This window comes from Zingiber officinale, chromosome 4A (assembly GCF_018446385.1).
Source record: "Zingiber officinale cultivar Zhangliang chromosome 4A, Zo_v1.1, whole genome shotgun sequence".
NCBI lineage: Eukaryota > Viridiplantae > Streptophyta > Magnoliopsida > Zingiberales > Zingiberaceae > Zingiber > Zingiber officinale.
Genome location: NC_055992.1, coordinates 117,086,072 through 117,155,577, shown reverse-complemented (window position 1 = coordinate 117,155,577; position 69,506 = coordinate 117,086,072). Strand labels below are relative to the sequence as shown.

The following is a 69,506-nucleotide window of genomic DNA, read 5'->3' as shown; positions in this document are numbered from 1 at the left end:
TATACACTCTATATGCCCTACTAGTTGTTGAATACCCTAATTACCCTGCCGGGTAGACTACTCTTGGTTACCTTTGTCAGGCAGATTAATTTTTGGATGTGCCAGTTATTCTGGAGCCTTCCCTTGGATTTTTAAGATTTTATAAAAATTTTATTTAATTTATAAATTTGATTTAAGTTTTTAATTTAATTTAATTTAACTTAACTTAATTTTTTAATTAATTTTAATTATGTTCTTTTTATTAATATAGTTTTTCTTCTGGCTCCCCCTGGATCATAGCCTCGATCTGGTCTATCAAGGTAATGTACTTGATCCTTAGGGACCCAATATTGACCAAGTCCAACTTGATTAACCAAGTTAGACTTAGGTATCCATGCTTAGACTATTTTACTATTTGGTCTGTTAACTAAGGATAGGTACGATCGATATTTCTTTTTGGTTTTAAAACCTAATCCAAATCTGTTATAAACGGCTCTTTGTGTCCCAAGAATCAAGTCAAGATTCTTGGAACCCAGTGTAAATCGTTCCAAGGTCGTCTTCAAATCCTTGACTTGACTTTTCAGGTTGGAATTCTCTTTCTCAAGTTTTTAAACTTGAGTTGAGGTTCCAGTCTGAATTAGATCAGTCAAGGATTCGGTATTAGTGCTTCTTTAAGAAGTGTTACCTCCTTTAGAAGCGACTTGATCCGAACTTTGGACTTAGCTACTTTATATATTAAATAATTGATTAAACTGTATAAACAACATTTACTTACAAAGGGGTTTGGCCCTTCGGAAACGGATGCGGATCCGTGGCTTCTCTCGGACTCGGCTTCTGATTCGTCCTCGCTTCCTGATTCGTTGGTGTAGTCCTGGGCTGTCAATGCGAGAAAGCTTGCCTGCTTGACTTGTTCGTCGTCGGATTCCTCGGAAGAAGACTCGTCCCAAGTTTCTTTCAGAGCCTTCTTTCTTCTTGGTTTCTTTGAATCCTTTTGGTTCAGGCAGTTCGCCTTGATTTACCCCTTCTGATTGCACCCGTAGCAAGTCACCTCGAATTTGACCTTTGAGCTTGGTTGGGCTTCTTTGGACTGGATGGCCTTTCTAACATCCTTTTTGTTGAATCCCTTCTTTTTGTAGTATTTTTTCACCAAGTTGACGATTTCAGTTGTGAGCTCGTCGTCGTCGTCCGAATATAGTTCCTCTTCTGATTCTTGTTCGGTTCTACGTTTTGATTTTGACTCGCGTGCTCTTCCGGTACCTGCAATCAAAGCCAACCCTTTCTCGGCCGAACGTGAGTTAATCTGTTCATGAAGCTCAAACTCAGAAAACAACTCATTTAATTTGATAGTAGAGAGGTCCTTATAAACTTTGTAGGCATCTACCATGGATGCCCACAAGGTGTTCCTCGGAAAGTCGTTTAAGGAATACCTGATGATGTCCCGGTTATCTACCTTCTGTCCGATCGCATGTAGTCCGTTGAGTAGTTCTTGAATTCAGGCGTGGAGCTGGCTAGCCGTCTCACCTTCCTGCATTTTTAAGTTATATAATTTATTGAATAACAAATCTCGCTTACTTACTTTAGTATCGGAGGTCCCTTCGTGAAGCTCGATCAGCTTCTCCCATAGCTCATTGGCGCTCGAGAATGGACCGACGCGATTTAGCTCCTCCTTCGTCAATCCGCACTGGAGGATGCACGTTGCTCTGGCATTTGCCTCCACCTTCTTGATTAACGTTGGATCCCAATTCTCGCAGGGTGTTGGTTTGTCGTCTCCATCAGTTGGTAGTTCCAATCCAGTCTTGACAATCATCCATGTTTCGAACTGGATCTTCAGGAAGTTCTCCATTCTGCCCTTCCAGTAACTGAAGTCCTCTCCGGTGAAGAGCGGGGGACGAACAGTGTTGTAGCCTTCTTGTTGGGTCATTTAGATTTGACACAGAGAGAAGAAAGGAAAAAAAATATCCCAGTACTTGATCCTGGATTAGTAGTGCGGTATGAAAAATAATAATGAATTACGTTCTCGAGTGGTGTTGCACCGACTTCGATAAAGAATACGATAACGAAGAGAACTTAATCAGAAAATAGCAATTATGTTAATTCCAATTGACTTTGAAAAATAGAAAACACCACGAAAGAAATGTGTGTGGTGGTTGCACCAGATCAATGCTACCCCGCTCTGATACCAATTGTTGGATCGAGAAGCGCTAGAGGGGGGGTGAATAGCGCTCCTGATTTTCACTCGTTTCGGATTCGTAAAACTTGAGTAATAAACGCAGCGGAACTTAAAAAGGCAATCACACAAAAGGACACAAGGAGTTACTTGGTTCGAAGCCTGTGGCGACTCCTACTCCAAGGCCCGCGATTGTTGATCACTTTATGTGGGCAACAACTATTTCACGTAAAAAGTAGTACATATATGTGTTACAATAAGTGCAATTAAAAAGCAATATACCGACGACAGAATCAAAATATTGGAGCTCCGGGCCGTCGAGAACTTGAAACAGCACTTCAGGGTCGTCACGTACGCAGCAAGTTGATGAAAGATCTCTTTTTCAATTCATGAATCAAGGTGCTGCTCAAACCCCCTCTTTTATACAGTGCTGGAGGCGCCTCCAACACCATCCAAGGCGCCTCCAATACCTCGAGTCAGATGCGTGGATCAGCGCTGAAGAATTCTCCTCTGATCCACTTGGAGGTGCCTCCATGCTAGTCCAAGGCGCCTCGAAGCCCTGGTCCAAGGCGCCTTCAGCTCTGTCCGAGGTGCCTCCAAGTCTGCTATGCAGACTCCTTCTGGCTTGCACCCGAGGCACCTCCAAGCTCCATGGAGGCGTCTCGGACACTGTTCATCCGAGGCCAAGTGTAGTCTTTTGTCCCTGCAAAATGTGTTAGTCTACAAAATACACATATACCCTGCAAGACAAAGTTAGTACACATATAAATACATAATTACAAATATTTGACAGTCGCCGAACTGTCCGGTTCTGACTTCGGATTTCCGACCGAAAATCCTAGGTCGAACCGACGCCTACTGTTCCCTCTTCCGGGGAACACGTGCTCACCTACTCCTCTCAGGAGAGCATACCTGATGTCAGTCTGGTCCTCCAGACCAACTGGACTTTTCCACCTAGGGTTACCATCCCCTATAACCTAGGGTTACCACCCCCTAGGGTTTTTCTCCACCTAGGGTTACCACCCCCTAGGACCTAAGGTTATCCCCCCTTAGGATTTTCCTCTACATAGGGTTACCACCCCCTAAGACCTAGGGTTACCACCCCTTAGGGTTTTGACCTTGCCTAACCGTAGCTAGGGCTTTTGCCTAAGGACCCTTAGGACTTTCCTGCGAGCTCAATCAGACACGTTAGAACACAAATAAGCTTAACTTTGAATTCCTTTGTCATTATCAAAACAACGGTTCGATCGTCGGATGCTTCCCGTACTAACAATCTTCTGTATAGTTACCTCTTGAAAATATGCCTTCAGTTTCTCGAAAGCTTTTGTATATAACTTAAGTCGGAAGCTGCTAATCTCGAACTTCCCTGATAGTTGTTAGGCAGCTACCTGAGAGTCGGAGTGAATGAGAGTTTTTGTTGCTTCGACATGCCGTGCTGCATGTAAGCCGACTATCAAGGCTTTATACTTGGCTTCGTTGTTCGTGGCCCGATAATCTAGCCGAACGGAAAGTTGCATTCGGTCTTCCCGTGGTGAAATGAGTAGAATGCCGATCCCGCTGCCTTGTCGAGTGGGCGAACCATTGACATATACTCTCCAAGTTGCTACTGGCTCGACGTTCTGGACCTCTGTGATGAAATCAGCTAAGGACTGAGCTTTGATCACCGTTCGAGGTTGATATTAAATATCAAACTCGCTTAGTTCGGTTGTCCATTTGATTAGTCACCCATACACCTCTGGGTTGAGGAGAACTTTTCCCAGGGTACTGTTGGTCATCACGATGATCAAATGAGTGAGGAAGTACGTACGGAGTCTCCGAGCGGCAAGCACCAAAGCGTAAGCTTATTTTTCGAGATCAGTGTAGTGGGATTCAACGTCTTTCAATATATGGCTTTAAAAGTACACGGGTTTCTATTCATGGTCGTTATGCTTGACTAATGCCAAGCCGACCGCATAGTCGGTGGACGACAAATAGATCCAAAGTGGCTCCCCGGTGCTCGGCTTGACTAACATGGGTAGGGAGTTAAGATACTCCTTGAGTTCTTCCAATGCCCGGTCGTAGTCCGCATCCCACTAGAATCTTGTCGCTCGGCGCAACACCTTGAAGAACGGTAGACTCCAATTGGATGACCTATATATGAATTTGGACAATGTTGTGATCTGTCTGGTCAACTATTGGGCCTCCTTCAAGCTACGGGGTGGGGGCATGTCTTGCAACGCCTTTATCTTGTTAAGATTCATCTTGATACCCCGTTCGGTGATGATATATCCAAGGAAGTGTCCACTCTTAGCACCGAACAGACTCTTGCTCAGGTTCAGCTTCATCCCGTATGTCCGCAAGGTTCGGTATGTTTCTTCGATATTTGCTCACAGATCAGTAGCTCGGGCTAACTTTATTAATATATTGTCGATGTATACCTCCAAGTTGCGATCGATCTATTTTCAAAACACCTTGTTTGTGAGCCTCTGGTAGGTGGTACCGGCGTTCTTCAGTCCGAATGGCATGACGTTGTAGCAAAACGTTTCGTTGGTCGTGATAAAGCTGATCATTTCTTGATCCTCTCAGGCGAGCGGCACTTGGTGGTAACCCTGATATATGTCGAGCATGCAGATTAACTCACAATCCACCGTAGAGTTCACCATCTGGTTTATTCAGGGCAATGGATAGAAATTCTTTGGGCACGCCTTATTCAAGTCGCTGAAGTCGATGCAGACTCACCATTTGTTGCCCGATTTAGAGACCAGCATGACATTAGCAAGCCAACTCGGAAACTGGACTTCCCAGATGTGACTAGCCTCCAGTAATTTCTCTATTTCTGCCTGGATTATCAAGTTCTGCTTCGCACTGAAGTCCCTTTTCCTCTGCTTTATAGGTCGGGCATCCGGTCTGATATGAAGCTCATGTTGGGCGACACTTGGCGAGATTCCGGGGAGCTTGTGGGTCGACTAGGCGAACACTTCATGATTCCTCTTGAGGCAGGCAGACAACTCCACTTTTTTCTCGCTCTCCAAATGGGCGGCAATAAAGGTGGTCGCATCTGATCGGTTTGGGTGAATCTGGACTTCTTCCTTTTCTTTGTAAACCATCGCCGAAGGCTTCTCAATGATGGTGTTAACCTCCAAGCGCGGGTTTTTCCAAGCGGTCCTTGCTTCTGATCTGACCATCTAGATGTAGCATCGCCGAGCGGCCAATTGATCACCTTTGACTTCTCCCACCTTATCGTCCACCGGGAACTTAATCTTCTCGTAGTAGGTGGACACTACCACTCAGAACTCGTTTAGGGTCGGTCGGCCTAATATAACATTGTATGCTAACGATGCGTCTACCACAATGAAGTTTGTGGTCCTTGTCCTCTTCAGGGGCTCCTCGCCAAGTGAAATGGCTAGATTGGTCTGGCCGATCGGCAACACTTCTTTGCCCGTGAAATCATAGAGCGAGGTCGTCATCGGCAGCAGTTCACTCCGGTCGATTTGTAACTGGTCGAATGCCTTTTTGTATATGATGTTCACCGAGCTCCCTGTATCAACAAAAGTTTGATGAATTGTATAATTGACAATTACCGCTCGGATGATTAGTGCATCGTTGTGAGGGATCTCTATTCCCTCCAAGTCTTTAGGGATGAAGCTGATTTCGGGTCCTTCAGCTTTCTCCTTGCTGCAGCCAACAGCATGGATCTCGAGTCACCGAGCATACGACTTTCTTGCTCGGTTAGAATCTCCGCCGGTCAGCATGCCTGTGATCATATCTATCTCCCCCCGAGCAGTGTTACTCTGGTTCTCTTCCTTCCGTGCCAACGGTTCATTCCACTCGGTGAAGCATCGGGTGGGACTTGGATTGTTCCCATGCTGAGGCCGATGGTGGCACAGTTCGGGCATTGTCCTTTCCCCCCTCTCTTCGAATGGTTGATCGGCATCTTTGTCAGCGATCAGGTGATGATGATCGACGAAGATATCCCCGCTGGGATGGCCTACTAGCTGCCAAGTCATAGTAGTTCCGGGTGTTGTGCGTCACCGACTAGTGGAAGGAGCAGAACATCGGCATCCACACCTTGCCTTTTGCAGCCTTTAGACGAGCGGCTGCCATATGCTGCACAGCATGTGTCCTGGGCTTGGGTGGCGGGGCTCCTCCTGATCAAGGCCCCTTGGTAGATTGATGGTTGCTCGGCTGCCGCCGTTCAAATACTCTTGCGGGCTCGACATGCGTCTCCTTCTTCCTTGCCGCCTGAGTTTCTTCCACATTGATGTATTCGTTGGCCTTTTTTTGTATGTGGCCAAAGTCCTTTGGCAGTCTCTGATTGGGCGAACGGAAGATTTCTCCTTCAGTGAGCCCTTGGGTGAAGGCGTTTACCAACATGTCCGAGGAGACAGCCGAGATGTTCATCGCCGTCTAATTGAAGCGCTAGATATAGGCTCTTAATGGCTCTCGGGGCCCCTGCTTCAACGAGAATATATTCACACTCGTTTTCTGGTGGCGGTGAGTGCTAGCGAAGTGGTGTAGGAAGATCGCTCGGAAGTCCTTGAAGCTGTGGATCGAGTTGCTTGGCAACTGCTTGAACCAGCGTTGTGCCGATTCAGATAACGTGGTGAGGAAGACTCGACATTTCACCCCATCCGTGTACTGGTGAAGTGTGGCTGTGTTATCAAACTTGGCCAAGTGGTCATCGGGGTCGGTCACTCTATTATATTCCTCGATCGTTAGTAGGGTGTAATGTTTCGGTAGAGGGTCATTTAGAATCCCCTCCGAAAACTGTTGATTGACCCGCTCGGGCGAATTATCCTCTTTGGATGCCTTCCTTTTCCTTGTATCTCGAGCGGGTGCCTCATCCGAGGAAAATTCCTAGTCTCTGTCCGCTCGGACCCTCTCTTCTGCTAGAGTCCATAACAGCGCTCGGTGTAAGGGGACTGACGCATGAGATGCTTCCCCATAGGTGTCGATCGGCCTCTTGTTCGGGTCCTGAATGGAAAGCTATTTCGTTCGGTCCCCTCGCTCATCCTAGCGACCTACCGCGGAAGCTGCAGGCTCTTGCGCTTGCTAATCGGCCAGCGACTGTTGTTGCTGTTGCTCAAATATCTTCGTCACTCGAGCCTGTATTAGTGCGTCGAGATCCTCTTGCATCAACGCCACTGTTGTGAGTCATCCAGCGTCTTCCATCTTCTCGTTCGAATGCAGACTACGTTCTCACAAATGACGCCAAAATGATCTTGTGCGAAGGCGTGAAGCTGGAAAGCCGGGGATGTGGCAGTTCCGCTGACTAGATGAAGACTTCGCTCCTCTACAAAACAAAATCAAACCAGGGAAGGGGTCCCTGACATTGACCCTCCGACACTCAAATCATAAATAGAAGAAGAAGAGAAAGTGAAAGTACTAAGGACAGAGATTAATCTTTCCTTTCTTCATACCTGACATACTCTCTTATACCTTTCTTAGTGACTCTTCCATCTTCCCTTGTTTAATGATATTAATTACTGACAGAAGACATATTTATCTTGGCTTCTTCTCATTTAATGATAGATGGAGTGTTCTCTTTTATTTTCTCTTTCCCTTATTAATTATATGTCTTTTCCTCTTTTATTTATTATTTTATTGGTTCATTATATGTACAACACCAACGCCATACCTTGAGTCGGACGGGTGGTTCACTCGGCTTGGGCTCCTGACCCGCTTAGCTTGCTCTCTTGTCGACCGACGACCGGATAGATCAGACACTGGTTTACTCAGATGACCGACCGGACAATGATCCCTCCGATCGGTCGATGAATCACTTTCCGCTCGGGTGTGGCCGATCCTTGCTTAAGCTCTGATATTGACCATCTTTACTTTAACCTATATCGTGACAATTGACTCGTGCCAAATAAGATCCTACCTATTGCCGCATCAATGATTTTGGCAAACAAGAATCACGGAACATATTAGGTATTACAGGTATTACGAGTACATAGGCGTGTCATTAATTAATTATATTACTCGTAAACTTTATTTATTTTTGTTCTCATAAGAATGTAAATGTATGTTTTAAAATAAAAGTCAAACAGAGTATCAAGTAAAAAGAAAGGAAAAAAAATTTTAAAAAAAACTAACTAAACTTTAAACATAACAAAACGGTCTACTTAGAGGCATGCCGTGATTAAGTTAGATCAAAAATTCAAAATATTTCTAGCAGGCCAGAGATCTTTGTAGGTAATCAGTTTCAGGTAGTTCTTGGCTCTATCCATCTATTTGCTTGAGCTTTCTTTTCTTTATATAAATCTGTACATCCAGAGTTGGCATAGCATAAGAAGAGCCATTCTTGATGGGATGAACTTTGCTAGGCTCCATCTTGGAAAATCATTCTATTGCGTTGGGGCCACACAATCCAAGTCCAAGCTTGACACCATGGTAAAGCTTGTTTTTTTCGCCAATCGCTATAGAAAAATGCTTATTGTTTCTGCAATGCACCATCATCTTACCCTTACATACTTGCACAAGCACAACCTGATAACAAGAATCATTTATTCCTGAGCATGAATATTTTGTGAAAGTTAAGCGAACCCCTGCCCAAATCGACAAAACCATTCAACTCATTTTCCAACAAAAATAAATCTAATTTACTATGTGGGCAAGTGAAGGGACCTTTGTAGTATATATACAAGCTAAGCATGGTGTCTCTCCAACTTACAATTCAATCAAGCTACTATACTATTCCTTAATCACTACTCTATGGCTAATAGTTGTGGTTGCAAGAGCAACTCTAGTTCCTCAACGCATGCTACTTTCTTCCTAATCATCTTATTGTTTGTCAGTGGAGCATGTTGCTTGGAGAGTGAAAGGAAAGCTTTACTTGCTGTCAAGTCCGGCTTGTACAACTCCGATCATTGGCTTTCTTCTTGGACCGGTTATGACTATTGCAAGTGGAGAGGAGTTGCCTGTGACAACATCACTACCCACGCGATCAATATAATTCATTTCCAAAGAAAAGTAAGGCAAATCCTTCTTTGTTTGAATTGAAGCATTTAAAATATCTGGATTTAAGCTTCAACTACTTCTCAACCCATGTGCCTAGTATGATTTCCTCGCTTGTCCATGTGGAACATCTTAACCTCTCCAATGCCTGATTTAATGGATTGATTCCTCAACAACTGGGCGATCTTTCCAACCTACACTTCCTCGACCTTAGTTGATGTCATCCTTATCATTCACTATGGTCAAATGACCTAAGTTGGCTTTCCCACCTAACTTCTCTAGAATATCTAGACATGAGTTGTGTCAATCTCTCTTTAGCAAATAGTTGGGTTCACCAAATTAATTATAGTAGCCTAGACATCTTTCTTTGTCAAATTGTTGGCAAAGCAGCATCAGGCAATAACACTCCATGGTTACAAGGTGCTACGAGTTATTGATGACTCGTAAGTATTTTTTGTTATTAATAAGTCAAGTTCATATATGACTTTATTTATAATATATTTCTTATATCTTAATATTTTTTTATATAGGTTTACTCTAGATGATCACCAAGTTGCCACCTGTATAACCGAAAAATTCAAAGAAAGAGTATGTCTTCTGGTATTACATAGAGGCATGTAGACAAAGAGACAAACACATTTTATTATAATGAATTTATAGTAGTAAATTTACTATATTTTGTGTTCTATAATATATTTATCTTTCAATACACTAAATTTTTTATTCAACTTATAATTGCAGAAAAAATATACATAGGAGGAAGACCACGAGGAACAATTTAAAAATACTTGGAATAATTATTATTCCAAACTTTATAGAGAAACCTTCTTTATTATATGAGCCAGAATGGCACAGGGCCGACATATATGTCAGTCGAAATATGGAGTGCATGGATGACTACTTGGGCTACAGAAAGGTGGCAAGTAAATGTTGAAAAGGAATTGAACGAGTAAATACGAATATAGAGTCAGGTGGGTCGAGCACCGGAATCGCTCGGCATACATCCAGATCCAAATTTATTATTGAGCATAGCATGGATCTGGTGAATTTAATTTAAAGCTATATAAGTAAATTTTATATTTATTACCAAACTTGCATAATTTTGTCCCAAATTATTTGTGTATGTAGAAACATGAACTAGCCCACCAACCCACTTGTATCAAGGTCTTTCTCAAGACCCACAAGAAGAAGGATGACACATTTATTCATCCTCGATCCTAGGTCATACACGTAAAATTATTAACTTTATTACATTTAATCATTTCTATTTTAATTAACTTTAGTAATTGTGATCAAATTGAATATTAATCATATTATATTTTTCCCACACAAGATCAAATGACAAATAGAGTAGCACAGATATCTTAGCCACCAGCAAAGGGGGGAGTCATAACCTCTATCCACTGAGGTATTAAATGAGATTTATTATAATATTATTCGTGGGCGGATAAAAAAACTCTACCCTCTATAACCTTAGCTCTTAGGCCAAAGTTGCATTTAATCATTTGAGGACTTCTAGGGGTTGTGATAGTTCCTCTTCCTCTTCTTCTACTGCGGTGCAGTCTTTATAATGGAAAAATCAAGAACTACAAGCCCAAGTTGTCTCAATGAATCAGAGGATGAATCAGTGGATGGTCACTGAGGAGCAGAGGATGGCTGCTGATGAGCAGAGAAGACCCATATGCAAGCGGTCATGGCTAATTTCACATGGACTCAGACACCGCCTAAGTTTGAGTCGCAGGAGACTCAAGACCCATCAGACCATAGTGATTAGTTTTTTCTGAGGTTTATTTAACTACAACTTAGTTTTTTATTTATCATACATAAACCATGCAAAATATATTTATTATGTTTTGATATTTTAATTTGCATATTTCTAGTTATTGTATTACTAAATATTTCAGAAGTCCTAGCCTATTTACAAATGGATGATTATCATAATCTGTTCATTTTTACCAAGTATCAAAATTAGTTATACATATATGTAAAATTTTTAATTATATATAAATCTGATATAAAGTTTCGTATTTGACTTTCTATAAGATTTTCTATTACTATCTCATATATGGATGTATTTGTATTTAGATATGAATATTTGAATAGTTTAGTTATTTTTTATATTATTGTGATTTGTTTAGATTTTATTTGTTTTAGATGCTTGTGATTCGTGGATATTTAGATATTTTCTAGTTTGTTTTCATAATTTAGTATGTTTGTTTGTACGAATGTTAGTTTATTTGTGTTTGTGATATTATGAATGGTAAGAAATGTATATATGGATTATTAAGATGTACTAAATGTGTTTTTATGTGTGTATTGTGTGAATGTGATTGTATAAATGTAAATGTATGAAATGTTATCCTCTGTGATGGTTTCTTATATATATGGAAATTGTAAATAGGATAGATCCTAAATATAAATGGTTCTTGAATTTTTTTTTAAAATTACAGACGGAATACCGACGGAATCATTATTCTGTTAGTAAATATCGATACATTTGACCGACGGAAATAGAGTTTCATGGGTAAATATCATTTGTTTTTCTCACGGAAATATTGTTTCCATCGGTAATATGAAAATGGAATTACTGACGGAAATACAATTTCGTCAGTGATTCCATTTTGATATTACCAACGGAAACAGCATTTCCGTCGGTGATTCCATTTTCATATAACCGATGAAAATAATATTTCCGTCGAGAACATTTGCTACGGAAAATAAATTTCCGTAGTAAATTTTACTGACGGAAACATTGTTTCCGTCAGTGATTACCGACAAACCCTATATTCTATTGCTGATTACCGACAAATCTTAATTTCGGTCAGTAAAATCATTTCCAATGAATTAACTTCTGACAAACTATTTTTTATCATAATTCTGTCCCTAAATTACTTCACCAACACTTTCACCATCAGAATTAAGACGGAATATTTGATCAGTAATCCTGATTTTTTTTAGTGAAGTGCATTTGAACTTTTTCTTGGTAAAACCTCTTATTCAATTATTAGGTTTTTGATAATCAATATTTTTTTAGTGGTTTGTGGTTTACTGTGAGTGAAAAACTTTTTCAGTTAAAAAATAACCACATTATAGTTTGTGAAATTTTATAAATTGGGTAAAGATTTATCTGAATTTTACTTCGTTAGCTCTCCATGAAAGCATTGACTAAAGAAGACTTTGCTAACGTTTTGGCAGACGAATAATGCGACAAGAAGACACTGAAAGGAGTATGAGGTTGCTCGCTTAACATTGCAAGACATTGATAGCGAATAATGCTATAAAACAAGACTTTGACTAAACAAAACATTTATTCAAGGAGACTTTTACTTTATTCTAACCACATGACTGCGTTCTATGTAACAAGACAAAGACATGTCCTATTCGTATTTAAATAACTGTGGAAAAAATTTAATGATGTGACTAATCTAAATAGAGAAATATTGAATTATAAATCTATTCAACAATTACAATACAACGCAATGGAAATTGTTTCTAATCCCAATCACAATCGTATTCAAGGCACTGAAAGTAAGTTTCTTATGCATATTTATTAATTGTAAAACTTGTGTGGAAATTAAGCAAACCCCTTATTCACGTCGTGTCATGGTCACAACAACACAGTCATCCATTTCGTTTTCCAACAAAAAATTCAAAAAAAAAAAAACTTATACGCAAGTGAAGGGGCCTTGTGTGCGCGCATATATATACAAGCTAAGTATATGGTCTTTCCTTCAGCTTATGATTCACTTTAGCTACTCTTCTCTATAATCACTCTATGGCTATTGGTTGTGGTTACAAGGGCTGCTCTAATTTCTCAGAGCATGCTATTCTCTTCTTAATCATCTTATTGTTTAGCACTAAAGCATGCTCTGATGATCATCCACATGCATCAAAGAGGATCAACTGCTTGGAGAGTGAAAGAAGAGCTCTACTTGCCATCAAGTCTGATTTGTATAACTCTGAGCACTGGCTATCTTCTTGGATCGATTATGATTGTTGCAAGTGGAGGGGAGTTGCCTGTGATAACACCACCAACCATGTCATAAGGCTTGATCTTCATTACCCACTTGATCAATATGCTTCATTTCCCAGCAAAAGTAAGGTAAATCCTTCTTTGTTTGAACTAAAGCATTTAAAATATCTTGATTTAAGCTTCAACAACTTCTCAATCCACGAGCTTAGTATGATTTCCTCGCTTATCCAGCTGGAACATCTTAACCTCTCCGATGCCATGTTTAATGGATTAATTCCCCAGCAATTAGGCAATCTTTCTAACATACGGTTCCTCGACCTTAGTTGTTGTAATTTGTGTCCTTGGTATCCTGGACTATGGTCAAATGACCTAAGTTGGCTCTCCCACTTAACTTCTCTAGAATATCTAGACATGAGTTGTGTCAATCTCTCTTTAGCAAATAGTTGGATTCACCAAATTAATTATAATAGCCTAGAACATCTTGCTCTTTCAAATTGTTTCCTTTCCTCTTGGACCGATTATGACTATTGCAAGCGGAGAGGAGTTACCTGTGACAACACCACCGGCCATGTCATTAGGGACCTTCACCACCCAGAATATAATTCATATTCAGAGGAAAGTAATTTAAATTCTTCTTTGCTTAAACTAAAGAATTTAAAATACTTGGATTTAAGCTTCAACTACTTCGCATCCCAAGTACCTAATTTTTTTTTTTTAACGCTTGTCCATCTGGAACATCTTGACCTCTCCCATGCCATGAATGGATTAATTCCTCAACAATTAGGCAATCTATCTAACCTACGCTTCCTTGACCTTAGCTATTGTTATTGTGATCCTACTCCACTATGGTCAATTGACGTAAGTTGGCTCTCCCACCTAACTTCTCTAGAATATCTAGACATGAGCTGTGTCAATCTCTCTATGGCAACTAGTTGGCTTCACCAAATTAATTTTCATAGTCTCAAACATCTTGCTCTCTCAAATTGTTGGCTACAAGATGCAGCAGGCGCTGGCACAACTATGACAGAATTCAATTCATCAAGTAATCAAATAGAAGGAAATATTTTTGTGAATGGCACTAGAAAATTGAAGCACTTGGATTTAGCTGGTAATTTTTTAACAAAAATTCCACTCATTGTGGGAAGTCTTATCCATCTCAAGTATCTAGATTTGTCGAGCAATGATATAATTGGAGGGATACCTTTGAGCATGGGCAATCTTATTTGCTTGGAATATTTAGATTTGCAACACAATCATATCACTGGAGAGTTACCTTTGAGCATGGGCAACTTCACTAGCTTGATTCGTTTGGATGTGTCAGATAATGGATTTTTTGGACGCATACCAGATGCTTTGGGCAACCTCACTAGCTTGATACGTTTGGATGTGTCAGATAATGAATTTTTTGGACGTATACCAGATGCTTTGGGCAACCTCACTAGCTTGGTATATTTGAATATGCGATGGAATGGGTTTTTTGGACATATACCGGATGCTTTGGGCAACCTCACTAGCTTGATACATTTGGATTTGTCATCTAATAAATTTTATGAATGTATACCAGATGTTTTGGGTAATCTCATCAATTTGAAGGAACTACACCTATTTGATAACAATATTTCTTGTCAAATACCAGAAAACATTGGCAGACTTCATAAGTTGTCGGATTTTGATGCATCAGGGAATAACTTGAATGGGCAGATACCATTGAGTTTTGGTGATCTATGCAACTTGAAGACTTTGAATTTGTATGAGAATAATATTAGTGGAGAATTAACAAATCTATTTGATGGTTTGTCTAAATGTCCACGAGGATCCAAGTTACAGACCTTCAACATTTTTGCTAATAAGTTGAGCGGGTCAGTTCCTTTCAGTTTGGGACAATTAGCTCAACTACGATCCTTGGATATCTCATCAAATTCATTACGGAACAACATGACAGATGCTCACTTTTCCAAGCTAACCAACTTAATATATTTAGATATATCTGATAACTACTTGAATTTGATTTTATCGGATGATTGGCTTCCTCCTTTTCATGCTGAGGTGATTGATATGAGCTATTGTCGTTTGGGAACTAGATTTCCTTTTTGGATTCAAACGCAAAAAAAATTGACAAAATTAGTTTTATCTGGAGTTGGACTTTACGGAAATATTTCAGGTTGGTTCGATTTCATTTTCAATAATTCAGTATTTCATCTTGACATAAGCTCAAACAATTTGAATGGTCAGATACCTTCTCGTCTAAGTACCTTTATGGATCTTTCAAATAACTCCTTTGGTGGAACAATTGCATTGAGCTACACAAAATTTGAAGTCCTTCAAGTATTAAAGTTGTCTAATAATCATATCAGTGGTAGTTTGCCGGCCTTCTTTTGCAATTTCACTAATTTAAGGATATTACAACTATCCAATAATTATTTATCGGGCAAAATCCCAAACTGCCATGGGTTAAATCCATTTAATTTGAATTCCCTGCACATGAACAATAACAATTTGTCTGGGCCATTTCCTCTTGTCTTAAGAAATTCTAAAGTATTATTTGTTCTTGATCTTGGTGGGAATAGATTTTCTGGTGAAATACCAAAATGGGTGGGAAGGAGCTTCCCATTGCTAAAGATTCTTCGTTTGAGCTCAAATTCATTCCATGGTGCTATTCCAATGAGTATAGTAAATCTTTCTCTCCTCCAAATTTTGGATCTTTCATCCAACAAACTTACTGGCAGTATACCATCCACCATTGCAAATTTTAGTTCTATGCTTGTGAAACAAAACTACGGTGTTAGTTTGCATTTTAGTGGTAACTATTCTATTTCTTTTGGATGCCCATCCTGTGACTATTTCTCGAATGGTGACATGGAGTATTTGCTCGATGATAACATTATAATAACTGCAAAAGGGTCAACCAATGAATACACTACAACTCTCAGTGCAGTGGCAAGTATAGACTTGTCAAACAATGAGCTTTCTGGTGAAATTCCAAAAGAGATCACAGAGCTACATGGATTGTGCTTCCTCAACTTATCCAAAAATCAGTTGATGGGAAGAATTCCAGAAAATATTGGTGTCATGTCAGAATTGGAGTCTCTTGACTTGTCAATGAACCGTCTCACAGGAGAAATTCCTTTCAGCCTATCTGCTTTAAACTTTCTCGAATCCTTGAATCTCTCTTACAACAACTTGTCAGGAAAAATCCCAACAGGAGGTCAATTGTCAACCTTCAATGACTCGACCTTATATGTTGGCAACGAGGGCCTTTGTGGTGTGCCACTTCCAGAGTGTCCTACTGATGACGCTAATCATTCACCATCTCAAATAAGAGAAAATGAAGAAGGTGACAAGCTTGAAACAATTCTGAATTATACCTTCATTATGATGGGGTTCATAGTTGGTTTTTGGGCATATTTTGGCATGCTTATCATGAAAAAGTCGATGAAGGTTACTCTCTTCCAGTTGGTGGACAAGATGTATGATTGGATGTATGTGCAACTCAGGCTGAAGATTGCAAAGCTGAAGTTGAAATGGCAAAAATGAACTTAAGCCCTTGAACTTTCAAGTAGTGAAGAGGGATCACTTCCTTATTATTTAGTTGTGAATGTTATTGTGTATGAAGACAGTGTGGTGTGAATGTTATTGTGTATGAAGAAAGTGTGGTGTGAAGGTTGAAACAATAAAAGCCTAAGCTATAGCATGGTGTAATGATGTTATTCTATGATATTTTTGCTCTACCAAAAAAAGAAAATAAATGTAATTTGCTCTATCCGATCTCATCACCCATGGGATAAGACTTCATTGTTATTATTTATTGCTGTCCTCATCTTTATGTTATTGTCATTTTGGTAATCAAGTAATCACTCAACACATTATGTATACGTAGAATACTTTGGCGTGTTATTTGGTAGACTACTGTAAAAATTTATTTATTTTCGCTCTTACAAGAATGTAAATGTTATTTTTTTAAAAAAATAAATCAAACAGTAGCAGAGACTTCTACCGCAATAATATTATATAATCCGGGTCCAAGCTTGACACCATTCTAAATTTTGTGAGTGAAAAACTTTTTCAGTATGAGCTCGATTGCAGGATAATTCTACAAAACAAGACTTTGACTAAACAAAGTATTGATTCCAGGAGACTTTGACTTTATTCTAACCTATCACTGGTGGGTTTTGTAAAAGAAGACAAAGGAATGTCATTTTCATATTTAAATGTATTGTGGAAAATATTTAATAATGTGACTAATATTAATAGAGAAATATTAAATTATAAACCAATTGCACAATTATAACAAAGCATAAACAGATTATTTCTAGTCCCCATCATAATCACAGTCCAGGCATTGAAAATTTCTTATGCATATCTATTAATTGTAAAAATTATGTGGAAGTTAAAAACCCTTCTTCACGGTATAGTCAACGTGGTCATGGCAACAAAGTCATCCAATTCATTTTCCAACAAAAAAAAAAGAATCCAACTTACTTCCTGTGTAAGTGAAGGATGGTATAGTTGATACTCGAATAGTAAATTTGCACCACAGGTATGGTCTTTCGTTCAACTTATAAGTCAATCTAACTAATCTTCGTTAATCACTCTGTGTCTATTAGTTTTGGTTGCCAGGGGCGTTCTAATCTCTCAAAGCATGTTATCTTCCTAATGATTTTATTGTTTTGCACTAGAGCATGTTGTGAGGATCATTCACGTATGTCTAAGAGGATCAATTGCTTGGAAAGTGAAGGGAGAGATCTCCTTGCCATCAAATTTGACTTGTATAACTCTGACCACTGGCTTTCTTTTTGGACCGGTTATTATTGGTGTAAGTGGAGAGGAGTTTCCTATGACAACACCACTAACCATGTCATTAGGCTTGATCTTCACTAGATCGCACGGATAGTCTTGGAGGAGCCCTCAGGGTGAGGGTTAATTATCATCTTTTGGTGCAATATGCTTCATTTCCCAACAAAAGGTAAACCCTTCTTTATTTGAATTGAAGCATTTAAAATACCTTGATTTAAATTTTAACAACTTCTCAACGCATAGTGTGATTTCCTCGCTAGTTCATTTGGGTCATCTTGACCTTTCCAATGCCAACTTTGATGGATTAATTCCACAACAATTGGACAATCTTTCTAATCTACACCTCCTCGACCTTAGTTGTCACGATTGCTATTCTTCATTATGGTCAAATAATCTAAGTTGACTCTCTCACAAAATTTCTCTAGAATATCTAGATATGAGTTGTGTCAATCTCTCTTTAGCAAATAACTGGATTCGCCAAATTTATTATAATAGCATAGAACATCTTGCTCTATCAAATCTCATCGGCAGTTCTGAATACCTAGTTGAAAGCCTCGGTCATCTATTGGAGGGTTACTTTCTGATGAACACCTAGAAGTTTCAGCTAGAATTGTTCTTTGCACTTTGGTATGGCCAATATAGGTATGAAACTTTTACAATGATCAATTTGCAAACCACGACAGTTGATCGGTTGAAATGACCGGCTAGGGGATGAATAGATGCTAAATAAAAAAAAATCAAAGATCCTGAACACTTAAAACAAAAGTTACTGAACTAGGACTTCAAGTATTTCGTAACTTCACTGCCAATTGAACATGCATCACATTGTAGGTCTTGTCCACCAATTGAAATAGACCAACTTTAACTTGCTGTCTGCCTGCCTTGTTCAGCTGATGGACCACTGACGAGCTGCATGACTTGGGCACTCCGGCAATGGTGGTCGACGTAGGCCTTCATTTCCGGCTTAGATGGAGTCATTGAGAGCTGACAATTGAGTACTATCTGGGATTCTTCCGGACAAGTTGCTGTAAGAAAGGTTCAAGTGCTCCAAGAAAGAGAGATTAGATAAACTGGTAGTACTCTTTAAAAATATTTCTTCTAAAGGATGTTCAGTTAAATGTTTTTCTTTCCTACGTTCAGTTGAATGTAAAATTTTTTTCAGAGGAGAGAATAGAGAGGTAAACTAATTGGATGGAGTCGAATAATATGAAAATATTAATATTTAATTGTGAATTTGAAAAATATATATATAATATTTAAAATTTGATTTGGAATTTGAAAATACAAATAATTCAGTGGGTCCCACCATCTCAGATGTGGGGTATTACTGTACAGGTAGGGTAAAATTTTCTGAAAACGGGTGATTGCAGCTGTACTACATTTCCAACTTGGCAGGAATTATGGTGCCACAAGACTTTGATTAAACAAAGCATTAATTCAAGAAGACTTTGACTTTACTCTGGCCACATGACTGGTGGGTTTGGCAACACAAGACAAAGGCATGCCCTATTATAATATAATTAGATGTCACATAATTTAGATAGAATGCTAACTTCTAAAAGTAATAAAGCAAATATTTAACTTAGCTAATTTCAATGAGAAGTATTAAATTATATATCAAATCAACAATTATAATAAAACAAAACAAAAATTAATCCTAGTTGCAATCACAGTCCTAGTCAAGACCTAAAAGTTTCTAATACGTATTTATTAATTATAAATATTTTATGGAAGTTAAGCAAACCCCTTCTTCACGGCATAATCATCATGTCGTGTCCAAAGTGTCAAAGCCATTCACCTTATTTTCCAACAAAAAGAAAAACTAATTTAGGCAAGTGAAGGGACCTTGTAGTATATACACAAGCTATAAGTACGGTGTCTCTTCCAACATATGATTCAGTCAAGCTACTCTTCCTTGATCACTACTCTATGGCTATTACTTGTGGTTGTAAGAGCAACTCTAATTCCTCAATGCATGCTACTTTCTTCCTAATCATATTATTGTTTAACACTAGAGCAAGCTGTGATGATCGTCCACATGCATCTAAGGGGAGCAATTGCTTGGAGAGTGAAAGGAGAGCTCTACTTGCAATCAAGTCTGACTTGTACAACTCGGATCATTGGCTTTCTTCTTGACCGGCTATGACTGTTGCAAGTGGAGAGGAGTTGCCTGTGATAACATCACCAACCATGTCATAAGGCTTGATCTTCACTATCCATTCGATCAATATGCTTAACTTCCCGCCCCCAGGGGCTGGATCAGTTGGTAAGTGGCTGGGATGTTGTATCATGACGCAACGGGTTCGAGTGTCGACGGTTGCAATGCGGGATAATATCCCCGTCTGCCGGCTTAAAGCCTCGAACCCCCAGCCACTTGTCAACCCAGCATTCACCCTGATTAACCCTCCTCCTACATCACCGTGGGGCAGGCGTAGGGGGCCGTCGGGGCGGCGGATTCCGCCTTTTTGTATCAATATGCTTCACTTCCCAGCAAAAGTAAGATAAATCCTTCTTTGTTTAAATTGAAGCATTTAAAATACTTGGATTTAAGCTTCAACAACTTCGCATCCCATGTACCTAGTATGATTTCCTCGCTTGTCCATGTGGAACATCTTAACCTCTCCAATGCAATGTTTGATGGATTAATTCCTCAACAATTAGGCAATCTTTCTAACCTACGCTTCCTCGACCTTAGTTGTTGTGATTGGCGTTCTTCACAATGGTCAAATGACCTGAGTTGGCTTTCCCACTTAACTTCTCTAGAATATCTAGACATGAGTTGTGTCAATCTCTCTTTAGCAAATACTTGGCTTCACCAAATTAATTATAATAGCCTAGAACATCTTTCTTTGTCAAATTGTTGGCTACCAGATGCAGCAGGAGCTGGCACAAGTATGACACAACTCAATTCATCAAGCAATCAAATAGAAGGAAATATTTTTGTGAATGCCACTAGAAAATTGAAGCACTTGGATTTAGCTGGTAATTCTTTAACAAAAATTCTACTCATTATGTGAAGTCTTATCCATCTGGAGTATCTAGATTTGTCTGAGAATCATATAACAGGAGGGATACCTTTGAGCATGGGTAATCTTATTTACTTGGAGTATTTAGATTTGCATGGTAGTAATATTTCTGGAGAGATACCTCCGAGCATGGGCAATCTTATTCGCTTGGAGTATTTAGATCTGTCTGGGAATTATATTACTGGAGGGATACCTTTGAGCATGGGCAATCTTATTTGCTTGGAGTCTTTGTATTTGCATGATAATAATATTATTGGAGAGGTACCTCTGAGCATTGGCAATCTTATCAGCTTGGAGTATTTAGATTTGTCTCGGAATCATATTATTGGAGAGATAGCTTCGAGCATGGGCTACCTGACTAGCTTGATACGTTTGGATTTGTCATCTAATGAATTTTATGGATGTATACCAAGTGGTTTGGGCAATCTCGTCAATTTGGAGGAATTACGCCTATTTCATAACAATATTTCTTGTCAAATACCAGAAAGCATTGGCAGACTTCACAACTTGATGCATTTTGATGCATCAGCGAATAACTTGATGGGACAACTACCATTGAGTTTGGGTGATCTATGCAACTTAACGGATTTGGATTTGTCTTTGAATAATATTGGTGGAGAACTAACAAACCTACTTGATGGTTTGTCGAAATGTCCACAAGGCTCCAAGTTAAAGTACTTACAACTTCAAGACAATAAGTTGAATGGGTTGGCTCCTTCAAATCTCTGGCAATTAGCTCAACTAAGAACATTGGACATCTCATCGAATTCATTGCAGGGCGACATTACTGATGCTCACTTCTCCCAGCTCACTGACTTATACTATTTGAATACATCTTATAACTCTTTGAATTATATTTTATCAGATGATTGGATTCCTCCTTTTAATGCTCTCTGGATTGATATGAGCTATTGTCATTTGGGAACTAGATTTCCTTCGTGGATTCAAACACAAACAGCTTTGAGATATTTATCATTTTATCTGGAGTTGGGACTTTATGAAAATATTCCAAATTGGTTTTCAGATTTCTTTTTGGAAAATTCACTTATTCAGCTTGATGTAAGCTCAAACAATTTGAGTGGTCAGTTACCTTGTAGTCTATCTATCGTCATGGATCTATCAAATAACTCTTTTGAAGGAATGATTCCATTGAATTATAGAAATCCGGAAGCTGTTCACATATTATTGTTGTCTAATAATTATATCAATGGTTGTTTGCCTGCCTTCTTTTGCAATTTAACCATGTTAAGGGTACTACACCTATCCAACAATTACTTGTCGGGCGAGGTCCCAAATTGCAATGGCTCATATCCAATTAGTTTGCACTCCTTGCACATGAACAAAAACAATTTGTCAGGACCATTTCCTTCTGTCTTAAGAAATTATAAAGAATTAGTAACTCTTGATCTTGGTGGAAATAAATTTTTTGGTGAAATACCAAACTGGGTGGGAAGGAGCTTCCCGTTGCTAAAGTTTCTTCGTTTGAGCTCAAACTCATTCGATCATGCTATTCCAACAAATATTGGAAATCTTACTTCCCTCCAAGTTTTGGATCTTTCGTCCAACAATCTTATTGGCAATGTACCTTCCTCTATCACAAATTTTACTTCTATGGTTGTGAAACAAAACTACAGTGATCAATTGAATGTTACGGATAGCTATCTAACGCCTATTGTCTATTCCGCACTCTCAAGACAATATTATTATCATGACCCCGATCCGGAATCTCATTTCAGGGATAACCATCATTTTTCTTATTATCGTGAGAATAACAGTTATGGTCCTCCTTATGTTGAGTTTGACAGGGAATATCATTTCAAGGATTACATTCTTATAACTGCAAAAGGGTCAACTAATGAATACACTAAAGTTCTTAGTGCGGTGACAAGCATAGACCTATCAAACAATGAGCTTTCTGGTGAGATTCCACAAGAGATCACAAAGTTACATGGATTGTACTTCCTCAACTTATCCAACAATTATTTGTCAGGAAGGATTCCAAGAAATATTGGTGTCATGATAGAATTGGAGTCTCTTGACTTGTCAATGAACCGTCTTATGGGAGAAATTCCTTTTGACCTATCTACTTTAAACTTTCTGGGCTCCTTGAATCTCTCATACAACAACTTGTCCGGCAAAATCCCAACAGGAGGTCAATTGTCAACCTTCAATGACTCAACGTATGTTGGCAATGAGGGCCTTTGTGGTGTGCCACTTCCAACATGTCCGGGTGATGAAGTCAATCATCATTCACCATCTCAAGAAGAAGATGAAGAGGACGATGAGAAACTTGACAGAGTTCTAGATTATGCTATTATTGTCATGGGATTTATAATTGGATTCTGGGCATATTTGGGCATAATATTCATCAAAAAAACCACAAGGATTACTCTCTTTGGGATGGTGGACAAGATGTATGACTGGATGTATGTGCAACTCTCGCTGAAGTTTACAAAGCTGAAATTGAAATGGCAAAAAAAGAGTTTAAGCCCTTGAATTTTCAAGGAGAGGAGGGATTGCTTCCTAATATAGTTGGTCATATTGAGTTGTGAATGTTATTGTGTACGATGAAAGTGTGGTGAAGCTCACATAGTGTGGTAATATTATCCTATGATGTAATTTAAGATTTTGAACATCTTTATGTAATGGTCATTTTGGTAATCAATAATCAGGCAACATATTATGTATTATACATGCAGTAGTTTGGTGTGTCATTAACTAATTACTTGTGAAGTTATTTATTTTAGTTCTCACAAGAATATAAATGTTAATAGTACAAAATATTTTAAAAAAAAAAATCTAACTGAACTTAAAACATAACAAAACAGTCTGGTCAGAGGACATGCTGAGATTAAGTTTAGATCAAATGGTTGAAATTGATCCATGCATTTTCTCCTTCATTGTGGTTTCTGCAGTGCACCACCATCTACCCCTGAGACAGTTGGTGTGTTATTATTATCAATAGATTTGAGATTGATTTCTAATAGTTGCAGAATACCCGTTTAGAGTATTCATATCAACTATTCTATTCAAAGATTTTATTTTAAATTTTAGATAGGATAACTAAAAAAATTTTACATCAACTACTCTATTCAATACCTAAATTTAGATTTAATGAATAATTATTCTCTAAGTTTAAAGAATAAAACCTCTACTTTAAAAATAAAATAATATTTCTTTTTAATCTCTCTCCTTACACTTAATCTTTTCAATTTCTCTCCTTTTCACTCATTCCATAAATATAATAATAATAAAAAAAATAAAAGAATGAGAAAAAAATAATAAAAAATTAAGAATGATGAAAATTTTAAAATAATTGATGTAGTATATAATGAAAAATAATTATCTAAATTTAATAAAATAAATTATTTATTTTAAATTTTAAATATAATAATAAAAAAACTTATGTGAATACTCTTAATTGTCTCAATCTCTCTTTGCATGTCCTATTGTTATTGGACAAAATCTTTCATAATTTACTTCCTTTCTAGATGAAGAGGCCGCTAAGATGACAGTTTCACCAACCAATATTAATTTGCACAACCCAAAAAACATGAAGAGTAATTTATTCCTGACCATGACAAATAGCAATGCTTCTTCACCCAGATTTCTGGTCTGATTCCATCCCGGATCCGCCCCTGGATCTACGCAGCAAATCAAACCCAGACTTCAAAAGATCCAGTCCTATTACATGAGTTCAATTTGAATACTGACTTTGTTTTAAGACATGGGAAAATAAGTTCTTTATTCCTTTGCGTAATACACAAATCCAAAGAGTTTTATTATAATAACGAGATGTCCATAAATTTAACTACAGCAAAGCAAACAAGAAATACAACAAAAGTTGCATAAAAGCCTTGTCTCAAACTCTATATCGAGCGTTGGTCTTCAAGGAACAAGCCCAAGGTTCTGCATCACTAAAAAGTAAAAATGCGTTGCATAAGATACAACAACACTAAAAAAACTGGATTTTTAGAATAATCTTAAAAGGAACAACAACACCGAAATGATAAAGGAGGGATTTTGGATGTCAACCTAGAGTACTGAAGTGTCAATGCTTGAATTTGTGTTAAAAGGGTTATCTCTCACACGCAACTCAATTTTGCCCATAGAATCACAAGAATTTTGAAGAAGTATCAATATCTTATACGTAAAGCACTTACCCTAATTCTGTGGTTAGTGACAAATTTGTTAGTTATGCAGAAACCATGTCATCCTAGAATTTCATACAATATTAATGGCAAGAATAACAATTCTGAAGCTAACATCAATGTGTATCCAAAATACAGAACCCTCCTTTTTGTGCGATTGATGCTTAATTTCAGCCAAAAAAGGAACTATAAATCATACTTGCAAATCTCCATGGCTCATGCATAAACTAAGCAGACCCAACAGTTAGTTTTTAAAACAAAGTAACTTCAAAACAAGTGCCAGAGCAAAATAGATTTTAGCTAATATGTTGATCCACCCATTATATTATCGTTTGGGCATCAACCAATTCGGGGAGCACAAAGAACACTGCCACATCATGAATATGTATTTGCTCTTAGGCCAAATTAATGTGTCAATAATTAATCCTAGGCTGTAGTACTTAGACATCCTAGGGTTTCATCTTTGTTCAGTTATTCGCGACCACATATAGAATTGTATACTACTGATGGAGAATGGCTTCAAACAAACCAGAAGCCAAATATGTTCTCATTACTCACTTTATCTTAGACAAACAACAAAGCTTACAAGAACAGATGGTAGTAACTGAACAACTACGTTGCTTACACCAATATGACAAACAAATCTACATAGTACAAGATGAATTCTTCAAAGCTTGGCATTCTACTGAGAAGGTAGTAGATCACATTTACCTTGTTTAGTTTATCTCCCTGAACCTGCAAAGACGTCAAGCAATCCACAGCAACTCCACCAAGTCGTCGGACGAACTACCACCAGAGGAGACGGCGCAAGCTACATGTAACAACAGGCCATTCACTCCTAATCAGTATACTAATGGAGATAGATGAAATTAGCACCATAAAAACTAGGACTTTAGCACCTCAATAGTAGGTAAAGCCTTAGCTTTTCCACCAAAACAATGGTCTCCATGATTCTCATCGAGTTGTTCTTCAACCGTCTCATGTACATCAGTAAGCAGCACTACTTTCACTTGGACTTCAGCCAAAGCAATCTCATCGCCTTGCCTTTCCTCTTCAGCCAAAACAGCAATCTTTTCGACAGGAACAACAGATCCCTCGTCTTCCTTGTTATATTTAGTAGTTTGGACAAGGGAAGCCTCGGATTTAGCAAAGAACTCTGTGGTAGAGCTAAAAGTTGTTTCCTCTACAACAATAGAAGAGTCTTCCTCCACCAGGTCGTGCTCGACTAAGACCACTCCTTCAGTGGATCCATTAAAGGCAACGGGTTCAGATCCAGGGAACTCTTCGGCAGATGAAGAACAATGGTGCTCTCGAGGCGACGATGATGCAGAGGAAGAAGACGCCGTGGATCCGCCATCGTGTTCCTTGATCTCCTCAGGCGGAGGCAGCACCCCATCGTCGTGATGCCCATGATCTGAAGAATCAAATGCACAAACAAAAGGAGCTCAAGCAGGGAACTACGAACGGCAGAGAAAGAAGACGAAGCGACCATTAGGAGCAACATCCGCCGTGGCGGCGGCGGCCATCTTCTTCTTGCGCTTAGCCGCCTTCCTCTTCTTCGGCATGACGGAGTACTGAATAACGATATATACCCTCCTTCTTCCCAGAATCCCAAAGGCCGGTCCTTTATCGGAAATCGCTGGTCAAAATCGAAACTTTGGCCGACAAAAACAATAATGCGAGGCAAAGTAGGAAAACGGAGCGATCTGGGAAATTGAATAGAAAATTTTCGAAGGGATGGGCGGGAGATTTGACTGGAGGAGAAGAAGGGCAGCAGATTGAAGGCGGTGGATGCCCTACCACCCACTAGAACTGCAGCGACAATCGCGGCCGTCGTCGTCGTACGCGAAGGCGGTGGATTTCCTTCTTTTTGTCTTATTCCTTCCCTCCCTACTCTTTTACGTTGCAGGACAGCAACCGTCGATTCGAAGCAGAACGCAGAGGAAAGAGACAGATACGCATTAAATAGGTAATTAACATGAGAGTGATTAATTAGTGGATTAGTTAATGACACACAACACTTTTTTTAATTAAAAAAATAAAAATATATAGAGAACATGAGACGTTGCAGTTGCCCACTCTGCGGGTTATGGCACGATGGTGCATAATGCAACAGCAGAAAGTCCACGTCCCGAGTCCTTTTTTTTTTACTTTATTAATTTTGTACCCACGATCATGACACATCACTGCTGTATATGCACTGTGAATTACACAGTTTCTATACAATGAAGATGTTATCATAGGGGATAAGAAATGCTACATATAATTCCAAAAAGCTAAATTTAAGTACCAGAATGGCTGTTCATGCAAAGGGCAAGCATCTCCAGCTCCAGAAGGGCAACACAGATGCTAGAAATCAACACCAAATTTAGTAGTCTCAGTCACCACTAGCAGGTAGCATGCATTCATCACCGTTAGCCTCCAACAGAGTTGTGGAAGGAACAACTGCTAGAGCATCCACAGGTGACGCTAACCAAAATAAAAGATGAGGTGTTAGGAATAACAAACTAGAAGAGAAGGATGATATCTAAAATTTGCCCCTACCATCTGTTTCATCGCCTATCCAATCCTGAGAGCATATCAAGCATTCTATAATCATTGGATCTGTCGAACTTAAATACTGATTTAGAGTTCTTGCTTCATTATCTAATGGAACAACTGATATAGGAACCCCCATAATATCTCGAGCCATCATAGAAAGCACTGGATATTTGGCAGCATTATATTTCCACCACGCTAGGATATCAAAATTATCTTCAGGACCTTTTGAAGGATGAACAGCCTCCTCCAAGTACATATCGAGATCAGATCTTGCTGGATGACCAGAGGATGTCTCTTTAAGATACTGATCTAATCCACGCTGTGTATCAGATAATGTTATTCGAGATGTCTTATATTCTCCACCATTTACATGTTCATTCCCATTATAGCCACCACTGTTCCCGGCATAAAAGGCTTGAAGTTTTGAAGAATTTGCAGAGTGGCCCACATACTCATTGTACAGATTTATAAAGCTGTCGCGAACATTGTCAATCCTTGTTTTAGCTTCCAATGCATCATCGCAAATTTGCTTAAAGAAGTATTCGACAGACTTCATCTTGTAGCGTGGATCTAAAACAGATGCAATTGTCATTAACATTCTACTCAAGTCCCAATAACGTTCAAATTTCTCAAGCATCTCCTTAGCCATAGATGCAACAAAAGATTGTGGACTCTTGTACCAGGTCTTTAAAAGAAAATGAATACCACACATGTCATTGAAGTACAGATTTGCAGTAGGAATTCTTGTGGAAGAGAACTTCTCCAAAGCCTGGTAAAGAACATCTAGGCACTCCACAATCGCTCTAACATCTTCCCAATCCTTGGGCGAAAGAAAGCTTGCATTGTCCGGATCACTTTCTGCCAAGTGTTTGAAAGCCTCCTCATAATGACATGCAGTTTCAAGCATCATATATGTCGACGGCCAACTAGATGGAGCATCAAGAACCAATGGCTTTTCTGGGATTCCTATTTGATCTGTATCTTTCTGAAATCTGGATAGCCTTTCGGGTGAGGTTTTTACAAATTGCACACCGACACGAACTCTATCAATGACTTCACACGCTACTTCTAGACTTTTGTGAGCAATGAGATTCAGCAAATGACCACAGGACCGGGCAGAAAATAGATCACCACCTGAAATAAGAAAACCTTTCATACGGAGGCACTCTATAAGCTCATTCGCAACCAAATCACTGGTGCTACAATTGTCTAGCACTACAGCACAGAGCTTTCCATCAATACTCCATTCCCGCAATCTCTCCAATATGATTTTGCTCACATCCTGCCCCACTTCAGAAGGCTCAAGAGGAAAGAAGTTGAGAATTTTCTTCTCAAGTCTCCAATCATTATCAACATAGTGGCAGGTCAAGCACACATAGTCCATGTCTGCAATGGATTTCCACATATCGACTGTGATGCTAACTCGAGAATGTAGCTTGTCTAGCATTTCATGCAACCTGAGCCTCTCATTCTCATATATCTTCATGCAATCTGCTTTCACAATATCAGCAGACACCATTTTAAACAGCGGTTGAAGGTTCCTAACAAAGGTCCTGAAACCAACATGATGAACAATGTTGAATGGGTAACCATGCAGAATGACCATGCGGGCAAGATCTTGCCGGCTCAGTTCCTGATCAAACTGGGAGTGCTCGGAACTCATACCACCTTCATTCTTGGCATCGTTAGACTTAAGTACAAGGCGGCGAACGACCAGCTTCTTGCGTTTACCTCGCTTGGTTGACGTGCAGATAACAAGATGGTTCTTTAGATGGGTAGTACCACTCCTGCTGCTAGCTGTGAGCTGCTTCTTGCAATGATTGCATATAGCAACATAACTCCCATCTGGTCTTCTCTCCTTGGTGAAATCGTTCCAAACTAAGGATCTCAACTTCCGAGCTCTTGGATTGTGGACAGTAATTTCAGTGTTGTCATTCGCATCCATCATAGTTGATTATGAGATATAATCGATCGCCTCGCTGAGTACAACTGCCTCCACTACACAAACTCATCATATCAATAAGCAGGCCAATTTCTACCACGTAAGAACAAACAGCAAGATCAAATTTTTAATCGAGTAAAGTATTGTACGATGTGAAATCAACCAGCTTTCACATGTATAATCAAAACCATATCTAAATACCAACAATAACTGAGCATAAACAAAAAAAAATAAATAAATCAAAAGTGTAAAAAGGGGGTATATTAACGATCAAATAAGTACCCAATGCAAACAACGGGTTGCACCCCGAGACGAGCAGGGAAAAAAGCTACCTTTATATCCAGAGAAATAAGTTGATTGACTCGAAAACGAAGTCTTGCGGGATCGTGACGAAGCGTAAAAATTGTCGGAGTCCTATTCGGAGCTCCGGGGGAAGACAGGCGCGACCCTTGAGGAGGGGCGATCGAATCGAAGGCTCCTCGAGAGAGGGCGAGCGGCAGGCGTGCGGGCGATTAGGGTTTCGGTTTTCGGATGGTAATTGCGCGGAAGCGAAGCGAATCGCTTCAAGGCTAGAGGAGAAAGCGGATGGTACTCCTTCCGATCTTTGTCGATGTCATTTTAATGGGATTGGTGAGTTATCGGAGCGGATCCAAATTGAACCTATAACAAGTTCGATAAGGTGAGGCTGGGGAAGGATTAATGCACTTGCGGATTCGGGCACGATGGCCGTCTGTCCTATTGTTTGAGATGTTAATCGGATCGGGTAAACAGGTAACGTTATTTTTGAACCAAATTAAAGTTAAACTAACCGACAATAAGGATAAATTATTTTTTAAAATCCAAATAAAAATTGAAGCTATGATTTAACATTTATTAATAATCGAACTCTTTTTATTTATTTTTGAAAAATAAATTTAATATTTAGGTTACAACAATGAACATTTATAATTAAACTTTTTCCACAACATTCAACTCAAGAGAAAATGTTGAATTTTTAAAAAATAGTAAAAAATAGTTATACTTACAGAAGAGGAAAACACTATATCATCATCCAACTTAATTGAAATTGCAAGTGTCAATAGTATTGCTCCATTGATGCTTAATAATTTGAAGCCATTTCAAAATTGCACCTAGAGCAATTGTTGTATATGATAATCTTTATTTGCATGTTTGATCATATTTGATTTGATAATCCACAACATCAAGATATCTATTCACTTGGAGCATTACTTAAAAAAAAAAAAAATAGTTTTCAACTACTCCCAATTGATAATTCACACTCACAAATGATACATGAAAGCATAGTTCCATGTGATAGCATATGGTTGATTTGCCAAGGAAAAACAGGTCCAGAACATAACCAAGTTATTTCAAAACTAGTTAATGCATCATCCAGCAAACACCATTTTACGCGAGTTAATTACCAAAAGATCACAACCATCTCAGTGAATGATCCCGGCTAGTTAGTCATCATCTTCGAGCACGCTTCGACGCCTCTGGATCTGGAAAGGGGAGAGTAGCGTGATTGATACGATTCCGAAACCAGAATAAGAAGATAGTTGAGTATGTGTTAAGGAGTTGAGGCAACTTACGGTGACTTTTGTCTGTTTACTTGTTTGGCTGTTAATCTGCTCCAGAAGTGAAATAAGTCTTTCTTCAGAAACCTGAAACCAAACATGAGAATCTCTTCAAGAATGCATGATCATGTAATAAGCAGGATCTGCGATTGTTCTAATTTGTACCTTTTCGGATATCTGTCCCATTTGAGCAGCTCTTAGTATAACATCTTCCACACCTCTTGCTTTATCAGGCTTCACTAATGCAATACGAGCAACTACAGAAAACGAACATTATTGTCAGTGGTGAACCATTATGTAAATAGTTGAACATCTATTGTTAACAAAACATGGGAAACTTGCTCAAAACTCCCTACTAACAAACTATTCTTCCTCCTCAATCCCTACATCAGAAAAAGTTTGTTCCCACTTCCTGCATACAAACTTTTCTTGCATACAACTCCCTAATGCATACTGATTTACCTAATTGCCCTTCATTTTTTATAGGTACAAAAAGTTCAAAAGAAGATATAATTTTTCCTAAATTCAGCACATTTAAACTAGAATATAGTATATTTTATATCAAATTGAGCATGACTTTTTTTCCACCTAATCAATCTATTGGGAATCATACTGGCTGAATCAATTGACCATTATACCTCTTTTTGGATTTTTTGTACCTATAAAAAATGAAGGGCAATTAAGTAAATTGATGTCCATTATGTTTGGTTAGGGAGTGAGAATAAATATTTTCTAACATGGGAACTGAGGGTAAAGTTTAAATTGTGGTTGGGGATTTTTCTCCAATTTACTCAAAATAAACCCTAAACCCTAAACAAAAAAGATACTGTAATTTCCAGTTAAAATCATTTTATTCTTACCAATCTAACAATCTACAAACTTCATAAACAAATGTTCATACTCACTATAATACATTTATAGATCCAAATCCTAAACCTAGTAGCTTACCTTTCAAGATAATCAACAAGTTCTTGATCCAGAGTGAATCTTAATATATAACAAGATGTTATTTTTGAAATGCCAGCATAACATTTTCTTCAGGTTGTTTTTAATCGAGTACTAGATTGAACACAAATCCCTAATCCAACAAGATTAATCTAATCTTGAGGTGCCAAACTCCTGGATGTACCATCAAGACATTGATTTTGACAGAGTTGTAGTATAAATGTGCCATAAGCATGCTAAGGTTCTAAGAAATTTTTCATCACTGGGAACAAGTCTATAGAGGAGAAAATAAATTTTATATCCAACAAAATAAAAGAGCAATATATAAAGGCATGATGGAACAACCACAAAGCAATAGTAACAACGATGAAGAGTAGTCTAATACAACACTTACGCCTTTCTCTTGCCTCAGTGGACAATATCTGACTCAGCATCAACTGCCTACGTTCCTCTGCTTCCCTGCATTTCAAGTTACAGATAGATGGTTCTTTAAACTTCCATTTAACAAAATTCCAATTGAAAGATTAACAAACCTTTTGGCCTCTTCTTGTACTTTCTGTTGCTCACCATTTTGTTGATTACCCTGACAAAAAGGCCAAAGAATATTAGTTACAAACTCAGCAATTTTTACACCCCGACATTGATAAACATAACTTACAGCGCCATGTTTGCCCATTAACTCCTGCATTCTCCGTTGCCTAATAGCTTCAAGCTCTGGATCATCCTAGGGAAAAACAATACAAATATTCAAGATTGTCAACATCGGGATCTTATATAGGAACAGAAGAGGTTAATGTGTTCAGATCATAGGGTTGGAGTGGATGACAGGATTGGACGTAGATTAAGATCCTACAGTACAATTAAATTATTGTAGAATTATTTTTTGACATTTATAATCTATCATATATACTAACTTTCAATATACATTATTAAGATGAACACATTGAACTTTATCATTCTGGAATCATGAAGCATAACTAAAACTATTGATTTGATAACAGTTGAACAATACAATATAATTCTTAAAGTGACTGAGACACTAGTTAGGAACGATGAGGTAGCATAGGAACAGATCATAAATTCCAAGCCTAAGTCAAATCCTACTTATGATTTGGATTATTTATATTAGTTTCATAAGGTCAGAATCACAATCTTGATTACCATGCATATATTTCTGCTAGTTGCTAAACATAACCAATGATATCCTTGACAAATTAAACTAAAGTTATAAGCTAGTAAACATAACAGTCTCATTAACACGACTGCTATGACATGTATCTTTATCAAATTATTGAAAACAAAAGTAAATGGTGGATACAGCTACAAGCATGATTGTGTAAAAAAAATGATGAATCAATCAAAAAGAAGCAATGAAAGGAGATAAGCTCAAAGGAAGACAAAACAAGAAGAAATTCAATCCACCGTAAATGTTCCTCTTTGGCAGTAACAAAAAGTAAATAACCTATTTTTCAAGTATATAACAACTAGCATATCTCGTTGAAATCTGCTGCTTCACAAGGCATGACTACAACAAAGTTTTTTTGTTTGTTTTTTTTTTTTTTTGCTTAATTCAGATCTCAGCTCAAAATTCTTACCGAACAAAAATATCGAAAAAAATTGGAAACAATTTCCTCCATATAGCACATGAATAAGTTAATCGATCAATCGGAATCCGCCCAGGATGAACAATGCAAGTCTCACAAACGCGGAAGTGGTAGCATAAAGCATTTTTCCAGCTACGAGAATTTCCAGAAAAACGAAAAGATAAGAATCCGGTTTAAAAACCACCGAATTCCAAGACTGAAACCAAACAAGCACCCGATCGAAAGAGTCACGCAGAGAAACAACAATCACGGGCAAACCCTAACGGAACAGCAAAACTATCGACAAAAGACACCTAAAAAAATTGAAACGGAAAAAAATTAATTGAGAAATCATGATCCATACCATGCCGCCACAAGGTTGGAATCGCCTCACGATCTCTTCCGCCGCAGTTTCTCTTCCTTTCGGCGGTAACACGCGAGTCGCGACCGCGGCGTCCCTCTTTAATAAGAGACGACAGACCGAGAAAAACAGAAAATTAATGCGACACGCCGCATAATTCCCTTGGTGCGACATGTCCGGTTCAGTTACAGAGGCCTCATGAGCCCACCTGACAGACAGCCCATGGCTCGGATGGTCCGACTTCGGCCCAACATGAGCCCCCGAATGACGCATCTTGTGTACGTGGTAGCTTGGTTACCTTAGGAAATAAAGGACAATCAAAGTCGAAAATCTCTACAGCTGAATGAGTGAATCTGATGTGATCATAAGCTACACAAGTCTCATATGTGAATCAATTAAGCGGTATATTCCTGGGAAGAAGCATATCAATGTCGATATAAACATTCATCGAGCAAGCTACATAATCTACATGTATTATGACATACAACTCTACTGCTTACCTACGTACAAGTTCCCAGGCACAAGCGATCGAGCCTGAGGATGTCCCTTTGTACAACCTGTACAATTTTTTATGGGACTTTTTCTTTGACATGTATAGGCTGCAACTTTGTTCCTATTGCAGATGGTACCCAAGTATAAATAAGAGAAACGCAGGAACCACAAGCATGCATCCTTGTAATGTTACTTTTTTCTTAGGAGTTGTCAGTGATGATTCCCGGTAAGATCTGAGAGAGTGATCTTTCCACAGTTTCCGGCGTCTAGCTTGTCAAATTGATTGCAGATCAACATGATGTCCTTCTCAGAGATCTTTCCCATTTCCTTGAGTTTGTATATCACATATTCTGATTTACTGCACGAAGTCATATGGAAGAAAAAAAAAATTAGCATTTGGTGGCTGAAGAAATTGTTATTGGAGCAAAATAGCCAACAGAATTATGCAGCTAAATAAATCCACATTAGATTTGAACTAGAAACATTTTTTGAGCAAGTGTTAACAAGAAGTCAGATGATACTGGAACAAAAGAGATAAAAAAAAAAAAAAAAGATAGTAATAAGTAGAAAAGTATGCATAAAGAGATAGAATGATAAGTCACAAGTCTAAAAAATTAAAAAAGGAGATAGAACTTGAGATGTAAAGAACTACTTGCTAATTTCAGGAAGAAAAACTGGAAGAACGCACTTGCTGATTAACTAAATACCAGAATCATCGAGGTGCAAGATGATAGTTCTTTCTAAAAGTTTGTTAGATTTTAACTTCTTTTTTTATATACCAGGTATCTAGATCTTATAATCCGACTAATCCTAAGCTAGACAGTCTGGCTCCACATTTTGCCCACCAAGTAAATTCAGGAAACGTGGCAGCTCCTAACATGGCACCCACGCACACCAGAAATTTGATTGCCGCAAGTGCGCCTTGTGTGGGAATCAAACCCTCACTGCTTGGAAGAAGTGCCCAGCCGCTCCACCACGGGGTGTTAGATTTTAGCTTTAGCTCTTATCCAAGGAGGAAGAATAAGAAGGAACAAGCTGATGATCATATCTTTATTTTTTGTCTTTAGTTTAAAGCTTAAGGGTGAGTCTACCCCTCCGCCATGGAACTTTCTACCTAAGTGAACCAGCCTAATGGCAAACTATATAACACTTATTAACTCTTATTTAATGGTGTATCATTTACTCAATGCGAGACAAATCTGAAATTAAGCAAAGTGGGGACCAGGGAAAAATGGAAACCTAAAGAATATAGTCCAATGTTATTTTAATTGAATCTAGTCCTTGACCTTCTTGGACTTCTCTTGCCTTGCATCCAGTCTTTCGACCTACAAGACTTCGCTTGTCAATAATCTGGTCCTCAACCTCCTTGGGCTTCCCTTGTCTTGCATCCAGTCTTCCGACCTGCAAGAACTTCTCCTGCAAACTCGCAACTCATGTTAGATCCAATGTATTAACCTAAACTTAAATAATTGTCAACACATTAAAACTTTCAAGGCATAATTACATCATCAACGATAATAGCGACGAAAGAAACTATAAATATAATTAGCGTATATGCACTGCAAGTAGGATTAGATGAAGCTATCAAATTAAGATTTTGGGACGATTTAGATGAAATATTATAAAACATTTCGCTAAATGAAATGATTTTAATAGAAGGTAGTCTAAATGGACATGTCGAAATGAAAAATGAAGAATATGAGAGGGTACATGGAAGTTACGGGTTTCGAACGAAAAATGAGGAAGGAAAAATTATATTAGATTTTGCAATAGCATATGAGCTTATATTAGCCAATTCATTTTTTAAGAAAAGAGAAAAACACTTGGTCACGTTCAAAAGTGGAAATAATAAATTACAAATTGACTTTCTATATGGTTAGGAAGAAGGATAGAAAGATTTGTAAAAATTGTAAAGTTATCCCTAGTGAAACATAGGTTAGTAGTGCTGGATATACGCCTCAAAAATAATATTAATAGAAATAAAATATATATGACTCATAGAATTAAGTGGTAGAAGTTAAAAAATGGGAAGCAAAATATATTTAAAGAGAATATAAGAGTACAAACATTATGTGAAATATATGGTTGTAAAATACGACAATAAAATAATAATTAAAAATAAGGTTATTTGAGGAAATAATCTGATCAGAATTTTTAGAAAATTTTAAAAAAAATTCTAGAATTAATCGGAGCTCATACGATATATTTAAAGGGGATACGCTTATGGGCTCGAGAAAAACCTGTTTAGAATTCCCAAAGGTGGGAGTTGATTAATTTGATTAACGTATAGTTGAATTAATCAAAACCTAAGTTATAAATATTAAACCTAATTCCCCATCCCCTAATTCCCGATCCCTTCTCCCCTTACCTCGGGACGCCACCCCCGCCTCCTCCGCCGATCTCTTCTTTCCCCGATCTCGCCGAAGCTCCTCCTCCCTTTCCCTCTTGTGATTTTTCCCTCGGTAGACCATCGACCACTGCTCCTCTCTCGATATCGTTCGCCACCACCATGCCCTAGCCGCCTCCTCGCGAGTTGCTGCCCTCGCGTGACCGCCGAGCGTGCGATCGCCGCAACCTCGCAACCTCCCGAGCCGCACGCCACCGACGTCTCCTCCTCGCCGGCACCCGAGCACCGCCCGACACCTACTGGCCCTCCACTTTCCCCTCCTCTGCCTAGCACTACCGATGCCATCGGATGCCACGCTGCCCAACAGATTGTTTAGGTATGTGTTGTGTTGAAGTCTTGTGGATTATTTTGTCTTCATGGTTTCCGCTGTAAGGTCTTTCCCTGACCATGAGCAAGTGTAATCCCTTAGGTATAGGATTTCGGAGGTTGATTGGGAGTTGGCGTATAGAATGATTCCGAAGGATGTCCTTATTTCTTCAATGATTCTTTGTGTCCAGTTTTCTGCTCTAGGTTTAGGAGGAATGTGATTGGTTTTCGATGTGGCTTTGTTTCTGTGTAGCGATTTCAATTACTTGAACAGATTTGAGAGTTTCGAAACCTTATTTGTTTTCCATGCACTACTTCTTCATGAGAGTTTTGTTCTGAATAGATTGGAAGTTGGTGATTTGTTTCCTTGTTGCGATCTTGTTCTTTGCTCCTTAAGATGAGGCTGGATCTCTAGATGGGTTTGAGCGATGAAGAATTTATCTTGGGTGTTGTGTTCACTGGTTCTTGTTAGCTGAAATCTTTTGGAACCAATTTTGGGAAGTTGATTTGATTTAGAGGTTGCATTGCTTCCCTGTAATAATCATGGGATATTAGAATAGATTTTGGATGAATTGATTCAAGTTCATCGTTGCTTTGCTCCCAGGTAAACCTCAGAATTTTGGGATCAGATTTTGGTGAGTTGTTTGGATTCTCGGACAGGAGTGAAGTGTGCTAAGATGTTTTTCGTTGTGTTTCAGTTCCGGTGTGGGCTAAGCTATTTCTGGACCGAAGTGGCATTGTTTGAAATGAATTATTTTGGTGTTGTTTCCGCATATGTTGGATGTTGTAATCCTAGATAGAATTGAAGTGTTTTAAAATGTTTGTCATTGTGTTTTACTACTAGTGTTGGCTGTGAAGTTCTGGACAGATTCAAAGGGATAGGATTTAGTGTGGTTAGGTGGATGTGTCTACAATGTTTTCTTAAGAAACCTAAGTTGGGTTTGAGTTTAGTTTGTTGTTTCTTATGAGATTAGCTTAATTGTACAATACATGATTGCAGGACGTTGTTTCGAAACGAGCACTTTGACATGACGAAGCGTGATTTGGTTCAGACTACCTAGTAAAGGCGGGTATTTCTTGCTTTGTTTCTTTTTGTACTTTGACTTTGGTGCATGAACTATTTTGGATAAGAAACTGTTTCTATCTTGACTCCACTCTTGTTCTTCCTATGCTTGATACTTCCACGTGATCTTTGAGATATTCGTTTCCATATCTATACAGTCTCTTGTTGTTGTCCATGATAAATAGCAGACACTAGATACCATGTTTGTATACTTTGACTGTTTTTTATTTATGTACTATATTGAGCATGTTGGCTTCATGTAGCATACCTGTTTCTGTTTATATATATATGATGACTGTTGCATTAGGCGTATCATATCATGACATGCATGTCAACGACCAATTCTCCCTTGCGGTCGAGAGAGTCGTTGACCAGGGTCGCATCCTCGGGCACTTGAGAGGGTGGTAGCTGGAGTTGATGTCGCTTGTCCTGTCGTGCCGCACACGGCCACTCATGGGTAGTGGCAGCTGGAGTACGAGCAGCAGGGACTCCGTCGCAGATGTAGCTGGTTAGCTACTATGCAACTGTCCCCTCGGCCACTCGTGTGAGTGGTAGCTGGAGTGGTGTACAGTCTGTCACTGACCCGACCTCTCGACCATACAGGGGTCATGGTGCAGAGAGGTGGGCGGGAGTGATCATCCGTGCATACGCTGTTGTTATTATATTTGCTTTGGCTGCTGCTGTCTATGTACGCTGTTATTGCTTACTTACTGCTGTTGTTCACAAATGCTGATATGTTTACTTGTGTTGAGATATATTCTCATTGTAGATGTTTAGTCATTGGAAATTTGTATATATCTTGCTTATTACCTCTGTAGTTATGAGCAGTACTGTAACAGATTAGTACCAGTTCTGACCTACTATATCTAGCCTAGGATATGGTTTCAGGTATGAGCATTTTTTTAATTCTATTTTAGTATCTGCTATTTCCTGTATGAGACTGTATACTCTTGGCCCACTTTCTATTTGTATATTACGTTCATGCACTATCTTATCTTTACCCGCTGAGTTCCAATACTCACCACCTCGCAATTTGATTTTCTTTCGCCAGGTAACAGGTAGATGAGTCACGGGTGCTTGGAGAGTCCCAGCTGCCAGTCCCACGTCACACTCGAGGATAGTTTTCTGTTTGGTTTTGTTATTGTTTGGATGATATGTTGATTTTGTGTATTTTGCTTTTCAATAAGTCGATGTGAATTTTGGAGTCAAGTCTAGTGATTGCAGGTATTTTGTTAGTGCCATTGTAGGTCTTACGTTCATTTTGTTTTGTGTTTTCCGCTGTGCGTGTTTACTTTCAGCCGTGTAGGCTTATTAAACTGCGTGGTTGTGTTTATTTTATTCCAGCCGAGTGGGCTGATGATATAAACTGCGTGGTTGTGTATATATTCCAGCCGTATGTGACTGATTTATATTTTGTATGTAGTAATGCTTCAGATTGTCACCCGTACAGGGGAGATGCTGCCGGATTTTTGCCTGGCAGGGATTTCTCTGGGGCGTGACAAATTTATGGTATCAGAGCAGGTATACGATGTTTGTTTATATTTTTTTTCGTATTCTGGATTTCGATCTTGTTGTGATTTAGGATTTGTCGAGTTAATCTGATACCAATTTAGTGGTATCAGAGCAAGGTATACGATACTCCCTTTTCATTTTGGATTCTTTGAGTTAATCTGATACCAATTTTGGTATCAGAGCAGGTTTACAATGTTTATTGTTTTTTATGTTCTGAATTTTTGAGTTAATCTGATACCAATTTTGGTATCAGAGCAGGTTTACAATGTTTATTGTTTTTTATGTTCTGAATTTTTGAGTTAATCTGATACCAATTTTATGGTATCAGAGGCTGGTTCGAGTCAAATGCTGTGTTTTGTGTTTTGAAATTTCGATCTTATTTCGATTTATGATTTTCGGTGTTCTGATTGTTTTATTTTCCCTTTGTAAGTGATCTCTCGATGTGACTCTCGAGTTGTGGGACCAGGCAGCGGCAGGAATCTCCAAGCTATAGGAGGTATGTGGTATACCGTTATCATACACTTTTGTTAGTATTTGGTTAGTTGTTTATACCATGTGTGCTTGTTTAGTTGTTTGTACTATATGTTTATACCATGTATGATTTGTGGTGTCAGTCATTGGTTAGATCAGATATGGTGATATGTTATCTTTTGATGATTTATTAGTGGATAATCGACTTGATGGTCTATTATTTATCCTTTGAGGTTAATAGTAACTTAAAGAGTATAATGCCTTGATATTTATGGAGTTGGTGATTTTAGTTGAAGATTAGATTACAGACTTGGTGCCACTGATCTTATTTTTGGGTATGTTTGTTGTACGGACATGAGGAGTCCTTGATATGGCTATTTAGGTTTACAGTGCCCTAGATATTTGTATGGACCCGATGTATAGAGTATCAATTTACTCGTGTTGGTTTGGTTAGTAGAGGACTGATTTACTCTTATTAGTTTAATCAGTAGGAGACCGACTTACTCTTTCATATGTCTAAGACTCCCTATATATATGGCAATTATAGAAAGGGAAAATGTAGAGGATGATATTGTGAACTTTGAAGTCTGATTCTCTGTGTGTCAACAAGTGAAGGCAGAATATCAAAGTGGCGCAGTGGAAGCAAGATGAGTCCATAACCCACAGAAGCATCCTTTTCGGTTAAAGATTTGATCATGACACTATGATGGACTAGTATATGGGTATGTTATTTGGTTGTTATCCTTAGATGAGGATTCCCGAGTTAGTAGTAAATTTGGGGACCAAATTTTTATTAGTGGGGGAGAATGTAAAATACGACAACAAAATAATAATTAAAAATAAGGTTATTTGAGGAAATAATCTGATCGGAATTTTTAGAAATTTTTCTAGAATTAATCGGAGCTCGTACGGTATATTTAAAGGGGATGCGCTTATGGGCTCAAAAAAAACCTGTTTAGAATTCCCAAAGGTGGGAGTTGATTAATTTGATTAACGTATAGTTGAATTAATCAAAACCTAAGTTATAAATATTAAACCAAATTCCCGATCCCTTCTCCCCTTACCTCGCGACGCCACCCCCGCCTCCTCCGCCGATCTCTTCTTTCCCCAATCTCGCCGAAGCTCCTCCTCCCTTTCCCTCTTGTGATTTTTCCCTCGATAGACCATCGACCACTGCTCCTCTCTCGATCTCGTTCACCACCACCGTGCCCTAGCCGCCTCCTCGCGGTCGCTGCCCTCGCGCGACCGTCGAGCGTGCGATCGCCGCAACCTCCCGAGCCACACGCCACCGACGTCTCCTCCTCGCCGGCACCCGAGCACCGCCCGGCACCTACTGGCCCTCCACTTTCCCCTCCTCTGCCTAGCGCTGCCGATGCCATCGGATGCCACGCTGCCCAACGGATTGTTTAGGTATGTGTTGTGTTGAAGTCTTGTGGATTATTTTGTCTTCGTGGTTTCCGCTGTAAGGTCTTTCCCTGACCATGAGCAAGTGTAATCCCTTAGGTATAGGATTTGGGAGGTTGATTGGGAGTTGGCGTATAGAATGATTCCGAAGGATGTCCTTATTTCTTCAATGATTCTTTGTGTCCAGTTTTCTGCTCTAGGTTTAGGAGGAATGTGATTGGTTTTCGATGTGGCTTTGTTTCTGTGTAGCGATTTCAATTACTTGAACAGATTTGAGAGTTTCGAAACCTTATTTGTTTTCCATGCACTACTTCTTCATGAGAGTTTTGTTCTGAATAGATTGGAAGTTGGTGATTTGTTTCCTTGTTGCGATCTTGTTCTTTGCTCCTTAAGATGGGGCTGGATCTCTAGATGAGTTTGAGCGATGAAGAATTTATCTTGGGTGTTGTGTTCACTGGTTCTTGTTAGCTGAAATCTTTTGAAACCAATTTTGGGAAATTGATTTGATTTAGAGGTTCCATTGCTTCCCTGTAATAATCATGGGATATTAGAATAGATTTTGGATGAATTGATTCTAGTTCATCGTTGCTTTGCTCCCAGGTAAACCTCAGAATTTTGGGATCAGATTTTGGTGAGTTGTTTGGATTCTCGGACAGGAGTGAAGTGTGCTAAGATGTTTTTCGTTGTGTTTCAGTTCCGGTGTGGGCTAAGCTATTTCTGGACCGAAGTGACATTGTTTGAAATGAATTATTTTGGTGTTGTTTCCGCATATGTTGGATGTTGTAATCCTAGATAGAATTGAAGTGTTTTAAAATGTTTGTCATTGTGTTTTACTACTGGTGTTGGCTATGAAGTTCTGGACAGATTCGAAGGGATAGGATTTAGTGTGGTTAGGTGGATGTGTCTACAATGTTTTCTTAAGAAACTTAAGTTGGGTTTGAGTTTAGTTTGTTGTTTCTTATGAGATTAGCTTAATTGTACAGTACATGATTGCAGGACGTTGTTTCGAAACGAGCACTTTGACGTGATGAAGCGTGATTTGGTTCAGACTACCTAGTAAAGGCGGGTATTTCTTGCTTTGTTTCTTTTAGTACTTTGACCTTGGTGCATGAACTATTTTGGATAAGAAACTGTTTTTTATCTTGACTCCACTCTTGTTCTTCCTGCGCTTGATACTTCCACTTGATCTTTGAGATATTCGTTTCCATATCTATACAGTCTCTTGTTGTTGTCCATGATAAGTAGCAGACACTAGATATCATGTTTGAAAGCTTTGATTGTTGTTTATTTATGTACTATATTGAGCATGCTGGTGTCATGTAGCATACCTATTTTTGTTTATATATATATGTTGACTGTTGCATTTGGCGCATCATATCATGGCATGCATGTCAAATACCAATTCTCTCTTGCGGTCGAGAGAGTCGTTGACCAGTGTTGGTTGCTACTCGGAAAGCTTAACGGTTCCACTGTACAAAAATTTTGTACAAAGGTCTGAACCTTTTCGTAGCTATCATGTGTTCTTTTAAATTAAACTTGGATCGCCTGCGGAACTTAACACGTTTGATCCAAAGTTTAATTTATTTGTTCTTTTAGGTTTAGACTTGGATCTCCTGCGGAGCTTAACACGTTCGATCCAAATCACCTAAGTTATTAATTCCATTAAATATTAATTTCCAAAATTGGCTTCCAGGACTGCATGGCGAGGCACATGTCCTTCTTGGATATGGGAACAACCACCACCGCCTAGACAAAGCCTTTTAAGGAAAGTTAATATTTAATTTCCTTAAATAACTTTAGGTCAACCAAAAAGAACAATCAAATCACAAGGAAAAGAAAAATAAAAGAACACAAGATCTAAAACTAATTCGAAATACTAGAATCACATTCCTCTTGTATTTGGTATTTTTACAAAGAAATAAAACTAGTATGATGCGGAAATTAAATACTAGTATACCTTTTCTTTTGCAAGCAAAAACCTCTAGGTCTTCTACCGTATTCCTCTTCTAACCTCGGACGTTGTGTGGGCAACGATCTTCCGAGATGAGAAACCACCAAAGCACCTTCTTCTCCTTTCTTCAAGTTTCGGCCAAGCACAAAGCTTCCAAAAGATGAAGATCTTTTTCCACCAACCAAGCTCCAAGGGATGCAAGCTTTCTCTCCTTCTTCTCCAAGCTAAATTCCGGCCACCACTTGATCTCCAAGGAGGATGAGAGGTTCGGCCACAACGATGGAGAGACGAGAAAGGGAAGAGGCCGGCCACACCAAGGAAGAAAAGAGGGAGAAAAAGAATAGAGTCGTTCACCATGAATGCACCTCTACCCCCTCTTTTATAATCCTTGGTCTTGGCAAATAAGGAAATTTAAATAAAAAATTCCTTAATTCCTTTGCCATGAAAAAGAAAAATTATTTTAATTAAAATAATTTTCTTTTTTCAATTACAATGGTCGGCCACCTCTTTCCCCAAAACAAGGAGAGTTTTAATTAAAACAAAATTTAAAACTTCCTAATTTGTTTCTAGAAATTTATAAAAATTTCTCCAATAATTTTTATCCCTTCATGATTGTTTAATAAAAAGGAAATTTTATAAATTAAAAATCTTTCTTTTAAACATGTGGATAATTTCTAAAAGGAAAGTTATCTCTAAAAATTAAAATCTCCTTTCAATCTACAAATAATGAAAGATATTAAATCTTTTGTAGAAACTAATAAAAGAGAATTTTTAAATTTTAAATTTTCTTTTAAATCAAAAACATGAATAAAAGGAAAGTTTTTACCAAATTAAAATCAACCTTTTAATTTACAAATAAGGAAAGAGATTTAGCTCTTCTCTTAATCTTTTGTAGAATCTTATAAAAGGAAAGATTTAAATTTTTAAACTCTCTTTTAAATCATGTTATCCACATAAGAAAAAATTTTAAAATTAAAATTCCTTTTTATTTTAATAGGGCCGGCCACCTAAGCTTGAGTTCAAGCTAGGGTCGGCCATATGAATTCACCCATGAAACAAACCATGGTCGGCCCTAGCTTGGTCTCCAAGCTAACTTGGCCGGCCCCTATAGGATGAGTAAGAAGGTGAGTATAGGTGGGTATAGTACTCTATAATTAATAGGCTACGATAGGGACCGAGAGGAGAAATTGGTTTTGGTCTCCCGATAAAATTAAGCATCCCGTGTTCACCCCGAACACACAACTTAATTTTATCAATAATAATTCATTTCACTAGAGAACTATTATTGAACTACCGCACCAATCCCAAATTACATTTTGGGCTCCTTCTTATTATGAGTGTGTTAGTCTCCCTATGTTTAAGATGTCGAATGTCCATTAATTAAGTGAGTTACTGACAACTCATTTAATTAATATCTTAGTCCAAGAGTAGTACCACTCAACCTTATCGTCATGTCGGACTAAGTCCACCTGCAGGATTTAACATGACAATCCTTATGAGCTCCTCTTGGGGACATTCTCAACCTAGATCACTAGGACACAGTTTCCTTCTATAATCAACAACACACACTATAAGTGATATCATTTCCCAACTTATCGAGATTATTGATTTATCGAACTAAATCTCACCCATTGATAAATTAAAGAAATAAATATCAAATATATGTGCTTGTTATTATATTAGGATTAAGAGCACACACTTCCATAATAACTGAGATCTTTGTTCCTTTATAAAGTCAGTATAAAAGAAACGACCTCTAATGGTCCTACTCAATACACTCTAAGTGTACTAGTGTAATTATATAGTTAAGATAAACTAATACCTAATTACACTACGATCTTCCAATGGTTTGTTCCTTTCCATCATGGTCGTGAGCTACTATTTATAATTTATAAGGTACTGATAACATGATCCTCTGTGTGTGACACCACACACCATGTTATCTACAATATAAATTAATTGAACAACTACATTTATCATAAATGTAGACATTTGACCAATGTGATTCTTATTTCTAGATAAATGTTTATACCAAAAGCTAGACTTTTAGAATACATCCTAACAACCAGGGCCGCATCCTCGGCCATTCGAGAGGGTGGTAGCTGGAGTTGATGTCGCTTGTCCTGTCGTGCCTCACTCGGCCACTCATGGGTAGTGGTAGCTAAAGTACGAGCAGTAGGGACCCCGTCGCAAATGTAGCTAGTTAGCTACTATGCATCTGTCCCCTTGGCCACTCATGTGAGTGATAGCTGGAGTGGTGTACAGTCTGTCACTGACCCGACCTCTCGACCATACAGGGTCATGGTGTAGAGAGGTGGACGGGAGTGACCATCCGTGCATACGCTGTTGTTATTATATTTGTTTTGGCTACTGCTGTCTATGTATGCTGTTATTGCTTACTTACTGATGTTGTTCACATATGCTGATATGCTTACTTGTGTTGAGATATATTCTCATTGCAGATGTTTAGTCATTGGAAATTTGTATATATCTTGCTTATTAATTCTATAGTTATGAGCAGTACTATAGCAGATTAGTACCAGTTCTGACCTATTATACCTAGCCTAGAATATGATTTCAAGTATGAGCATTTATTTTAATTCTATTTTAGTATCTGTTATTTCCTGTATGAGACTGTATACTCTTGGCCCACTTTCTATTTGTATATTACGTTCATGCACTGTCTTTTCTTTACCCGCTGAGTTCCAATACTCAACATCTCGCAATTTGATTTTCTTTCGCCAGGTAACAAGTAGATGAGTCATAGATGCTTGGAGAGTCCCGGCTGTCAGTACCACGTCACACTCGAGGATAGTTTTCTGTTTGGTTTTGTTATTGTTTGGATGGTATGTTGATTTTGTGTATTTTGCTTTTCAATAAGTCGATGTGAATTTTAGAGTCAAGTCTAGTGATTGCAGGTATTTTGTTAGTGCCATTGTTGGTCTTACGTTCATTTTGTTTTGTGTTTTCCGCTGTGCGTGTTTACTTTCAGCCGTGTAGGCTTATTAAACTGCATGGTTGTGTTTATTTTATTCCTGCCGAGTGGGCTGATGATATAAACTGCGTGGTTGTGTATATATTCCAGCCGTATGTGGCTGATGTATATTTTGTATGTAGTAATGATTCAGATAGTTACTCGTACATGGGAGATGCTGCCGGATTTTTGTCTAGCAGGGATTTCTCTGGGGCGTGGCAATGGTAACTCTAATACGGCATGAGATAAGATGGTATCAAAGTTAAAAATAGTAACTAAAAGTACACTCGATGAGTTAAAGAGACATGCATCACTAAATAAGGAATCTTGATGGTGGAATGAGAAAGTACAAGAGAAAGTGAAGAAAAAATAAATAGCTTATAAGAAATTATATATTTGTAAGAATAAAGAAAACTTAAAAAAATATACAATAATAGAGAAAAAAAGTTGAAAATGAAACTTTTGAATGATTATATAAAAAATTAGATTAAAAAAAAGAAAAGAGACATTTATAGAATAACTAAAGTGGGAGAAGGGAAAACAAGAAATTTTATCTAAATTAAATATATTAAAGATAAATATAATAGGGTACTAGTAAATGATGAATAAATAAAAAAACGGTGGAAAAAGTATTTTCATCAACTTTTTAATGAAGGTTTAGGTGACCAACTTAACTTAGGTAATTTAAATAGGTCAAATGAGTATAGAAATTTAAATTTTTATTGTAGATTTCAAACTTCAGAAGTAGAACAAACTTTAAATGGAATGCACAATGGAAAAATCATTGGACCGGATAATATTCCGATAGAGGTATGAAAGTGCCTAGGAAAACAAGATATTGAATGGCTAACAAAATTATTTAACATAATATTGAAAACGAAAAACATGTTTGATCAATGGAGGATTAGTTCAGGAATAAGAGAAATATACAAAATTATACAAACTATAAGGATATTAAACTAACGAGTCATACCATGAAATTTTAGAAAAAAATAATAAAAAAAAGATTAAGGAATAAGATCACAGTGACTGAAAATCAATTTAGGTTCATGCTTGGAAGGTCGGCAATATAAGATATACATATTCTTATATAATTAATTGAGAAATATCGAGAGCAAAAACAAGATCTACATATAATATTTATTGACTTAGAAAAAGCATTTATGGAAAATTCTAAAAAACGAGAGATGTTAGTGTAACATATATTGAACTAATTAAAGATATGTCCTAGGACGTAACAACTAAAATATAAGACGGAGTAACTGAAGCATTTCCAATAAAAATATGATTACATCAAAGATCAGTTCTAAATTTCTATCTTTTTACATTAATTATAGACGAGCTTACTGCACACATTCAAAACATATTATCGTGGTACATGTTATTTGCAGATGATATTATTTTGGTAGATGAAATATGTGAATGAGTAAATGTTAAACTAGAATCTTGGCGGAAAACACTAGAAGGGAAAGGTTTTAGGCTTAGTAGATTAAAGATAGAAAATATAGAATTTAAATTTAGCAATATTAGACGTAATAAGATAATTGTTAAGATAGGAAATGACAAGTTGCCCGGAACCGAGAGCTTTAAATATTTAAAATCATTTTTCAAAATGATGGAGGGATTAAAAGAGATGTCTTACATAGAATACAAGCAGGATAGTTGAAATAGAGGAGAATGTCGGGTGTTTTATGTGACCGTAAAGTATCTCTAAAACTTAAAGAAAAATTTTATAAAACCACAGTTAGACCTACTATACTATATGAAGCTAAATGTTAGACTATGACTCGAGCACATAAGCAGAAGATAAGAGTTGCAGAGATGAGGATGTTAAGGTGAATGTGTAGACATACAAGGATGGACAAAATAAGAAATAAGATTATTAGTGAGAAAGTTAGAGTTGTATTTATTAAAAAAAAAACTCCGAGAAACACGTTTAAGATGGTATAAATATGTATTTAGAAGATTAATAAATGCTCCAATTAAGCGATGTAAAACTATGACAAACACACATATCAAATGAGAAAAAAAGATCAAAAAAATACTTAATTAGCAATAATAAAATAAGATAAAATTTATTTAAATATAGATGATGATATAATAGGAGATAAAATTTAATAACATAAAATAATTCATATAATCGACTCCACCTAATGGGATAAAACATAGTTATTGTTATTGGTCACAAAAACATACTGAATCTACACTATAGTAATCAATTTAGTGAGCAAAAGGGAATGAGGAAAGAGGCAAAATAGGCATCTGGTATGTGAATTGGATATTTTCAAAGTTACTTATCCAATTTAGATAATACGAAACTTAAACTATGTGATTCAATAATTTACTGTTATATAAAGTATAAAGCACTCTAAAATAATGTTTTAATTAAAATTATTAAATTAAATATAAAGTAGAGTTGTTTTAAAAATAATTTTGATTAAAATAGCCTAAGATTGAAATTAGATGACTAGGCTTAACTTCACCATTCAATTGGTGACAAAGTCAACTATATTATTATCTTAATTGGACAGGCCAATCAGCCGGGGTCCACCGAATTATTCGACCCTCAACTCTATTATTGGCGCGACTAGACTGACTAATCATCTAATAAATAACAGTATTATTTAATTTAATTGTATGACTTTCACACTCTTTTGGAATCATTCATATAATGAGAGGCTTAAGCTTATCTTGTATCTATAGTAGAATTTCTGATTATTTTGTTTTAGACTTCTACTTTTCCATACTTTTCGATGAATTGATTGTCTAATTCTGTGGACTACTGCTTTGTTTGGTTCGGAGCTTTTTGGAAATATTATAATGTTGATGAAATCGTTGTATAGATCCGAAACCCGTAACCTTATAGATTCGTCATTGTCGAGGTCCGCCGCCATCACATCGCAGCCGGTCATCGTACTCCCCAGGACCCACTCCGCCGCCCTCCAGTTCCTCTTATCACCTTCATCGCTGTCAGGTACAAGAACGCACTCGCCACCGCCAGCGTGCTCACCGGCAGCCACACCAAGGCGAACAGCCTCCCCTTTAACCGACGCAAAGGCATAGTATCCCCGTACCCCACCGTTGTCGCCGATGCCACTGCCAGGTCGAAGCTATCCGCCCATCCCAGCCCCTCCAGCGCGCGCGCAGCCACCGTCCCGACAGAGACGCAAGCAGCCACCTCTCACCTTGGTCCACAGAAGAGCTGGGCGTCCACCGCGTGGACGAGCAGGTTGTTGAGAACGAACGGAGATGCACAGTATGACGCCGGCGGCAGCTTGATTCATGAAGAACAGTGTGGTGGGAGGTCTGGTGATGGTTGGAGATCAAAAGCAGGGGATGGAGTATGGAAATCAGCGAAGATGGACGGAGAAGAGTGTGACCTGAGAAAAGGCGGATCAAGGAGTGGATTTGTGAAGTGATTAGTGGTGTTTTCATCAGCTACAACATGAACAGAGGAATTTGGTGGTGGATCCATTGATGAGGGACAAGCTTGAGCAGCATACAACTTGAATTTTGGGACAGGGTTTGCAGTTGAGTTGACGGTCAATTATGAAGATTGAAGAGTAGTTGGAGAACAGTTGGTCGCTAATAGTCAGTGTGACAATGTGGACTAACAGTCAATGCTTATGGAAACAGTCAATGTTTATGGAAACTGACCGAACAATCTAGCTCTTCATAAGCAATATAAACGAATTCCTGACTACAAATATCTATGGACAAACTCCCTGTGAAGAAAGCTTCCTACGTTTTCTATAGATGCATTCATAAGATCTGCCCTGGTGGCTGTGGAAAAGGTAACTTCATAGAAAGCCAGTTCCGACTTGTGCTAGATCAGGGAACCTAAACAGAGCTTCTCAAGAGATAGGATACTATACAGCCTAGTAGGGCCCCGGCACAAACCTGTGTCAAGAACTTGTGTCATTACAGAAGCCAGCTATAGTGTGATCGTAATAACTCGTGTGATTACAGAAGCAGGCAAATAGATTCTTATTATTCTAGACATTTACTTGTATTACAAATGCATGCGCATGACGAGTACCTGGAGTGGAGTATGTCCAAGAGGTTCACGTAAAGGCCTGAAGTTGGATATAGGATGCTCCGGTGGTAGCTCACATACTATATGATTCAGCAACTGCATAAATAACCATACAGAGATTTAAGTTATGACAGCGCATTTTTTGCCAAGCATTGTTGTGTATCAGAATAAGGATAGATACGACAGTATACATCATAGTTGGAGTTTTGTAAAATAAGATTGCGTGGATGTAGTAGAGCAAGAGGGAAAACTTCAAATGCAATATAGTCTTGAAATATACTGGATATAACTTATGATTACCACCAAAAAGTTCACAAGGTTCCGCAAAAATGAGAATTACATAAAGACAGATTAGCCTTAACTAATTTATTGAGCATATTTCAATAAATGAGAAATACATAAGAGAAGGACGAGGCTACAGAGTTGTGTATCCAGGAATCTATCGCACAATTTATACTTGAGATAATAAGGCAGTAACAAATCTCTCGTAAAGAATTTGCAAGTTGCAAATGTATACGACACCAATTATTAAGTGGCAACCAGAGAACGCTTTGAAGTATCTATATATTATCTTGAATTCTTGACAAATCTTCAATGATAAAATAACTAGGTAGCTCATTCTACACCTCATCAAATCAAGTGTAGTTAATGGCCATATATTTTATTAGAAAAAGGTTCAAATGTATAGGTACAAAGATTGACAAGAAGAAAGATACAAGCATTTTATACGCAATGTAAACATGAATATTAAGCGTCCTATGAAAGAACATAGAACAAATGTGCCAGTTAGTTTGTTTACAAAAATAGTATTCTAATTTTTTTTCCCAAAAACAGAAAATCGTTTTGGTTTCCACAAACAGAATGCAAGTCATCTTAATAGACTTACCTCAGCTTGCCGACCAGCATGCAATCGGATTCCTGATGCATCGTACATAACCTGAAACAATCCAACAAGATTGGAAACTGAATGAAAAATTGACAATATCAAGTTCAAAGATACCATTGTAAATTGCAAATATCATAATATCAACATGAGATGAAATGTAGATTGCAAAAGGAAGATCTGGGACAAACTGTTCTGTGAAACAGGAGCTAGATAATGTAAGTAATCATAATATAAACATGTAATCAGACAAGATATGATCAACTAATCCAACAGAAAGCTTGTAGAATCCAGAGAAGTGCATACAATGGATGCTAAAATTACGGCAAGCGCAAATGAAGTACTGCCTATCCCTTCTTGTAGACCTACAGCCACAGAGAGAGCTGCCACGGTAGCTGAGTGTGAGGAAGGCATTCCACCTGAACCAAGCAACCTCCTAGAATCCCATCTTTTCTCCTTGTACCTGCATTTCTAATATAAGCGTATGAAAGATAACAAAGGAATAAATATTGAAAGCAACTTCGATAGATATGCAAGGAAAATCTGAAATAGAAGCTTCCGAAATTATCATAAAAATTGGAATTTTTGAATGGGGGAGGTGAGGGACGAACAAGGTGGTGAAGGGTTTGAGGAATTGGGCGACCGAGAAGGCGAGAACCGCGGAGAGGAGGGGGATATTGGAAGAAAGCGTCGGCGGGGGACCGTGCCCGACCGACGCGTTCGATGCTGCCATGTCGGCGGCGGTTAACACCTCGTCCATCTCGTCTGCTCTGACGATCCAGCACCTGGGGTGGGGCTCGGCGGTAATGGGACGGGATGGATGGCTTGTTGGCGCTTCAGGGCTTCTCCCTCCGACGAGTCGTCCAACGTCAAGCCAAACCCTAACCTCGCCTCGGAGGAAGGCGCAACCTCCTTCGTTACTCTGCTTCAAGAGCACGGTTCTTATCTTCTTCTTATTACACAGCAAATAATTTTTTTTTTTTTAAAAAAAGAAATGGAACAAAAAGGAAATTAACAGTAAAATACGATAGGCTTGTTTTTCTTGACATCGTACCTCCGTTGGAAACGGATCGGTAAAGTTATTTAAAGGTTCATTTTGACCATCCAATTCTTGCAAAATTTACCTTCACCATTCAATTCTTTGCAGAATTTCAGTCCATAATATTTTATTTTTCATTGAGTGTTATTTTCACCAACTTCGGCTTCTCTCCCTCTTCCTCCAAAGATATGGAGTTGACATTGTCAGCGTGACCACTCCGCTGAAGCAAAGGTCTCGCAAACGTGCACAAGTGAAAGAGAGAGTTGTCTTTGCATGGGAAAGGAAAATCATGCATTTACTTTCCTTCGCTGAACCTTATTTAGACATGGAGGTGGAAGGTACACGTAAGCTATCACGTGAGCCCTAGGAAAGCCACGTGGATGACTACATGAGTGAAGTATGTTGGTCAACCGCATGAGTAGGACATTGCAATAAGGGCGATAATCGTCGGATCGTACTCCTTGTTGGGACACTCCGACACTATAAGGGAGGAAAATAGCTCTCTCGCTCGTCAATCATGATTTGCAGCAAAATACTTAAAGCGAACACCTCTTAATGCTAACACAAAAAATTTATTTGGTATCTATCTCAATGAGATGATTAATCTAAGAATCTACACAAAAACGCACTCTTCACTATCAAAAATACTCATTCTCGAAATAATACAGAGATGAAGAAATCTCGTACAACACTCTCAACAAGAATACAATACAATGCAAGAAGTAAATGCAAAATTACAAGTGAAAAATCTCTTCTTGCTTAGTCTCTTGTGGATGTAGAATCCTCTTGTAAGTTTGAAAATGCAACAACACTTCAATCCTAAACTCCCAAGAACCGACGATGAATGTCGGAGAGGAAGGTGAAGAGTTCTCCTTTTCAAATCTCGGCAAATGTCTTTTTCTAGGGTTCTTCGATGCCTCCAAATCAATTCAGCTTTCTCTAATCGATTGTCACGTCATCCGACTGTTTTGCGCACCTACAGAATGACTCTTTTTGAACCCTAATCGATTGATAAGTCATCCCAATCGATTCAGATAGCCTTAATCGATTACCCAATCGACTCTGCAACTCTTTGTTCACTCACAAAAAGGCCTTAATTAATTAGCCCAATCGATTGCCTCAATCAATTCACTTTCTCGTGACAAAAACATATGCCTAATCGATTGGCGTAATCGATTAACATGGCTAGAATCAATTGGTCAATCGATTCCGTCGCCTTCTATTCTCGCAACAACTTATCCTAATTGATTGGTCAATCGATTAGGCCTGATTGAACCAATTGATTCAGACCTTTTATGTATTCTCACAAAAATCTCATAATCGATTATCTAATCAACTAACTTAGGAACAATCGATTGCCCCAATCGACTGCTCCAACCCTAACTTACTTAATCCAAGTCTAGAATTCCCTTAACCAACATCTGGTCAACCGTGACATATTAGGACTTCATCACCATATGTTCGGTCAATTCTTTGATTCACTTAGACTTTTCTCCTCGTGTCAAGTGTTCAATCAACCTTGACCCATTTGGACTTCCACACACTAAGTATCCGGTCAACCTTGACCCACTTGGATTTCCACATGCTTGGCTTCACTCACCATGAGTTTTCTCCACCTAACTTCACTCACTAGGAGTTTCCCACCTGGTTTTACTCACCGAGATTTTCATCCGTCTAGCTTCACTCACTAGGGGTTTTCACCTGACTTTACTCACAGGACTTTTCAACTGCCCGACTTCACTCACCGGGACTTTCTCACACCAGGTGCCCGTTGGTCTTGCCCTTGCCTAACCTGCAGTTAGGACTTCCCAATCAAGTATCTAGACAAGCTTGACCTACTTGACTCTTCTGATCAACTTTTGACTAACAATATTCCATATAGACAATTACACTAGCAATCTTCATAAATTGTCAAATATCTTATCAATCGTGACCTATTTGACTCATTCCTCTCATATTGTCAAACATCAAAATCTAAGCTCAAGTCAACTCAAGTTTAGTTAACCTAATCAATATTGACATTGGGAAATTGCACCAACACTCCTAACGTTGTCTGGTCGTTAGCTCGACATTACTCTCGATGCAGGCAGCCTCACTAGGATCAGTTTCACGTCAAGGATGAGATCAGAGGGAACTCACTCAGTCAGGATTCTTCATTGTCTGGAAACTACTATGACCATGCGGATAGGGGAGGTCGATGCTTGACGGGCCCGACTGTTATGGAAAGCATTGGCCTATTCATGAGGCCTAGATAGGGCGATGACCCGACCTGATTTACCCAGATTGCATCAATTACTTTTCCTATTTTGTTCTCTACTTCTCTTATTTTACTTTTACAAGGTTTCCCAATAGTCATTTAGAGAACTCATCAGTATTAGCATTTACCAGGAAACAATATCTTTTGAAACAAGCATCAATTAGTAGTAAACAATATGGAAACTTGTAGATTTACCAACATTGTATCAAGTGTAAGCCACAAAAGAGTTTGTATTTGTGGAACATTGTACTATGAGTAGACAAATTCTCTCTGTAAGCTAACAATTATATGTTGAGTTGAAGCTTTGCCGATCGAAATGTGTTGTATTTGGTTATGTACAAACCTGCATCTTCTAATGATGTATATTTTCATCTACTAACAGCCTAGCAGTCAACTTTCCCGTAGATGTCCAATGGAGTTTAACTTCTTATTTCATCTGAATGAATATGATTGAATGATCAAACTTTTAGATGTGTGTGTGTGTTTCTGAAACTATTGAGCTACCTGTAGAGGCAAAATTATGAGTCTGGAAAAAATAAAGAACCAGCATCGAATGGGCCCACGAGATCATCATTGAGAATGCGCATAGCAGCACTCCTGGAGAACTTCCTTGCAAACAAGAAACATGGAACAAACTTAGCATTGCACTGGCACCACTCTGTTCGATACTCTGTCTCATAGTATATATGATTGATACTCTGCAAAATAAGAAAGAAGAGAGCCTTAAGGTAAAGGGAACTTGGGTACATTTTTTTTGAGAAATCAAGATAATTAGTACAAACAGGAACATATCGCTCTTCATCTAAATTTATAGGAAGAACCATACTGTCAGCTGTGCTAATGACACCTTAACTTTGAACAGTATATTTTATGATCTATTTGATAAAAAGGGGAATACTTATCGAAATTCACAGTATGATAACATCAACACTTCACTAAGCTCCCCACCTAGCACAGCATTAAGAGAAAGTGATTCAATGGTTTAAGTAGCGACGGGGGTTGGTGAATTGCACAAAATGTGGAAGAAAAGCAAGCTTATTTAATAGAAATAGCAGATAGTAAGTGACCTTTATTTCGATAATATCTTGTGGACTAGCATCAGCAAATTCAAATGTCTTAGGGTGCCAACTTCTTTTGTCCTTCACATCGATAGATTGGTTCCATGAAGTATATGTTAATGTTCTTCTCTCCAGCTCATCATCAAGTTGAGTCATCTGAAAGAGAGAGAATGATCAGACCATGAAAAAACACGCACATTAAGTTCCTTAATTTAACTTTGACATGGCTCTGCACAAAATATTGCACGTTAACTTTGGCATAGCTCTGCGCAACCATATCTATCGTCATTAAGAAGGACTACACAAATGACAAACACAGGAATCAAGATAAACAAATAACTTTCTGAGCATAACATATTCTTACAGAGAATAATGTTTGGACATAGTGTTCATCTGTTATGCAATCATGTTCTTCCTGTGCTGCTTCTTTCTGCACGTATAAAATATAAAGGTTAGAAGTTACTACTGAAAAGAGAGACTCGTGATATAAAACCAGTACAAAAAGCAATTTTCATTTCCAATTGATGGTACTGCAGAGAAGAAAACATTTATAAACTATAAAAAATGAACAACTCGAATGCACAAAAGCCAAGATAGTAAATGCTAGACAGCATAGACAGAAAGCAATAGTAAATGGAAGACAACTCTAGTTGCAAAAGCATAATATTAAGGCAGCATTAGTAAGCTTCTATATTACTTTTTTAAGTTTGGCATCCATATGTACATTTATCTGGTCCTTGAGATCTATGTACTTGAACTTCATCTAGTATCACATTGACACATTCTATGTTGCTCAAACTTTGGCAACAGTATTGAACAGGTGTAAATCCAAGTGCAGGATTTAGTGTTTCCACAGTTTTACATATCCAAGAATATCGAGTGTCAATGTCTAACTTTTTGTGAGCTCAAATAAGAACTTATGAAAGAGTTCTTGTTGAACATTAACATGTTAAAAACTTAAAAGAGAATAGAAGTTCCAACTGAGAGTTTCAGTAGTCAACAAGAAGAACCAAATCCTTTCTAGATATATCAGCAGAAAAAAAACATTTCTATGTGCTAAGAGGTAAACTTAGTTAACAGAAAGAAAGCATGCTACTAAACTAAGCAGGTAATATGAATTAAGTTAACTGAAGTAGCAGCAGTACAATGAAACACGATATATAATACAAAAAAAATGAAAAAACAAAAGATCTGAATTCGTTTCAAGAGGCAATGATTTGATTAGAATGATCATAAATCTACTCACATTTTTCTGTTTTCCTCCGAGTGCTTCTCCAGTCAGGTGCTGCAAGGGCCACAATAAGAGACTTTAAATAGTTTAACTGACAAACATGATCAAGGTATCCCAAGTGGTTTAGACTTTAGAACCCACAGCAAAGATCACCATACTCTAACCATTATTAGCTATGCCTCAATGGTGCCAGTTCAGCATGCAAACAACTCCAGAGAAGACAAAAACTTAAGCTCACAAAATATCTAAGAATGATAAAAATTTCACCAGTCCTCACCTTGCAAAATCTCCTGAATGCTGGAAAAACAACTGTATCGTCCACAACAATCTTAGCATGCTTTCTAACCAAGGTTATCCACTGGATTTAAAAATTATACAGTCATACAAACTCAAAGAGAAACAAACACCAATCGTTAATCTTCACTGTGAAAAGTAGACACATTGATCATCTTCTACACTAAAAAGTAAATTACCTGAGAACCTTTTCTCCATCTGTCCCTTGGTATTGTGGGAAACATTTTTGGACTATAACGCCCTTCCTTTTTGACAAGAAAGCTAGAACGAGGGCAATATAACTTAGCCATCTCCACATCCAATAAGAAAATGTAAAAGTAAGAAAATAAGATTAGAACACCCTTCGTTTTGTTTACCTATCCACAAAACTTTTTGGAGAAGACATCACATAGTCATATATATAGCTGAAGTTGTAAAGGGGTACACAGCTGCAATATAAACTAAATGAATCAGAGACCCAGCCTTATCATGGTCAATCAAAGCAGATTCAGACCAATACAATTGCAAGGTATTGAAATAAAATGAAAAATAGCCTAAAAACCATTAAAGAAAACCAATAATTGCTATGGTATAAGATAAGCAAGAAAGGGATTCTGGATAGACATAAGCAAATGTAAATCATGTTTCAAGATAATAGAATCAACTAAGTCACAAGTAAATGTTCAACATAAGACTTGCTGACACAAGCAACATACAGTTTACAATTATCTAGCACAGAAAATAAGGAAAGCGTCTGTATCAGTTGCTCTTTGCAGAAAAGGTGACCAATGGTAGCAAAAATGCAGCAAAGGTGATCCGAAAAAAAAAAGATTAATCAGGCTAGGTAACGTCGAGTATGGGATGACCGGTCCGGCCCCACGGAAGTTTCCTACCGGCCACCAAGGTAAATCGGGAAGCGCTCGCAGCGGGCAGTCCAGGAGCCCAACATCCTTTAGTTGCGTGCCCCATTTGGAGGAAAAATTCCTACAAATTCGTCATAGCTGGGGCTCGAACCGTGGGTGCCTGGGTGACAACTTGGATGCCTTGCCGCTGCACCATAGCCCCGGAGGCAAAGGTGACCAAGGTGTAACGACCCGACCCCTTGGACGGCCACACTAGCGGCCCAACCTTGGTCCCTTGGGTGGTCACAATGGCGGCCCAACTGGCGACCCCTTATGTCATCAACCGACGACCCTTCGGCCGTGCCGTTACTCACAAGGACTTCCCACCCCTGGCCAGTGGATTTTTGCCTTCCCCAGGTTTCAAACTCTAGATCTCCAGGTTAAATACTAGAGTTTATGAATCCTGGTAGTCAAGTGAGGCGCTCACTTGGCTACCAGGATTCATAAACTCTACTACTTAGACTGGAGGTCTAGAGTTCGAATCCTGGGGAAGGTAAAAATCCACTGCCAGGGGTGGAAAGTCCTAGTGAGTAACGGCACGGCCAAGGGTCGTCGGTCGACGACATTAGAGGTCGTCAAATGGACCGACGATATAAGGGGCCACCAGTGGGCCGCCGCAAGGGCCGCATGAGAGGCCAAAGGGTCGGGTCGTTACAATAAAAATGCGCCTTTTTATTGTAATGACCCGACCCCTCCTGGTAGCCAAGTGAGCGGCGCTCGGGTCGTTACAATACAAGGTACAAGCCATGGTAGGTTGATGAGCTTCATTTTTTAGATCAGAAACAAACCCATCAACAAAAGAGGTTTCATTTTAAACATGGAAAATAAATATTAGATCGATTAAAATCACAAATATGAAGTATATATAAATAGAATCGTTAGTTTCCATTACTATATTCAAGGAAGTGATGATACCTATCAGAGATCAAGGCAAAACGCTGATTGGAAGGATCCTTGAGGGCTGAAGCAAGCAGCAGTCTCTCTGCTTCAACCATAGTGGACTCGCCCCAAATCACCTGCTACCACAAAAGTCCTGTCGCTCAATCTATATAGTTCTTCATTAAGTCCAAATGAAGGAGAAGAGGTAAAAAGGAGGATAAAAAAGACCTTTATGCTATCCCGAAGATGACGGCCGAAAAAGAACGGAGACCTCGTCGTCGTCTTATCGAACACAAATCCCGGCTCAGAGTGAACGTAAATCGAGAATTTCTCCTCTTCCGCATTCTGCACAACAAATCAAAATCGAGCTTATTCTAACCGTGAAAGCGAAAGCAATACCCCCCAAAAGGCGAGATTTTTATCGACGGGGATGCCTGGAAGAAGGTGTGCCAAACGAAATCGAGCGGGAGATTGGAACGGGCGAGGAAGAGGAACGCGATCTTGGAGGGGCCGACGGTCACGGGCGGCTCCTCGCCGACGACCGCATCCGGGGACGCCGATCTGGCGGCGATGCGGATGAGCGCGAGCGAGCACGCGAACACCGACGCCCAAAAGAGCAGCTGCAGACCAAGCCAGAGCCTGCTGGGGGAGAAGGCCGCCTGCGGTGACGACGACGAAGACGGCGGCGTCGGCCTCTTCTTCATCGTCGCGATTCCAGCGATTTGTGTCACAAAATTGAAGCAGCGCACGCCTTCGATCTACTCACCCACCGCGTCGATGCCGCCATGGATTTGGATTTGGCGAATGAATATATACTGCGACTAAATCCTAATAAATCTAAATTAAAATTGTATTAAATTTATTTGTATTTTCACCTTTTTTTTAAAAAAAAAAGGATTTTTGCCGAATCACGCTTGTTTTGTGGCTAAAGTTAGGTGGCTTGCATCTTAAAGCAAGACAAAAAAAAATACATCTCATTTAATTTTGCTTTTTTGTATCTTTCAAGAAAATAAAATTATTGTGGTAAGGTTGGCATGAGCTTTAATGAGCATTTTCTAATTTATAATTTTAGTGAGACCGAAGTAGTCTATTTAAAAAACTAAATACCTAGTATTAATTAAAAAAATATTAGAGTCTCATTAATACTCAATGATGATTAGGTCCCTTAAATTAAGTATTCCAATAAATACTATTTGACATTGAAAAGGTGAGTAGGAAGAGAATGTAAATGGTATGGTTGGACTCACAGAAGCCATGTGAGCTTGACCTAAATGTGATTTGCATTTACTTGATGAGGATGATTTAAATGTTAATTATTCCTCACTTATGCTTCATTATCATTGATCTATAGAATTCATCTATAAAGCATGGTCTTTGTTGCCTAAAGTCTTTGTTAGGTCAATTTATTTATTAATGGTGTGTTGTGTTCATAGAAATAGCTATTCTACTCCTAAATTATCACCAAATATATATTTCTATGTTTGATGAATTGTAATTTATTCGTAAAGAAATACTATTCTTATTCAATGACATTCATTCCTTAGCTAATTTCGTTCCTTGTTTACAATCAAACAACTATTAGGGAGGGGATCGAGAAATGTTGTTTTTCAAATTAGAAGGATAATGATAGTTTTAACTAAGATAATACAATCATATTATCATTTTTTTTCTAATCTTAAATAAACCAATATATATATATATATATATATATATATATATATATATATATATATATATATATATATATAATATTTATTAATTTACACGTATATGTTAAACGCACGAAAAATGGTTTGAGCACAATTATTAATCCTAATTCCAACATTAATTAATTAATTGGGCTACGAGACAGCGGCGGTGAGGCCAAGGAACTCGACGGCGGATTTGGCCATGACGGCGGTGAACTCGGAGAAGCTGATGACGCCGTCGCCGTCGGTGTCGGCCTGGCGCATCATGTCGTTGAGCTCGGAGAAAGAGAGGGGCTGTCCCATGCGGGCCATGGACCGGGCCAGCTCGGCGGCGGAGATGAAGCCGTTGCCATCGCGGTCGAAGTCGTTGAAGACGGCGAGGAGCTGCTGCTGGTTGAGCAGCGCCTGCTCGGTCATGATGGGCGCGATGGAGCCGGCGAGCTCCTCGAACTCCACCGCGCCGTTCCCGTTCGCGTCCATGCCGGCGAGCAACGCGTGGATCTGGTCGCCGGAGGGCTTCAGCCCCAGGGAGCGGAGCAGAGCGGCGAGCTCCAGGAGGGTGAGGCTTCCGTCGCCGTCCATGTCGAAGCGGTTGAAGATGCTGCGCAGTTGCCTGAGTTGCTCCCCTTGCAGCCCCCGACCGCCGACCATAATCCCGATCGATCGACCGACCGACCGACACACAAACGAGTAAACGACCGATCACAGCAACAAAATTTATGGAATATATCGAATTAGAGGAAGAACTGTTATTTGTTTGTTGGATCGAAATTGATTGTTCGGAGGGATGGAATTCGAAGCTGTCGGGATTGAGATCGAAAAGAGGAGTTGATAAATTTGGAAAATTAAAAAACCGGATAAAAGGCATGGAAACGTGTGGCCGGTGTCCACAATTGCAATGCCAAATTTAGAAAAAATCAAGGCCGGAGTTTCTTTTTGCGGGCTAAATTTGGAAGATATAGATAGATTTTGGAACAAGCTGATGATTGCAAATAGTTAGTTGCCAATTTAATAAATGGCAATTTATGGTGAGAGAAATGAAATCTAACTGATGGCGGTTACTCCCAAGAACGTGGGGCGGCGGTTACTCCCCTCAACCGCTCCCAAAGATCTACTATTGTTTCATAGATTCTCTGCAAATCTTGCGTTCTAGAATCTTTCGAGATGCTACTCCGGTTTCTCCTTTTGCTCCTCGCGCCGCCATCTACAAACGCCGCAAACTCCGGTTTCTTTCCCTCTTTTCTGAAACGATCGATTCCATCGCACTACTTCAATTCTAACGCATTTATTTATGTTCCAGCTGAAGGTCGAATTAGGAAGAGCAACAGATTGGGGAACCCATTGATGCTCACAGAAGATGGAAAGTTCCTCTCTTGCTCGGGAATGAATTTGATCTGCTTCGAAAAGAATGGCTCATTTGCTTGGATCATCCCTCTCCAGTACAAATGCAGATCAGATCTAGCACCCATCGCCGACGATAGAGGAAAGGTGATCTTTACCCTAATTCATTGTTCCACTACAACTTCCACTAGCATATTCAGATGAACTTTCCACTGTCAGATATATTTGGTCGCCGAAGATCGAGTTTTGAGGATAAACCCTTCCAACATCGGTCGTCCGGAGTCCACCGTCGAAGTCTTCTTCGGCGAGCACTCGGGGGAAATACTTGGAATCTCTATATCTTGCTTGTATGCGTCGTTATTTGTTGCGGTAAGAAACCGTGCCCTTTTCGCTGTTTCTCTGAGAGGAGGAGAGCAGCTTCTGTGGAGCGCTGGTCCTCTGCTTTATCGGTTCGGTTATCGTCAAGGCTGCAAGAAGAACACCACAGACTGCTTCTTCAATTCAGTGCCTGTTGTCGATCAGTGTGAAGGAACCATCTACGTAAGAAACTCTACCAAAATCTTACTTCTTCTACGATTTGATGAATGATAATTTGCTTCCCTGTGCAGGTCTCAAACACTGAAGGCCAGATCTATTCCTTGTTCATTCGTAGTCCACACTTCAGATGGATCCAAGATTTTAGCTCAATAGATAAAATGATCAACATAGTTCCAGGAAACAATGGCCATCTGTATTTAATCTTCCCCAGGAAGGCTACTGTAATGTCACTCGATGTATCGACAGGAACCGTCTCTTGGCAGAGCAATGTCGGTCTCTTGAGCTCTGAAACGATCGTGCCAGTCGTCGACTCTAATGGTAAACAACTGAAGATCTTTACACCGATCAATAAACTTCTTAAGAGTTTGTCTGTTTAACTTCCAAGGCTGGCTGTCAATTGGCTCATTGGATGGGTTTCTGTATTCGTTTTCTCCAACCGGGCAGCTTAGGAAGTACCTCCAGAAGAATGCTGAAGATTCAGTGATCATGAGTAGTCCAGTCCTCGACTGCTCGGGGTTCGCAGTGTATGTCTCTCAGACAATCATGGAGGAGAAATCTACTCGAACAACCGGCAACTACACATTTGTGTCTGCACTTAAGCCATCAAGCATGGTTATTACTTTGTTGGCTCCTGCTACAGGAACTGTTTACTGGAGTGAGAGCTATCATGGTGAGGGTCTAGTTCATGTTCGCAATTAGAACACAATGCTTACGGCAAATTGTTCGAGAATTCGATTTGTATGTTTCAGGTGAAATGTCTTCCTTGTTGCCCAAGAGTGACCTTCACAGCTTTGACATGGATGAGAGCATTTTCCTGTCGATCCTCTCTGCAATAAGTGAGTTTGTTTCTTCTGAAATTGCTTGTCGATGCTGAAGAAATGTGCATGATTTATTCCATTTTAGCATTGATTTGTTGCAGGGATAGGAAGCAGTCTTCCATCTTATTCTGCAGGTATCAAATCATTGGTTCTTTCTATAATGTTTTTTTAAACTGAAACAGAGTGTGTTTTGATCAGGACAAAGGATTGCTTGGACTTGCTCGCAACCGAATGAACAAAGTTCACCGATTGATGAAGGTGACGGTGAATCGAGCTCTTTATTTGTCTTCCTGTTGTTCCAGCTTGTGATGCTACTCATTTTAGCTGGAGCTGTTCGATTCTGCTGTAACTTATGGAGAAAGAAGAAGCTTCAAGATCATGGTCTCGGTCGATTCCTCGACAAGAGGGTAGGCAACTCGCCGAAAAATCGAACCTTTTTTAATGATAAACTGAATCAAATCACTTTGCACCATCTTTCCATTGCCAATGCCAGCGATCGCTTCATAGCCAGAGAAGAACACTGAGTAGCAGGATCTCCGAGCTGGAGCAAGAGGCGGCTGAAGGCGCTGCAAACGACGAAGCGATCGATCAGTTGGGAGAGATTGTGAGAGCGAAGAAGGGCGTGGAGAGGAAACTGTCTACTTCTTACAGTCTGGGCAGCGACAGAACCGGTTCAGGACGCCATGGGAGATCAATCTTGCCGGTGTATGATGGAAAGGGCAAGAGCCACTCCTTCCACAGCACGAGAAGAAGCGAGAGTGTGACCATCTTTAACACTTACAGCAACACTTCTTCTTCTTCTTCTTCTTCAGTGGACAGTGTTTCGATAAACGAAGAAGAAGAAGAAGCAGGGCCGTCGCAAAGAGTCAACGAGATGGAATGGAACAACGGAGAGGGCTCATCACACACCGCTGCATCTGGAGGAAGAACATTGGCAAGTCAATCGTTTCAGGGGAATTGGAGTGAGAGGAGAATGCGATTGATGAGGAGGAGAACACTGTCCTCCACCAACTGAACCATGTAAAAGCCAAATTGTATTGCCACAATCATGTCGCAGGATCGATCCTCGGGATAATTGAAGAATAAATCTGTTATCCCCATACTATACCCTGTCTATCGCATGTTTGTTCGGATGTTACAATTTACCTTTCTCGTGATGACCTTAGGTGCTTGCTCGGATGCTACAATTTATCTCTCGTGATGACCTTAGATTGGATACGGCGTGACGCTAGGGGCGAGAGTTTCGCCTGCCAAAAAGCCAATTTGTATGAAGAATTACTTCGTCAAGTCAACCAGATCGTATTATTTCTTGAATAGGAATACTGAGATTAGATTCCCAGTTTCTATTTTTAGGCTATTTTGGTAACCTGCAGGATTTAGCCAGTCAGATTATGCTGAGATTAGACTCTCATTTCATCTTCTCCATGACCACCTTCTCTCTAAATTCTACTCTGAGAGCGCACCTCAACAAAGGACGGCCGAGAGAGGCCTTGGCCTACTTCTTAGAATCCCAGAAGGAAGGTCTTAGGCCGGATAGATTCACCATCCCAGCCCTCATTAAGCTCTACCTCCAGTTAAAAGAATCTCCTCTCCATGGACAGCAAATCCATGGCTTTGCTATCAGGTCTTCTTGCGTTGGTGATCTTGTGGTCGGCACAGGCCTTGTGGAAATGTACCTGAAGTATGGCTGTTTCGACGAAGCCTACCGCCTGTTCGATGAAATTCCCAAGAGGGATGTGATTTCTTTTAGCACGATGATTTGTGGGTTCTCGCAGAATGGACGCGATGCTGAAGCACTGCATTTCTTTTCTAGGATGTTGGAAGAGGGAATTGAACCAAATAGGATAACTATAGCCAGTTTGCTCTCTTCATGTGCACATTTGAAGGAGGTTAAGTCAGGAAGAATGCTCCATGGGTATTGCTTTACAAGCGGTCTTCTTGACACTGCTGATGTGGTTTTGCAGACTGCATTGGTGGATATGTATTCAAAATGCCGAAAGATGGCCTGTGCAAAGAGTGTGTTTGACAGAATGACCGAGAGAAATTTGGTCTCGTGGAATTCGATCATCAATGGCTACTTTTTCGATGGGTCATTTGAGGCTGCACTGGGACTATTCAAGGATATGGTTTCGCACAATTTGTATCAGTTGAGATTGTCCATACTTGCGACGGTGCTTAATATATGTGGTTTGACGACTGATCTTCGTAAAGGTAAAGAAATGCATGGGTATATACTTAAACATGTCTATGATAACAATAATCTGGACTTCTTGGTTGTGTACAATTCTATTCTTAACATGTACGTGAAGTCAGGGAGCATCGAATATGCAACTTCTCTGTTTGGCAAAATGCCCAGAAAGAATGTGGTTACTTGGACTATATTGATTGCATGTTATGGCCAATATGGAATGAGTGCAAAAGCTTTGCAGTTGCTGGATGAGATGAAAAGATTAGGAGTCAGGCCTGATGGTGTCACTTTTGTTTCTGTTTTGTCAGCCTGTAGCCATGGCGGGCTAGTCAATGAAGGTCGAGAGATATACAATTCTATGGAAAGAGACTACTGCATTGTACCAGAGATGATGCACTTTGTATGCATGGTGGACCTGTATGGTCGTTCAGGGCTTCTTGAGGAAGCACACGAGTTTATAAACATGATGCCTGTCGAACCTGACAAAGCTACATGGCTAACACTGCTCTCGTCGTGCAAGAATCACAGAAACCTGGAACTGGGAGAGCATGCGGCTAGGAAAGCCTTAGAGCTAGATCGATATAACACAAATGTTTACCTGCACTTATCGCGTCTGTATGCTGATGCAGGAAGGTGGGAGAGTCTTGCTAAGACGAGATCCGTTATGAAAGAGTTGGGACTTAAGCCGGAAACTGCTTGTAGCTGGGTGGAGGCTAAAGGCATTGTGCACAGGTTCACTGTTGGTGATTGTAGCCTAAAGGGTGTTTGTCCACAGATTTATGATCTTTTAGAGTCAGTTAGAAAGGCCATGAAAGTATCAGGTTTTGTTTCTGACACTTCTTGTGTGAGCCATAAGATGAAGGAAGATGACAAAGTGATAGATTTATGTAGTCACACAGAAAAATTGGCTCTTGCTTTTGCATTGATGAAGGGTGGAAATCTACTTCGAATAGGTAAAAACCTTAGGGTGTGTACAGATTGCCATAGAACTTTCAAATTTGTATCAGCTACCTACAACAAAGAGATTATCCTGAAGGATCCAAATCGATATCATCGGTTTTCTCAAGGTTTCTGTTCTTGTTGCGACTTTTGGTAAAGTCAAGTAACAAGAAATTACTGCATCTTAACAATCATTTCAAGAGAGAACTTTAGTTGTTCATAACATATAGATTCATCTTTTTGGAGGTTCGATTACTCGGTCACCTTTTTCTTTTCTCAGCTTCCAAGGAACAAAACTGCCACAATTGGAAGAAAAATTGCAATGACTTTAACATTTGATGATCTCCTGCCTCCTCCTCCTACGAAAGATTAAGATTCACAGATTTTCCGAGTTCGAATTATGATGTAAAGAAGCAGACGCAAACCTGGCGAAGAATTTCCACCGCCGCCGCCGCCAGGCCCGCCACGAGGGATTGTGGTCGTCGGAGCCGTCTGGGTAAAGAAAGGATACGCCTCGTATCTAATCATGCAGCTCCCGGACAAGAACTGCCACCCTCTTCGCTGAGTGCAATTATCCGTCATGATCCTGTTCATCCCGTCCCCCAAGCATCTCTGGCAATTGTGCCTGCTGAGATCTCTCGTGCACTGCGCCGTCACGTAGCTCGTATTCGCGTTACGTGACGTATAAGTGCCGGAAGCGAACAACGACGCATTGCCGACCGCCGCTTCGACGACCGCCCCAGCTCCGGTAATAGTTATATTGGCGGTGTCCGACGAGACGCTATCCCCGCTGCAAAAGGTTCTCCCTTCGCTGTCCACCACGTTGAAAATGGTCTGGTTCGAGTACCGCAGGAGGCAGTCGTCGTACCACATGATCCCCTGCGTCTTCTTCGTGCACTCGCCCGCGATGGCGGTCCTGGCTCTGTGGAGGCAACCGGCGCACGCGCTGCTCGGCAGCGCCGCAGGGTCTTCCCGGCACAGCGCGAGGCCAAATAAATCACCGACTCTCTGATCGCGTATCGTGGTGTTGTAGAAGCCGCTCGAATTGGCGTTGGATTCCAATTCGGCGACTACAGTTAGGAGGTTCGACTGCTCGGAAGCGAGAAGGGCGGCGGGGAAGTCGTCGGCGGAGCAGCGACTGCGGATGATCTCGGTTTTACTGGGGACGGAAAAGAAGGGGGTGGCCTCGTACCGGATCCAGCAGCTCTGTGAGAGGTAGCGCCAGCCCCTTTGGTGGAGGCAGCAGGTCTGCATGAAGTTCAAGATCGAGGTGAGGCAGCCATGGCAGCTATCGGGGGTGAGGTCGGAGGTGCATTGTGCGATGGCGAAGATCGGGTAGAGGTCGGAGGCGTTGGAGGCGAACATGAGCGGCCGCCGGAAAGGAGCCTCTTCAACCAACGCCGACATCACCTGCTCAATTTCCATCTCAGTCGAACGTGCCTCCGGTGCAGTTATGGTATAGAGACTGTTGGGCGGCGGCGGCGGCGGTGTAAAGAGCGACGCAGAAGAAGAAAATTAAAACAGAACTTCTCATGGTGAGAATTTTTCTTAATACTAAAAAGGCAATTTTTGGATCAAATTTTTGATCTTGTTCAGGAATTTCTACAAAAAAAACGATAGCAAGAAAGCGAAGATTAAATTAAATCATAGCGAGAGTAATAATATCACGAAGACTCAGTCTTTTTGAACAAGTATGATCCAATTATTCGAAAGAGGTCAATTTCATTTTTTGACTTTCCGTTGACTTGAACAAAATTATTTAACACAGTTTGTGCCAAACCTATTCCATATTTTAGTCAAAATACTATAATAATATTAAAATAAAAGTATTTCAATAATATATATATTTTTTAGTATAGAACATTTCTTTAATAATAATACAAATACAAAGCGTGCTTTGCCTAATAAATTGTTCTCTTTATTGATGACTTATGCAATTGTATTTGTTGCCCAAAGAATATTTATACCAGTAATAATTTGTGATTAATGAGTCGGGATAGCCCTAGGGGTCAATGTGTGTCGATTGGATCGGGTCGGGAAGGAAAAGGATTAAAGGAAGTTATTGGGTTCGGTACTTGGGCATAGTAAGGGGGTGTTTGATTGATAGGTTTGGGAATGAGAGAATGAAATGATAGTAAAAGATAATGTTTGGATTATAGGTTTGAGAATGATTTCTATATTTATGGGAATCAATCAAACTCATATAATTAGATGGGGTTCATTTCCATTCTCATTCTCATTTCACCTTACTATCAAACTCATATCTATAGTCATTCTTATCATTTAACCAAACACCCCCTAAAACTTGAGAATATAAAGTGTTTGATACTCTGGCTCGATAATAGATAATTCTAAGCAACTGGAATTAACTTCTGGATTGAATGATGATGACAAAAAATTTTAATTTATCTGTACAGATAGTGTCCTCATCTCTTACATTTGGATAGTGAGCTCCACTGATCCCGAGTAGGTCCATCATCTAAATGTGAGAGGTGAAGTCACTATCTATATAGGTAGAATCGAATTAATCGTGTTCCATATTGAAAATTTGGACTAGGGAGAGAGGGGTGGTTTAACCTAGTAATGTCTTATTTGAGAAGGAAATGGAAGCAATAAAGATGATTGATAATGACTGAGTGTTAACCTTTACTGGAGGAGAAGATTTTAAGGGTTGTTTCTAAACGAGTAATCACTAATAGTGGTCGATCACAATTCCAAAGGTAAAATTAGAACCGTCGGGCGGTAAGAGTTATAGTTTGTAAAATCGTGATTCAAATCGTAGGATCATACAATCCTATAATCCAGAAATCCAAAATTGATCCAGGATCGTGCAGAATTGCTTTTTGCAGTAAGATCACAGCAAGATCGGTATGATCAGA

At 39.1% G+C, this 69,506-nt stretch overlaps 10 protein-coding genes across 14 annotated transcripts; 4 read left to right on the top strand and 6 right to left on the bottom strand.

Moving 5' to 3' along the window:
- Positions 1-12,836: 12,836 nt before the first annotated feature.
- Positions 12,837-16,863, top strand: LOC121970737 (receptor-like protein EIX2). The gene has a single exon (XM_042521637.1). It carries the CDS (start codon positions 12,861-12,863, stop codon positions 16,590-16,592), a length of 3,732 nt encoding a protein of 1,243 aa, XP_042377571.1. The 5' UTR covers positions 12,837-12,860; the 3' UTR covers positions 16,593-16,863.
- A 4,072-nt stretch (positions 16,864-20,935) lies between these two features.
- Positions 20,936-23,374, top strand: LOC121972677 (receptor-like protein EIX2). The gene has a single exon (XM_042524325.1). The coding sequence runs from the start codon at positions 20,936-20,938 to the stop codon at positions 23,372-23,374; it is 2,439 nt and encodes an 812-aa protein (XP_042380259.1).
- Positions 23,375-24,629: 1,255 nt separating this feature from the next.
- LOC121970736 (zinc finger BED domain-containing protein RICESLEEPER 2-like) lies at positions 24,630-30,101 on the bottom strand. 4 transcript variants are annotated; one of them, XM_042521633.1, is made up of 7 exons: positions 29,845-30,101; positions 27,574-29,568; positions 27,320-27,498; positions 26,519-26,924; positions 25,929-26,443; positions 25,741-25,840; positions 24,630-24,795 (listed from the first exon to the last, which is right to left on the bottom strand). In XM_042521633.1, the coding sequence occupies exons 2-3, from the start codon at positions 29,516-29,518 to the stop codon at positions 27,407-27,409; spliced, it is 2,037 nt and encodes a 678-aa protein (XP_042377567.1). In that variant the 5' UTR covers positions 29,519-29,568; positions 29,845-30,101; the 3' UTR covers positions 24,630-24,795; positions 25,741-25,840; positions 25,929-26,443; positions 26,519-26,924; positions 27,320-27,406. The 4 variants fall into 4 exon arrangements, with proteins under 4 accessions (XP_042377567.1, XP_042377568.1, XP_042377566.1 ...); XM_042521634.1 differs by having other exon boundaries at positions 26,519-27,498; positions 27,574-29,605; XM_042521632.1 differs by having other exon boundaries at positions 26,519-27,498.
- Positions 30,102-30,742: 641 nt separating this feature from the next.
- On the bottom strand, positions 30,743-34,266 carry LOC121970734 (DNA-binding protein DDB_G0278111-like). The gene is made up of 7 exons (XM_042521631.1): positions 33,982-34,266; positions 32,693-32,758; positions 32,568-32,617; positions 32,429-32,493; positions 31,255-31,346; positions 31,105-31,176; positions 30,743-31,014 (listed from the first exon to the last, which is right to left on the bottom strand). The coding sequence occupies exons 1-7, from the start codon at positions 34,249-34,251 to the stop codon at positions 30,976-30,978; spliced, it is 654 nt and encodes a 217-aa protein (XP_042377565.1). The 5' UTR covers positions 34,252-34,266; the 3' UTR covers positions 30,743-30,975.
- Positions 34,267-50,182: 15,916 nt separating this feature from the next.
- LOC121970733 (uncharacterized membrane protein YuiD-like) lies at positions 50,183-52,429 on the bottom strand. Its single transcript, XM_042521630.1, has 5 exons — positions 52,089-52,429; positions 51,784-51,940; positions 51,481-51,531; positions 50,598-50,690; positions 50,183-50,458 (listed from the first exon to the last, which is right to left on the bottom strand). The coding sequence occupies exons 1-5, from the start codon at positions 52,235-52,237 to the stop codon at positions 50,399-50,401; spliced, it is 510 nt and encodes a 169-aa protein (XP_042377564.1). The 5' UTR covers positions 52,238-52,429; the 3' UTR covers positions 50,183-50,398.
- Positions 52,430-54,933: 2,504 nt separating this feature from the next.
- On the bottom strand, positions 54,934-59,906 carry LOC121970732 (glycosyltransferase BC10-like). 2 transcript variants are annotated; one of them, XM_042521628.1, is made up of 11 exons: positions 59,551-59,906; positions 59,345-59,461; positions 59,153-59,253; positions 57,713-57,784; positions 57,536-57,617; positions 57,340-57,420; positions 57,078-57,116; positions 56,196-56,261; positions 55,841-55,987; positions 55,278-55,471; positions 54,934-55,209 (listed from the first exon to the last, which is right to left on the bottom strand). In XM_042521628.1, the coding sequence occupies exons 1-10, from the start codon at positions 59,818-59,820 to the stop codon at positions 55,292-55,294; spliced, it is 1,155 nt and encodes a 384-aa protein (XP_042377562.1). In that variant the 5' UTR covers positions 59,821-59,906; the 3' UTR covers positions 54,934-55,209; positions 55,278-55,291. The 2 variants fall into 2 exon arrangements, with proteins under 2 accessions (XP_042377562.1, XP_042377563.1); XM_042521629.1 differs by lacking the exon at positions 54,934-55,209 and having other exon boundaries at positions 55,289-55,721.
- A 1,051-nt stretch (positions 59,907-60,957) lies between these two features.
- On the bottom strand, positions 60,958-61,521 carry LOC121972676 (probable calcium-binding protein CML14). Its single transcript, XM_042524324.1, has one exon. The coding sequence runs from the start codon at positions 61,453-61,455 to the stop codon at positions 60,958-60,960; it is 498 nt and encodes a 165-aa protein (XP_042380258.1). The 5' UTR covers positions 61,456-61,521.
- Positions 61,522-61,702: 181 nt separating this feature from the next.
- LOC121972675 (protein GAMETE EXPRESSED 3-like) lies at positions 61,703-64,609 on the top strand. The gene is made up of 10 exons (XM_042524322.1): positions 61,703-61,799; positions 61,958-62,029; positions 62,105-62,292; positions 62,365-62,685; positions 62,754-63,000; positions 63,068-63,352; positions 63,432-63,518; positions 63,602-63,634; positions 63,699-63,907; positions 63,994-64,609. Exons 1-10 carry the CDS (start codon positions 61,703-61,705, stop codon positions 64,513-64,515), a joined length of 2,061 nt encoding a protein of 686 aa, XP_042380256.1. The 3' UTR covers positions 64,516-64,609.
- Positions 64,610-64,924: 315 nt separating this feature from the next.
- Positions 64,925-66,784, top strand: LOC121972674 (pentatricopeptide repeat-containing protein At1g08070, chloroplastic-like). Its single transcript, XM_042524321.1, has one exon. The coding sequence runs from the start codon at positions 64,925-64,927 to the stop codon at positions 66,782-66,784; it is 1,860 nt and encodes a 619-aa protein (XP_042380255.1).
- A 62-nt stretch (positions 66,785-66,846) lies between these two features.
- LOC121970731 (cysteine-rich repeat secretory protein 38-like) lies at positions 66,847-67,517 on the bottom strand. Its single transcript, XM_042521627.1, has 2 exons — positions 67,053-67,517; positions 66,847-66,986 (listed from the first exon to the last, which is right to left on the bottom strand). Exons 1-2 carry the CDS (start codon positions 67,498-67,500, stop codon positions 66,904-66,906), a joined length of 531 nt encoding a protein of 176 aa, XP_042377561.1. The 5' UTR covers positions 67,501-67,517; the 3' UTR covers positions 66,847-66,903.
- Between the last annotated feature and the right edge of the window lie 1,989 nt (positions 67,518-69,506).

Bases quoted from the DNA above. Each gene is read 5' to 3' on its own strand.
- LOC121970737 (XM_042521637.1), top strand. From the start codon at position 12,861: ATGGCTATTGGTTGTGGTTACAAGGGCTGCTCTAATTTCTCAGAGCAT.
- LOC121972677 (XM_042524325.1), top strand. From the start codon at position 20,936: ATGGGTAATCTTATTTACTTGGAGTATTTAGATTTGCATGGTAGTAAT.
- LOC121970736 (XM_042521634.1), bottom strand. From the start codon at position 29,518: ATGATGGATGCGAATGACAACACTGAAATTACTGTCCACAATCCAAGA. The intron at 27,499-27,573 runs GTAGGGGCAAAT...TATTTTGGTTAG, and splicing joins GATAGGCGATGAAACAGATG to CGTCACCTGTGGATGCTCTA.
- LOC121970734 (XM_042521631.1), bottom strand. From the start codon at position 34,251: ATGCGTCATTCGGGGGCTCATGTTGGGCCGAAGTCGGACCATCCGAGC. The intron at 32,618-32,692 runs GTAAGTTATGTT...CCTTTTTGTCAG, and splicing joins TAATGGGCAAACATGGCGCT to GGTAATCAACAAAATGGTGA. The intron at 31,015-31,104 runs GTAAGTTGCCTC...TCCCCTTTCCAG, and splicing joins GTAAACAGACAAAAGTCACC to ATCCAGAGGCGTCGAAGCGT.
- LOC121970733 (XM_042521630.1), bottom strand. From the start codon at position 52,237: ATGGACGAGGTGTTAACCGCCGCCGACATGGCAGCATCGAACGCGTCG. The intron at 51,941-52,088 runs GTTCGTCCCTCA...TTAGAAATGCAG, and splicing joins CTCAAACCCTTCACCACCTT to GTACAAGGAGAAAAGATGGG. The intron at 51,532-51,783 runs GTATGCACTTCT...GGATTGTTTCAG, and splicing joins CCGTAATTTTAGCATCCATT to GTTATGTACGATGCATCAGG.
- LOC121970732 (XM_042521628.1), bottom strand. From the start codon at position 59,820: ATGAAGAAGAGGCCGACGCCGCCGTCTTCGTCGTCGTCACCGCAGGCG. The intron at 57,618-57,712 runs GTAAACAAAACG...CCCTCGTTCTAG, and splicing joins CCAAAAAGTTTTGTGGATAG to CTTTCTTGTCAAAAAGGAAG. The intron at 55,988-56,195 runs GTAAGAATATGT...TCTCTCTTTCAG, and splicing joins ATGTCCAAACATTATTCTCT to ATGACTCAACTTGATGATGA.
- LOC121972676 (XM_042524324.1), bottom strand. From the start codon at position 61,455: ATGGTCGGCGGTCGGGGGCTGCAAGGGGAGCAACTCAGGCAACTGCGC.
- LOC121972675 (XM_042524322.1), top strand. From the start codon at position 61,703: ATGCCAAATTTAGAAAAAATCAAGGCCGGAGTTTCTTTTTGCGGGCTA. The intron at 63,353-63,431 runs GTGAGGGTCTAG...TGTATGTTTCAG, and splicing joins CTGGAGTGAGAGCTATCATG to GTGAAATGTCTTCCTTGTTG. The intron at 63,908-63,993 runs GTAGGCAACTCG...TGCCAATGCCAG, and splicing joins GTCGATTCCTCGACAAGAGG to CGATCGCTTCATAGCCAGAG.
- LOC121972674 (XM_042524321.1), top strand. From the start codon at position 64,925: ATGACCACCTTCTCTCTAAATTCTACTCTGAGAGCGCACCTCAACAAA.
- LOC121970731 (XM_042521627.1), bottom strand. From the start codon at position 67,500: ATGTGGTACGACGACTGCCTCCTGCGGTACTCGAACCAGACCATTTTC. The intron at 66,987-67,052 runs GTTTGCGTCTGC...AATCTTTCGTAG, and splicing joins CGGTGGAAATTCTTCGCCAG to GAGGAGGAGGCAGGAGATCA.